The 72,089-nt window shown below is 46.9% G+C and overlaps 1 protein-coding gene across 1 annotated transcript; it reads left to right on the plus strand.

Moving 5' to 3' along the window:
• The first annotated feature begins 6,758 nt into the window (after positions 1–6,758).
• On the plus strand, positions 6,759–24,933 carry LOC141224293 (dynein axonemal heavy chain 12-like). Its single transcript, XM_073666903.1, has 5 exons — positions 6,759–6,878; positions 7,241–7,392; positions 7,847–7,985; positions 8,527–8,692; positions 24,072–24,933. Exons 1-4 carry the CDS (start codon positions 6,759–6,761, stop codon positions 8,614–8,616), a joined length of 501 nt encoding a protein of 166 aa, XP_073523004.1. The 3' UTR covers positions 8,617–8,692; positions 24,072–24,933.
• Positions 24,934–72,089: the final 47,156 nt, after the last annotated feature.

Below are 72,089 nucleotides of genomic sequence, written 5' to 3' on the forward strand. Positions count from 1 at the left end.
TGTAAAAGGAAAATCACCTCTGCAAGACAATTTTCAATTACATTAGTTCCTAGAGTTATCTTTGGGTGACTCTCGTGTTTGTCAATGTCTACAATGATCAGTCCCTGTGCCGCCAGTTCGACTCTACCGATTTTAATGGTCACCTCTTTAAATCCAATCTGTGGCACGGGCTGACCATTGCTGGCGATGATACTCAAGTCGTCGTCAGGGTAGCGGGTGATATCCGAGTCATTCCAGTACTGCTTGAAGAGCACGTACGGGATAGTGGTAACCTGTGACCCGGTGTCCAGTAGGGCACTCATAGGGATGCCATCCAGTACCACAGGCAAGACTGGACGTCCTCCCACATATTTGTCGCGCCAGTTCGATGGGCCTGATGATCTTTTTCCTGGGGGTTGGCCCTCTACCCCAGGTTGTGCCAGTTTAAAGGACAGTACCTTGCCATATGTCCGGGTTGATTGCAGCGGCGGCAGATGGGTTGTCCGTCCTCGTTGTATCGGTCGCTGGGTCTTCCTCTGGCCGGTGGGGTCCTCCTTGGTCGACGCCACGGGATGTCGTCCGGTCCGGATGCCAGCTGGATCTTCCCTGGAGTGGAAACCTGTAAAGACTGCACAGTTCGGGTTAGCGCGGCAACGCTTTTAGCTAGCTCTTGGACCTGATGGTGCAGGTCTGGAGCCGGGTCATTGTTCAAAGCCTGCGCATCAGCTCCCACAGGCCCTGCCGACAAGGGCGCCGCCTCCTGGTGGTAAGTGGTAGTGGGGCGTCTGTGGGTCACAACGCCACCTGGTGCCGGTTCTCGGAGCACCCGGATGGCTCTGTCCTTGAACTGTGCAAATCCCAGATGAGGGTCCTGTAAGGCCATTGCCCGCAACTGGGTTCGGTGGGCATTGCAATATAAACCCTCTATAAATTGTTCAGTCAACAGCCTGTCCTCGTCTCCCACGCCGTCAGGGTCGGTCTGCTTAATGGCTCTCAGGGCCTCTTGTAGGTTCAGGGCATAGTCCCTTATACTCTCATGTGCCCGCTGTTTGCACCCGTAGAATCTAAGCTTGATCTCGGCTGAGGTGCGGGTATCAAAGGTGTCCCTCAGCCGGGTTAGTATCTCTGCGACAGTCCTCCTCCCAGGTGGCCAGGACTTTACCTCCCTTTGGGCTGCCCCGGTTAATTGGGCCACCAGGATGCTCACTTTTTGCTCCTCTGTGAGGGGATACACCTGGAAGAGGCTATCCAGCTTTTCTCTAAAGTCATGCAGGGTATGTGACTCCCCTGAGTACTGGGGTAGCCAGGCTGCCCCCGGGATATAGGGCATGGTGAAAGGCATGACCGCAACAGCGGTGGCGCTGGCGGGGGTTGAAGCGGTGAAGCTCTCCTCCGTATCCGACATCCTTCTCCCCCCTAGTGGACCGTGGCCTACCTTGCGATGATCCTCTTCCGTAGGCTGCGGCTCCGCAGTGGATCGTCAGGGTTGAGGACCTTCCGTCGCACTCCTGTGACGTCGGCGTCGGCTGGGCTCCTTCCAGGACCTTACGCAACGTCCGGACGTGAGGCGGGGCTTCAGTTCTCGCGCGCTTTCGGAGTCCACGCCCCTCTTCTTCCCGCGCGGCGTCCTCAAGATGGCGTCCAATGGCGGGAAAACTCCACCGATGGCGGGAAGGAAGCGGAAGATGGCGCCGGATGGCGGGAATCTTCACCACAGGTAAGTTTGAACAGTCTTTTTCAGGCACGCAGTACCCGGTGGTTGCGGGCACGAAATCCTGCCGACTACGCCAAAAGTTGACGCACCCCTGGGCCTGTGTCGCGCAGCGTTGCGCACGCGGGAGCTTACCCGGAGCCGGATCTGTTGAGGGTTGTAGTCTCGTGGCGGTGACCCGGTCCGTGCCCAGGGAGTCAGACTAAGTGGCGCTGTATTAGCGGTAGATGTTGGACGACTACGCCACCCGTTGAATGCAGCGGAGGAGCTGCCGCTGCAGGGCAGACCGCTGAGGCCGGTGGTAGGATTGTGCAACGTGATAGTATCACCCCCAACGGGAGGGGTATGGCCTCAGGGCAGCCGACGTGGATGATGGGGGTAGCAGGAACCACTCGGAGACGGTACGGTGTAGTTCAGGGTCTTTACTGGTGACAAAGATAGACCCTCCCGGAGTACTGGCTAGCGATTGGGGCCTGGTCAGTCCTTGAGCAGATGGGATCTCCCCTGGCCAGGCGGAGTTGTAGGCCTCTCAAACTAACTGTACTCTTCTGGCTACCTTGCTAGAGGCGGGTATAAGTAGCCCACGTCCCTGAGTGTACCGTGTGGTGCTCACCCGTATGGCCGGTGACTCGGGGCCTTCTAGTAGCTTCCGCTCCACGACGGCGGTGCTGGTCCCACGCGTGTGACCGTGCCTTTGGGTTTCTTGGCCAGAGGACCTGAAATCCCCTGCCGGTCGGTTTCTGCTGCTGGATAGGAGTTAGTCCCCACAGCCTCGGACTCCGGGTCCGGTGATAGCTTCTCAGTCAGGGCGAGCTCTGCAGCTGCCAGCCCCTGACTCCTTGTAGCACTGCTCCCACAGAGCTCCTGATGTTCTTTTCCTATATCTGCTTCTCTGTCTCTACTTCTTCTCTACTCACTAACCCTGCCTCAGCCCTAGGTTTATATAGGGGAAGTTCTTCCCCTCCCAGGACTGGGCAGGAGGTGTGGCATGCATAGGATTCCTGACCAAGAGACCTCCCACCTGCTCTCAGACATAACATTGCTGTTACTGTGGAAACCAGACCCCTGGGGTGCCACAGAAGCAACAAATTGTATTATTTATGCCAGAAATTAGCATAAATTTGCATACTTCCAGCCACATTCTGAATAGACTGTGTCTGGCCTCACTCAATACACTTGCTTTGAGTGAGGTCATGCACTTCTAGTTGGCATGTGACCGCGTATATGCAAATCACTTACTTGCGGTCTCTCCCGGTGCCGCCACGTTCACTTCAATAGGGGCCACGTGTAGTCAATACATGTGCATCATCAATATCATAATCCCAGGCATTCCCTTTAATAATCCGTTCAATTGTGGGATTGTACTGGATTTTATGGGAAGAGCAATTTTATTGATGCCTCTCTTCATTTGCAGTGGACCGATGGGATAGTCGCTAATACTTTCCGGGAGTTTGCGTTATCTGAGACCCCGGAAAGAAAATGGGTTATCTTTGATGGACCTATTGATACGCTAGGGATAGAAAGTATGAACACCGTCCTAGATGATAATAAAAAGGTAACTCTCTATTTTACTTTGTGAAAACTTTTTTTTTTTTATTTATATCCTTTTCTGTTTTCATCACCATGTAGCATAACAAAAAGTGATACAAAAAGTTATCCTCCATGTATATCTACAGCCATGATGGAGAATAGAAAACATTAGATTTTATGGCATCTTTATATATCTTTAATTAGCAGTAAATTGCAAAAACTGTTTGTATTTCCTAACACTATCCGACAATATCCATTCATGAAGATGGAAATAAGCCTTTAGTAGAGGACTTATGTATTGTATGTGGAGAGAGACGCTTTAAAAGATATTCATTGCAGGATCATCTTCCAATTATAAATCAGCTACTAGATTTTTGCACTTTTTTCAGATATTAATTTGTGCACATAATGATTGTACTTTCTCCACTAAAGCTTCCAATGATCCTTTATGAGGTTACTGATCAGACTCCGTGGATTAAGTTATTATTCATTTGTTCAACATTTAATATTGTTTTAAATATGTCCTGTTATTTTTAGCGTTGCTTGATGAGTGGGGAGATCATTCAGATGTCACCTCAGATGAGTCTGATTTTTGACACAATGGACCTTTCCCAGGCGTCGGTAGGTTTTCACTCATCCTATAAGAGAGGAGTTCCCATATACTTGTACAACGGAGGATCTAATGCTAACTAATCAGATTTAGTTATAGGGTTGACTTTTAGAGGTATTCTCATCTTTTAAAGCATATCCACAAAATGGCCATAATTGTCTGATAGATGAGGGTCTCTCCTCTGGCACCCACCCAAACTTTTCTCGAATATGAGGCCCCATCTTGTGCCGCTGTGAAAGGAGAGTTTGGCAGCACAAGCAACTCTTCCATTCACCGATTTGGAAGTCCTACATACACAGTCATCAGGGGTGTAATGATCGCGGTTGCAGAGGTCGCGACTGGGCCTGTGCAGGTGAGGGGCCCGCCGACAGCGCAAACTTCAACTGCATGTGCACCCCCGAACGCACATTCAGACGAAGTGTATTGAGGCGCAGAGACCCGTTGGGTCTGTGCACGACAATGCACGCTGCCGGCCAATCAGAAGCCAGCAGCTGATGTCGGCGTGCACGTGACTGAGGGCGCATGACAGTGACATCATATGCTCCCGAAGCTTGCACTCTGAAGTCAGATGCTGGCTTCAGAAGAGGATGGCGCACAGCGGGGGAGCGGAGGAAAAGAGAGCAGAATCATTTATTTTTTTTCTATGCATTAAAGTACAACGGCAGAATGGGGGACATATACCAGGATGGGGGATATATATACTAGGATGGGGATATATATATATACCAGGATGGGGAATATATATACTAGGATGGGGGATATATATACCAGGATGGGGGATATATATACTAGGATGGGGGATATATATACCAGAATGGGGGAAAAATATACCAGGATGGGGGATATATGTATCAAGGTGGGGCCCAGGATAAGGGACATATATACCAGGATGGGGGATATATATATCAAGGTGGGGCCCAGGATAAGGGACATGTACACTAGGATGGGGGATATATATACCAGGATAGGGCCAGAACAGGGGACATATATACCAGGAAGGAGCCCAATATGGGGGATATTACTACATAATGGGGTAGGAGGTGCAACACGTATGTCCTTATAGGATTTAGAACACTACAAGGGCCCATACATCTGACCAACATGCAGGGGGTCCAAATGTTGCAATGGGGGCCCATCGGACTCTAGTTACGCTACTGACAGTCATCTCTACATTCACTTTAGTCGCTATAATTAAAGGGATTGTCAGTCCCTTTCATTCTGGTGCTACTACAACAATCATCTAAATGGTGAGGATCCAGTTCCTGACACCAGCACTGAATGTAGGGAAAATGTAATGTTACATAGCTTCTACTCAAATAAATGGATGTCTATGTAATCTATGGATGATGGAAACGTCAGGACACTTGGAAACGACTTTGTAGACTGTTTTTCATCCACCCAGCGAGATAATTAGATAACTGGATGGGCTTGTGTCTTAGGGCAACCCTACTTAGTATATCTCTCTCTCCAGCCCGCCACTGTTAGCCGCTGCGGTATGATTTATCTGGAACCCCAACAACTGGGCTGGGCGCCCCTGGTGAGGTCCTGGCTCAGCACCCTTCCCGATGCACTGAAGACTAAGGACCACCTCGCTCTTCTAGAGGAACTCTTTAAGTGGCTCGTCCAACCTTCCCTTCGATTCCTCCGAAAGCAGTGCAAGGTGGGCGCCATGTGTCCTCTCAATTGTAGGAGCATTGCGCAAGTTTGTAGTCTAGATTTACCCTCAGTGTCCTAATGTCTTTCCTCATAGGATCTGGTGACAACCAGCAATGGCAATGTGGTAATATCACTCACACCATTATTGGAGATGCTGATTTTTGATGTGGTGAGAGAGGATCCGAATAATAAGAACATTCGTATCTGGATCCTGGTAAGTGGAAGATCTGCCGATCCCATACACAGTGTGGCTGATCCACCTGCAGGTATAGACAGTGCTTTCCTATGCTCCTGGAAAACGGGGAAATAATTCCAAGTGGAGAGAAATTGTGAAAATATCACAATTCTGACATTATTTTTTGGGAATTGTTTTTACGGTGTACATTGTGTGGTAAAATTACTTAGCAATATGATTCACTCCTCAGTACGATTACACCGATACCAAACATGTCCAGTTTTTTTATTAGATTGGTAGTGAAAAAAAAAAATTAGAGGTTTGGGAAAAAACATTTTTTTGGGTTGTGTCACCATTTTCCGAGACCCGTGACGTTTTCATTTTTTAGTCGATGGAGCTGTTTGAGAGCTTATTTTTTGTGGTACGAGACAATGTTTTTGTTGATACCATATTGCGATAGATATTACATTTTTATCGCTTCTTACAGCATTTTTTGTGATACTGCATCAACCAGAAAAACATAATTTTGTCGTTCTTGATTTTTTTTCTCGTTACGCCGTTTACTGATCGGGTTAATTATTTTTATATTTTGATAGATTGGACTTTTCTGAATGCGGCGATACCACATATGTGTATTTTTTGTAAAACTTATTTTCTCTGTTTTTACTGGGGGAAAAAACCCATTTCAAGTTTTATGGGTTTTTTTTTTGTTTTTTTTCATACTTTTTAAAACATTTTTTGTAACTTTTCTCTGTATTTATTAGCCCCCTTAGGGAACTTAAAGCTGCGATCGTCTGATCGCTTGTGCTGTATACAGCAATGCTACACCATTGCTGCATATAGCAAAAATCACGGTCTCCTTTGAAGCCCGGCCACGTCATCCGCGATTGTTAGAGGCAGGTTCCTGACGTCTGCTGAGAATTGCATGTCAATAGTACCTTTAGAAATATATTTACTTAGAAAATTGGTGACGTGTTCAATACTTATTTCGCCCGCTGTATATTGTATCCCTTTTCTTCTCTTTTAGGCCAGTTTTGCTTTCTCCCTGGTTTGGTCCATTGGCGGCTGTTGTGACACCGACAGCAGAGTGAAGTTTGATGCTTTTTTTCAAAGAAATTGTCACAGGAAAGATCGATCAGAGCCCTTTCCTGTCCTCCGTGGGGAAATGGGAATGTCCTTTGGACGATAAAGGCCTGGTCTATGACTACATGTACGAGGTAAAGGGATTTCTTCATGGAAATCAAGCCTAATGCTCAGCAACTTATAACTTTGGCCTTTGGGTTATTATCTTAGGTCTCTTAGGACATGTTCACACTGTGTTTATGCCGTATATCTATGACTCTGCCAGAGGTTCTGATTGAATCCCCGAAAAACTGAATTCAGAAGGAGACATGGAGTCCAATGACCTAAGTGGATTCCGTCAGATCCTCTGGCAAAGTAATAGACATGCTGCATAAACGCAGTGTGAACAGGACCTAAATGTCAAACTTATGTAATGTGTCAGTGCTCTCTTATCCCTACATCAAATGTGTCCGAATATGGTTTATCAAAGTTGTAACTACTTTTTTTTTCTTTGAAGTTAAAAGGCCGAGGGCGCTGGGTTCACTGGAATGAGTTTATTAAAGGCACAGCCACGTGGGACAAAAGCACCAAAATCCAAGATATCATTGTGCCAACTATGGATACTGTCAGATACACCTTCCTCATGGATATGTGCATCAAAAACACCAAGTAAGAGTAACAAAATGACTCTTATTAGGAAACCTTGTTGACAATTATCCATTTTGCCATCACAATTACTTATTGTATGGGAAAACCATTCGGATAGTGGAGTCGAATTAGGAAACCCTATTGGTCTATACACAGAAAACTGGCCGCCATTCACACCTGTCTGTTTTATGTCTGTACCAAACACAGTTTGTATAAATGAAAATAGTTTGCTAGTTACTTAAGGACGGGAAACACATATCACGATGGACGGACGGGCCGCGGGACCCCTGACCTGAAATTGACAGCCTCATAGACATCCATGAGGCTGGCGAGTTTGGGTCCGGAGATCTTGGTCCGTACATGGATGGTGTTTATCGGACATATGAATTCGGGCCTAAATTAGTAGTTTTATTCTCAACACTGTAAAATGTTTGATTTTATGGTTGTCCTACAAACTACTTTCCTTTTTTCGCAGACCACTCTTATTTGTGGGACTGACGGGGACAGGGAAATCTATTTACGTCAAAGACAAACTGATGAACAATCTGGACAAAGAAAAATTCTTTCCCTTCTTCATCAACTTTTCTGCTCGCACCAGTGCCAATCAGATTCAGGTTTGTCTTCTTTTTATCACCCTGCCTTCTGACAAATGAAAGAGGTTGCTTCATTACGATATATAGATGTCATTGGGGGGGATACGCCACTTAGGACCCTCTGCTATGAGCCAGAGAGGAGACCCACAAACAACAGAGGTCTCTCTCGCAGACCCTGAAGATCTGTGTATTAGATGGTCAGACATACATTTAAATGGGTTGATGGACCCATGTGTGTCTTAAAACAAAAAAAATACCCTGTCGCTTCTCCACGCTGCCGCCTGTGTCCCCATCGGTCTCTTCACTTCCTTTTCGACCAGGAGATGTCAATGAAGCCAACCAGTGTCAGATGATCGCCTGCAGTGGTGACTTTCTTTCTGAGCCAGAAAAGAGAGCTAGAAGACTAGTTCTTCTAGGTCGAATGAAACATCAATTCTGCAGCCAATCAATAGCCGCTGATTTGGCTGCAGCGGTCATGTGATGTTTTCTACCTGAAAATGAGACACCGCAGTAGTGGTCAACCTATTGAATCTTCCGACACATAGTTTGCATCTTATTCTAGAATATCATCATGGACAGACTGGACAAAAGAGGGAAAGGCGTGTACGACCTCAGATGGGGAAGAAATGCGTCATATTTGTGGATGATATGAACATGCCGGCATTAGAAAAATATGGAGCACAGCCACCTATCGAGCTCCTGCAGCAGTTATTAGACCACGGGAATTGGTAATATTCGCAAAAAAAATTAGTTTTTTATTTGTAAGTTATTTTCTTTTATCTTTTCCACTATACGTATATATGCAGCGTGTGTATGTATGTATATATATATACAGTACAGACCAAAAGTTTGGACACCCCTTCTCATTTAAAGATTTTTCTGTATTTTCATGACTATGAAAATTGTACATTCACACTGAAGGCATCAAAACTATGAATTAACACATGTGGAATTATATACTTAGCAAAAAAGTGTGAAACAACTGAAAATATGTCTTATATTCTAGGTTCTTCAAAGTAGCCACCTTTTGCTTTGATGACTGCTTTGCACACTCTTGGCATTCTCTTGATGAGCTTCAAGAGGTAGTCACCGGAAATGGTTTTCACTTCACAGGTGTGCCCTGTCAGGTTTAATAAGTGGGATTTCTTGCCTTATAAAAGGGGTTGGGACCATCAGTTGTGTTGTGCAGAAGTCTGGTGGATACACAGCTGATAGTCCTACTGAATAGACTGTTAGAATTTGTACTATGGCAAGAAAAAAGCAGCTAAGTAAAGAAAAACGAGTGGCCATCATTACTTTAAGAAATGAAGGTCAGTCAGTGCGAAAGATTGGGCAAACTTTGAAAGTGTCCCCAAGTGCAGTTGCAAAAACCATCAAGCGCTACAAAGAAACTGGCTCACATGAGGACTGCCCCAGGAAAGGAAGACCAAGAGTCAACTCTGCTTCTGAGGATAAGTTTATCTGAGTCACCAGCCTCAGAAATCGCAGGTTAACAGCAGCTCAGATTAGAGACCAGGTCAATGCCACACTGTCACGCTGTCAGAGCGTACAGGGGGGTCAGGGGCCTGAGCTGACCCTAGATGGGGGCCCTGACTAATCCCTCAACCTGGAGGTACTGTTAATGGTACAGAGGTCCAGGCCGCCAGCGTAACCATAAACTTCTGAATATCCCTGAACCTAAGTAATCTAGTCCTGAGAAGGACCCCGATCACAACAATGGGAAACAGGATAGAAAATGCCCAAAACACAGTACTAGACAAACGAGACAGTACAAGGGGAAAACCAAAAACCACCTTGCATACAAAAACTAACACCACAATTACAGAGGGAACAACAACAGGTTAGGAGATAAATGATAAAGGGAGGAAGGGAACAAACCACACCGCATACTCCTCTGAACTCCACCAAACAACGATCCACTCTGAAGGTCTGCAAGAAATGCTTTCACCGACAACTTCCCTAACAGACCAGCAGGTATTTGAAGGAATCCCAATACTGCAGCATTAACTGCAGCTGGGCGAGGCTGAGCCTCATCAAGCACAGAGAGAGAGAATTAACTCCCTCACAACAACAAAAAACAAAGCACCAAAAACTCAGCTGCGAGAAGTCAGGCTGTGTAGTCGCGACGATCTTCGTGGCGACACACCCATGACACACACAGAGTTCTAGCAGCAGACACATCTCTACAACAACTGTTAAGAGGAGACTTTGTGCAGCAGGCCTTCATGGTAAAATAGCTGCTAGGAAACCACTGCTAAGGACAGGCAATAAGCAGAAGAGACTTGTTTGGGCTAAAGAACACAAGGAATGGACATTAGACCAGTTGAAATCTGTGCTTTGGTCTGATGAGTCCAAATTTGAGATCTTTGGTTCCAACCACCGTGTCTTTGTGTGACCCAGAAAAGGTGAACGGATGGACTCTACATGCCTGGTTCCCACTGTGAAGCATGGAGGAGGAGGTGTGATGGTGTGGGGGTGCTTTGCTGGTGACACAGTTGGGGATTTATTCAAAATTGAAGGCATACTGATCCAGCATGGCTACCACAGCATCTTGCAGCGGCATGCTATTCCATCCGGTTTGCGTTTAGTTGGACCATCATTTATTTTTCAACAGGACAATGACCCCAAACACACCTCCAGGCTGTGTAAGGGCTATTGGACCAAGAGGAAGAGTCATGGGGTGCTACGCCAGATGACCTGGCCTCCACAGTCACCAGACCTGAACCCAATCGAGATGGTTTGGGGTGAGCTGGACCGCAGAGTGAAGTCAAAAGGGCCAACAAGTGCTAAGCATCTCTGGGAACTCCTTCAAGATTGTTGGAAGACCATTTTCGGTGACTACCTCTTGAAGCTCATCAAGAGAATGCCAAGAGTGTGCAAAGCAGTCATCAAACCAAAAGGTGGCTACTCTGAAGAACCTAGAATATAAGACATATTTTCAGTTGTTTCACACTTTTTTGTTAAGTATATAATTCCACATGTGTTAATTCATAGTTTTGATGCTTTCAGTGTGAATGTACAATTTTCAAAGTCATGAAAATCCAGAAAAATCTTTAAATGAGAAGGTGTGTCCAAACTTTTTTCTGTACTGTATATACACACACATATATATACTGTATATATACACACACATATATATATATATATATATATATATATATATACACACACACACATATATATATATATACTGTATATAGACACACACACATATATACTGTATATAGACACACACATATATACTGTATATACACACACACATATACAGTATATACTGTATATAGACACACACATATATATATATTGTATATAGACACACACATATATATATATATATATATATATATATATATATATATACTGTATATACACACACATATCTATATACTGTATATATACACACACACAAATATATAGCAACAGGGCCCCGTTGCGTCCTCTGTGTCTCTGTACAGATATAAGTGTAACACGTACTGGATCCAGCACAGGTGACAGTCTGCCATAGAGCTGACGTGCAGTACATACACTGTGTTATGGGGGCACTCACCTGTGCGGACCCCGCTCTCCGGCCGCTACTTCTTTGCTCATATAAGGTCTCATTCTGCCATTAAACAATTCGGTTGTCATGGCAGCGGGGGTGGGGCGTTGGTAGGGGGCGTGTCTGGTATAGGGCAGATTGGGGCGGGGCTGTCATGCAGTGCTTGTCTCATCCCTGTAATTTCCTGCTGATGCCACCTGGTGGACAGCATTGGTCAGTACACGCTGAGAATGCTACATTTGCATTGTACTGTGGGAGCTGCTGGTACTACTGGTGCTTCCTGACTGCTGTCCCTATGAGGTATGCAGTATGTCACATGGTGGGGGAGGAACATTTTATATATGTATATGCACTGCTCAAAAAATAAAGGGAACTGTGCGGCCCTCCAAACAAATGCCACCCCACACCATTACTGACCCACTACCAAACCGGTCATGCTGAGGGATGTTGCAGGCAGCAGACCGCTCTCCACGGCGTCTCCAGACTCTGTCACGTCTGTTACATGTGCTCAGTGTGAACCTGCTTTCATCTGTGAAGAGCACAGGGCGCCAGTGGCGACTTTGCCAATCCTGGTGTTCTGTGGCATTTCTTTGGATGGCCGCACAGCCCTCCTTGTGCTCGGCAGAGGTAGCCTGACTGCCATTAGGTACCGAGATGAGATCCTCAGACCCCTTGTGAGACCATATGCTGGTGCAGTTGGCCCTGGGTTCCTCCTAATGCCGGACAATGCCAGACCTCATGTGGCTGGAGTGTGTCAGCAGTTCCTGCAAGATGAAGGCATTGAAGCTATGGACTGGCCCGCCCGTTCCCCAGACCTGAATCCGGGACACATCTGGGACATCATGTCTCGCTCCATCCATAAAACGGACAAACAACACAAATATTGGTTCTATCTTTTACACATTTGGGGTAGCCCTTAAGAGGGCCATTGGGTCAAAGAGAGAGAGAGAAGAGAGAGGGAAGGGAGAGATACCGGGAGATACCAAGAGAGGGAAAAAAGAGAGACCCAACCAGTGCAAGGCTAAGCCGGGCAGGCGGCAGCGGCTATTTATACCCACTGCTGATCTCTGATTGGTGGAAAATCTGGGTATGGCTGCTCTGATTGGTGGAAAAACTGGGTGTGGCTGCTCTGTGATTGGTCAGCATTATGACCTCACAGTGGCGATGACTCATACCTCCTGGGTGGTTGTTTTTAATGTATTTTTTGTTGTAACATTTTGTATGGCTGTTTGGTGCAGGGGGTGGGGTCGGGAGTATTTTAACCCCTGCACACCCCCATGACCATATGCCTCGACCCGTAGAAGCGTGATAGACACGCGAAACGTCCGTCGTCCGCAAAAGGCGCCGCTTCCCTGTATTTTTAATGGAAATGGAATAAAAGAAGATTTTATTAAATCGGTGTGCCACCTCGCTTTCTTCATGTATGAGTAGTATAATAATGATGATTTATCCTGGGGATGGGTTATCAATATCAGATCGGTGGGGCTCCGACACGCGGCACCGGCTCTACCCATCAGCTGATTGCAGCGCTCAAGTGTAAATAGTGTGAAGATTGAACATCACAGCTCCATTCACTGTACTGTGGGTCCTGCAGATCAGCTAATATTCATGTAATAGGAGCTGATCTGCAGCACCAGGGAGCGGCCACTACAGAGTGAACAGATCAGTGATTTTTCAGCTCCTCAACACTGTTTACATCTGACCTCGGCCGAAGCTGCAAACAGCTGATTAGTGGAGGTGCCGTGTGCCGGACCACCACAAATCTGATATTAATGAGCTAACCAGGGGATAAGCCATCAAAATGTTTGTCCTGGAAAATCCCTTTAAGGCCCACCTGCACATAATAAATATATATATATATATATATATATATATATATATATATATAGCAAAGAGTGGGAAGGGGTTAATCACAGGCTCATAAAACGGACAAACAACACAAATATTGGTTCTATCTTTTACACATTTGGGGTAGCCCTTAAGAGGGCCGTTGGGTCAAAGAGAGAGAGAGAGAGAGAGGGGAGGGATAGATACCGGGAGATACCAAGAGAGAGAAAAAGAGAGAGACCCAACCAGTGCAAGGCTAAGCCGGGCAGGCGGCAGCAGCTATTTATACCCACTGCTGATCTCTGATTGGTGGAAAATCTGGGTGTGGCTGCTATTTATACCCACTGCTTATCTCTGATTGGTGGAAAATCTGGGGGTGCCTGCTCTGATTGGTGGAAAATCTGGGCATGGCTGCTCTGTGATTGGTCAGCATTATGACCTCACAGTGGCGATGACTCATACCTCCTGGGTGGTTCTTCTGGGCAATTCTGTTTTCTGATTGGTGGAAATTCTAATCAGCATTATGACCTCACAGTGGCCGTGACTCATGTTTCATGGACTGTTCTATCTGGGTGACCTGAAACATGCTGATCTCTGATTGGTTGAAATTCAAGTCATCTTCATGACATCACAATCGAGAAGAATGAATATCCAATTTACTTAATATAAATGACCAGCAATGCTGTTCTCTTAATGGTGGAAATTCAAGTCATCTTCATGACATCACAATCAGCATGTTATTACTGCCGATATGTCCAATTTTTTTCCTAAATTTCCTACGTTTGTCCTAATTTATTAGCACATATATACCACTCATTCCTACAATCAAAGGATCAGGAAACCCCTCTGAAATCAATATCCTACAATTTACCCCAACAGCAAAAAAACAACTATATACAAAATACCAAAAGGTATATCAGATTATTAATGAGCAAATAAAAGACACATAAAAATAATTTTTAGAAATGTGTAGAAAAAATGCTGTAAAGTAAGAACGCTTCAAAAATAGAAATGTTAATGATCTATTTAATCAATTAACAAAATACAAGTGAATGAACAAACGAAAAATCTAGATCCAATCAATATTTGGTGTGACCAACTTTTCACTTTAAAACAGCGTCAATTCTTCTAGGTACACCTGCGCAAAGTCAGGGATTTTGTAATAATGCAGTCAGGTGTCTGGTCATACACCATGGCAAGACTGAGCAAGAATACACAAGGAAGTTATACTACATCAGCAAGGTCTCTAAGGCACAAATTTCAAAGCAGATTGAGGGTTCAAGATGTGTCATTCAAGCACTAGTGAAGAAGCACAAGAAAATGTGCAAGGTTGAGGTCAATAGATGCAGTGGTCGGCCAAGGAAACTTAGTGCAGCAGATGTATGACACATTATGGTTACTTTCCTTCAAAAGCGGAAGATGTCCAGCAGTGCCATCAGCTCAGAACTGGCAGCAACCAGTGGGACTCAGCTTCACTCATCTACTGTTCAGAGAAGACTGGCCAGAAGTGGTCTTCATAGCAGAATTATGGTGAAAAAGCCATATCTTCCACATCAAAACAAGGCCAAGTGACGCTGAGTCACTGCATTAAAACAGAGAAAACGGGGAAGGAGGGGGGGGGATTGGCAAGATGTGCGCGGTTGAGCCAAAATATGAAAAATGTGGTTGTTACTGTAGGGAGTTTGTTCACTGAAGGGCTGGAGAGCAGAACAATAATGAGTGTCTGTGGTCAATAGTGATGCATAACCACGGTGAAGGGTCCTGTAAGTTTGGGGCTGCATTTCAGCAAATGGAGTTGGGAATTGGGTCAGACCTCATGCTATAACATTTTCCCCCATCATGGGCCCCTCTCTGGCATATTGTCCCTATTCTGGCATAATTTCCCTCATTCTGGTTTAAGACATCGCTGTTTGCTCCGCTGCACCTTCTGCATTCTTCAATATCCAGATCCATATTCCAGTTTGTCTTCTCTGCTGCACTACGTGAGTCCACAATCAACTGAGGAATACCTACGTCTGCTTACTATCCTTATTTCTGTTTGCATATTACTGTACCTAAGTAAACTTGGACTATCGTTAACGTTTACATACCCTAATAGTAATGAAGGCCGTGCCTTACAGATTAGGTTCTAAGAAGTATTGTTTGGAATGAACTTACCTTCATAAACTGTTTGCTGTGATCTTTTGCACTTGAGTTTAAAATAGACTTTCACACTACTCTTGTCTCAGTCTCTGCTTTTGGCCCACGCCATTGGACTTCAGGGTATCTACTAACATCGTAACAGGCAGTTCCTTTGAGCTCATGATTCTCATTTGGTCTGACATGCACTGTGAGCTGTGAGGTCTTATATAGACAGGTGTGTGCCTTTCCAAATCAAGTCCTATCAGTTTAATTAAACACAGCTGGACTCCAATGAAAGAGTAGAACCATCTCAAGGAGGATCACAAGAAATGGACAACATGTGACTTAAATATGAGCAAAGGGTCTGAATACTTATGACCATGTGATATTTCAGTTTTCCTTTTTTAATAAATTTGCAAAAATTTCTACATTTCTGTTTTTTTTCAGTCAAGATGGGGTGCAGAGTGTACTTTAATGAGAAAAAAAAATGAACTTTTTAGAATTTACCAAATGGCTGCAATGAAACAAGGAGTGAAAAATGTAAAGGGGTCTGAATGCTTTCCATACCCACTGTATATAGTACTCAATGGGTGTGGCCTGCCTCTGATTGAGAAGTGCTTCTTCCGGCAGTCTGAATAAGGGTCTATCGTTAGGGGTGTGACTAATTTGTTTTCACTTAAGGTGATATATGTCCCGCTTTTAATGAGATTTAATAACATTTGTATTTTAGGGTTTCTATTATAATTCTGGGATTTCCTAATTTGTTTATAGAATTTTTGAATTGCATAACACATAGGATAAGGATAATAGGTTTAGTATATGAGATAGGAAATAGTTATTGATAGAACTAGTGCAGTGGATGGGCACTAGTGTTAATAAAAAGAGGGGCACTTCCTGATAGTGTGCGCCATGTCCCATGATTTGGGAATCTTACAGACCATATTGCACTATCATTAAGTTGCTGTTTTGTTGCTATGCAGTTAGGTTTTCCTTTCTTATAAGTTTGTCCTTTGTCTCTCCCTGTCTCTCTCAGATGTAGCTGTGATGTCAGTAACCCCTCCCTTCTCCATTCTTCTTCCTCATTCACCATCTTCAGCCATGTTAGAAGCTTATGTGCTTCCAGCCCGTTTCTAAAAAAGTCTTTTTACCTGCTGTACATTTGCACATCATCGAGTATTCTGCTAGAAAATAAATCTTCTTCTGAATCTTCAACAATGTGCTTCTTGCAGTCGAGTTAAACTATCTGAAGACATCACTATGTGTGAGTACGGTAAAGAGACAGCCTAGAAACGGTGTCTCACAGCGCCCTATGCTTGCAGCTTAGTCATGGAGTCAGAATAGTGTGAGTTCAGTGAGAGTTAGTGAAGTGCATAGTGAAGGTGAAGTTCAGGTGCGGTGGGCTGCTAGGGGCAGCATGTGTCACTTGTTCCAGGCAGTGGGAGGCATTACTGGGATCCAGAGCAGTCGCTCCAGTCACGTCCAGAGCCTAAGGTCTGGTATAGGAGCTGCCGGACACTTTGTGTACTCTGAAGTACAAAGGAAGATGGACAGGGACCTGCATAGATGGAAGTTGAAGGCCAGTCCCGGGTGCACTGCAGAGGTGGACGAGAAATACAGGATGAGCTAGCAACAGGGCTGAAGAGGAGTTATGCTAAGAAGGAGGATAATGTGAATTGCTGTGCCTTATCCTGTCTGTACCCACCTGATGAACTAGAACTGTCAAGTATATGTTTGACTGTTACAAAGAACTTTGTGTCCCCTAAATTGTGTGCGGCGGCTTCTGAGGAAAGAAGCCTGAAGGCAGTGGAGGCCTGCGGCCTACAAGAGAATGTGCTGCACCCCACACCCTAGAGCACACTGGGACTGGGACACCCATTGTCTGTAAAGTGCCAGAGCGAAATCAGACAGACGTTCAGTCACGACTACCGCTCTGTGCCACTTTACAAGATGAGTGATAAGGGAACTTCTCCATCAGAAGAGAAGAGGAAATAATGGTCGCTGCCCAAACTGTGACAAGAACAGGACCACAATGTGTGTCACCCTGGCCTGGATGCCACAAATGTATAATAAAGCTGTGTCTGAGAGCAAAGGGGAGGTCCTCTAGTCAAGGGCCATTAGCATGCAATACCTCCTGTCACAGGCCAGTAGGGGGAGCAGGCTGCCCCTATTAAAGCTGGAACTGGGGGCAGGGTTAGAGAGAACTGGACAACCTGTCTCTGGATTGAGAGGTGTCCCAGAGCCGGGACAGACAGTTGTGTTGCAGCCTAAGAGGACGTGTGGCAGTAGGAGAGCCACGAGCCAGGGACAAAAGGCGAAGTGAGTCTGTCCTGGCAGATAAAGAAACTAATCTTCCAGACTTTGGTGTCTGAGGCTGTGAGGATTCCACATCCTACAGCAGATAACCAGTCCGCAGGGGACTGTATGTTCCTTGGCCTAAGAAGCCCGGAGGCTCCGCCACAGCAGAAGGGACCAACAGAGCCGTACCAGGCCGGGAGTAGCAAGGGACCCAAGTTGCAAGCCATACGGGCGAGAGGACACGGTGAGCTCAGGAACGTGGGCTGTTACATTACCAGAAGGGAAATAGCCAGAAGGAGCACAGAGAGCACGGTAGGCCGACACCCTCATCTTGACCAGGGCCAGCTTCCCACTTGCTCTCAGACATCCAGGCCCCCTCCTAGCCGGGCCTGTTTCTGGGTCATTTTACCTGTTCTAATAAAGACCCTGAACTGTTTAAGAGGCCTCCGTTTCCTGGCTAACGCGGTTGGAATCATCCCCTCCATCATCCATCATACACTGCCCTGGGGCCCTACTCTTCCCGTGGGGAGTTGTACTATTCGGAGCTGCACATTTACATCTGCCCCAGAGGTCTGCACTGCAGCGGCGGTTAGCACTGACCGCAATCCAATGGGTGGCGTAGTCGGAGATTACTTAAAACTTATAAAGGACTGCCACTGGCCTGACCACCCTAAGCCACGGACCGGGTTGCCACCACTACCCCCATCGTCTCCCTATTGCCCGGCTCCGAGTGTCCCACGGCCCAGGGGGCGAGTCAGCTTTGGCGTAGTCGGCAGGATTGTAACCAACCCGCCAAAAACGGGTATTGCGTGCCTGAAAAAGACTGTACACGTACCTGAAGAAGAGTTTTTCCACCACCCGGAGCCGTTTCCCGCCATTTTCAACCGTCTCCCGCCATCTTCCGTCGGTTCCCGCCATCTTCAGCCGTTTTCCCGCCAACGGATGCCATCTTCAGGACGCTGCGCGGGAAGAGGAGGGGCGTGGACGTCCAAACCGCGCGAGACCCGAATCTCCGCCCCACGCACCGACGCTGCGCAAGGTCCTGGAAGGGAGAGAGAGCGACGCTGACGTCATCAGGACGCGACGCAGGTCCTCGTCCGGAGCAGCACCAGCGGAGTCGCGGCCTACAGAAGAGGATCGTCAGAAGGTAGGCCACGCTTAACTAGGGGGGAGGAAGATGTCGGACACTGAGGCGCCCACTACCACCAGCACAGCTGCAGCAGCGGTGATGCCATTTTCCCTGCCCTACGTCAATGGAGCGGCCTGGTTGCCTAAGTATTCAGGGGAGCCCCATGCCCTAACTGACTTTAAGGAAAGGCTGTACAGTTTGTTCCAAGTTTACCCCCTGACAGAGGAACAGAAGATTAGCATACTTACAGGTTAACTGGCACAGCCCAGCGGGAGGTAAAGTAATGGCCCGCTGAGGAGAAAAGGACCGTAAAGGACATTCTGGCCCGGCTGCGGGGTACCTTTGATACACGTACTTCCGCTGAAATTAAAATGCGGTTCTACGGATGTAAGCAGCGGGCACAGGACAGCATCAGAGACTATGCCCTAAATTTGCAGGAAGCCTTGAGAGCCATCAAACAAGCTGACCCTGGCAGCGTGCAGGATACGGATAAGCTACTAACAGAACAGTTCATAGTAGGTCTGCTGTCTAGCGCCCACAGGACCCAGCTGCGCCTCATGTTCTTTCAGAACCCTGATCTGACCTTTGCCCAATTCAAGGACAGGGCCATAAGGGTGCTCCGTGAACCCGCAACAAGTGGCGCTATAAACCCCCGGCGCCCTGCTCTCACCTACCACCAGAAGGCGGCGCCCTCCTCTGTGGACTCTGTGGGGGACGATGCACAGGCCCTGAACCAAGCCCCGTCGAAAGATCTGCATCACCAAGTCCAGGAGCTGACCAGGAGCGTTGCGGCATTGACCAGGACCGTCCAGGCGTTACAAGTGGACCCGTCAAGACCCATCGAGTTGGCTTCAAGTCCGGAGGATGTCCCGTGGCGTCGACAGAGGAGGACCCCGTCGTTCCGAGGGAGGCCCACAGATCGCTACGCAGAGGATGGACAGCCCATTTGCCGTCGATGCAACCAGCCCGGACACATTTCCAGGTACTGTAATTTAAACGGGTCCAACCTGGGGCAGAGAGCCAACCCCCAGGCATAAGATCACCAGGCCCTTATAATTGGCGTGATAAGTACGTTGGGGGGGGCGCCCGGTTTTACCCGTGGTGCTGAACGGTATCCCCATGAGCGCCTTGCTGGATACCGGGTCGCAAGTAACTACTATCCCTTATGTACTTTTTAAGCAGTATTGGACTGATGCTGATATAACACGGTACCCAGACAGTGACTTGAGCATCATCGCCAGTAATGGCTTGCCCGTGCCGCAGATGGGGTTCAAGGAAATGACCATTAAAATTGGTAAAGTTGAACTACCGGCACAGGGAGTGATTATTGTGGACATTGACCGTCGTGAAAGTCACCCTAAAATAACTGTGGGTACTAACGTGATTGAAAATTGTCTTTCAGAGGTAATTGTAATTCTACAACAGGTGGCAGTGAATGCTAGTTCCAGCCAACAGAGAGTCCTCAACAAGGAGATAAAAGCCATGATGAGACGGCAGCAGGTAGAACTGTCTGGTGGTGAGATCGGTAGCGTAAGACTGAGTGACCCATTCCCCATTTCCATGCCTCCCAAAAGTGAAATGATGATCTGGTGTCGGACTGCAATCGGGTTGAGAGGTAGAGACTACCAAGCCATGGTAGAACCCGTGTACTCAGACAGCAGGCCCACCATTTTGACAGCCTGGGGGGTGGTTGATGTCCGTCATGGGAGGGTGCCCGTTCACATTCTCAACATTGGGGAGAGGGAGGTACACTTACCCAGGTACGCTACACTTGCCAAACTGTTTGCTGTTGAGCACAAAGCTATCAGGGCCGTGGAACCTTTGCCTCCCTCTCCACAGGCGGAGAGTAATGGCTCACAGAAACAAAAGGAGGACTGGTGCCAGAAACTCCATGTGGGTGCTGACTCCACTCCCCTGCACCAAAAACAAGGAGTCTACCGGGTGGTACAGGAGTACGAGAGAGTCTTTAGTAAGCACCCGCTAGACTTCGGCAGAGTAAAAGGGATAGAACACCACATCCCCACAGGGAGCCACCCACCAATAAAAGAGAGACACAGGCCTGTACCCCCTGCACATTATCAGAACGCCAAAGGTATGCTGCGGGAAATGAAAGAAGCTGGGGACATTAGAGATAGCTGTAGCCCCTGGGCAGCCCCCCTGGTTCTGGTAAAAAAGAAAGACGGCACCATGAGAATGTGCGTGGACTATAGACAAATCAACCGTATCACCCACAAAGACGCATATCCGCTGCCTAGAATAGAAGAGTCTTTAGCCGCACTAAAATCAGCTAACTTCTTTTCTACTTTGGACCTTACTAGCGGGTACTGGCAGGTTCCTGTGGCAGAGGCTGACAAGGAGAAGACCGCCTTACCACCCCGATGGGACTGAGCGAGTTCAACTGTATGCCCTTCGGGCTCTGGAACGCACCAGGGACCTTCCAGAGGCTGATGGAATGCTGTCTAGGGCACCGAAACTTCGAGACTGTCCTCCTTTACCTGGACGACGTGTTCGAAGCCCTGGCAGGCTATGGCCTGAAGGTGAAACCATCAAAGTGTCACCTGTTGAAACCGAAGGTCCAGTACCTAGGGCACGTGGTAAGTGCGGAAGGAGTAGCCCCCGACCCTGACAAGGTCACGGCAATCAAGAGCTGGCCAAGCCCTTCGAACATCAAGGAAGTGAGGCAATTCCTCTGGTTGGTAGGCTACTACCGAAGGTTCATCCCCGGGTTCATTATGATGGCAGCTCCTATGCAGGACCTCCTGATAGGACAGTCTAAGTCCAGAAGCCAAAAGCCACCCTTCAAGTGGGATAAACCGGAAGAGGAGTCCTTCCGTCAGTTGAAGATGGCCCTCACAGGGGATGAGATCCTGGCCTACCCTGATTATGGCCAGCCTTTTATTCTCCACACAGACGCCAGTAATGTGGGACTGGGAGCCGTACTGTCACAAAACCAACAGGGCAGAGAAAGAGTGATCGCGTACGCCAGTCGGAAGCTGAGGCCCACCGAGAGGAACCCGGAGAATTACAGCTCCTTCAAGCTAGAATTCTTGGTGGTGGTGTGGGCCCTAACGGAACGCTTCAAGCATTACCTGACCTCCGCAAAGTTCACTGTGTACACGGACAACAACCCGTTAACACACCTAGACAGTGCAAGACTTGGTGCCCTGGAACAGCGGTGGATGGCCCGTCTCTCCAATTATGACTTCGTGATCAAGTACCGGGCAGGCAAAACCAATGCCAACGCTGATGCCCTATCGAGAATGCCTCACTTACCTGAAGGTGACGAAGACCCAGAAGAGCTGGAGGAGGTAGAACTCCCCGCGTTTCACCGGTATGGGGCCGCTCAATACTCCCACCGCGTGAAGGAGGAAGATTTAACAACCGTTATGATCAATCCCCTACCTCACCACAGCTGGGCCGAGACCCAAGATAGTGACCCTGCAATCCGCCTGGTGAAAGATCTGCTGACCCAGGAAGATGCCCGCTTAGATCCGGATGCTCCAGAGGAAGCCAAGCAGCTATGGAAAGAGAAGAGCAAGCTGTTCCTCTATGAAGGCAAGCTGTACAGAAGACTTGTCAACCACCGGACACAAGAGCTGACCTGGCAAGTCGTGGTCCCAAGGAGGGATGCAGCTATGGTCCTGGGGGCTTACCATGACAGAGCGGGGCACTTCGGTTGGAAGAAACTGGAGTTCCTGCTAAGAGGACGGCTCTTTTGGGTCGGCATGAGAGGGGCTGTAGAGAAGTGGTGCAGGGACTGTGGCCCTTGTAACTTAAGGAGAAAAGACCGCACCAGCCAGAAGACACCCTTGAAGCCCATCGTCACCCAGCAGCCTCTTGAGCTGGTAGCTCTGGACCACGTCAAATTGGCTCCAAGCCGGTCAGGATACATCTACGCCCTGACAATCGTGGACCACTATTCCCGTTTTCTAGTGGTGGTCCCGGTAAAAGACTTGACAGCCCAAACGGTGGCCAGAGCCTTCCAGCAATACTTCTGCCGTCCACACGGGTATCCGGAACAGGTCCTGACGGACCAGGGTCCAGCGTTCGGAGCTGAAATCTTGCAAGAGTTCTGCAACCTCTATGGCTGTAAGAAGATTCGGACAACGCCTTACCGCCCACAAACCAACGGGATGTGTGATTAAATGAACAATATAGTCATTGATCTCCTGAAGACGTTGCCCCTGGAGGAATGCAGCCTGTGGCCAGAAAAACTGCCGGACCTGATAGACTTATACAACCATATCCCGGTGAACGCTACAAACTGCACCCCGGCTTACCTGATGCGAGCCAGACCAGGTAAGCTGCCCCTAGATCTGGAGATGGGAGTCCTAACATCTGAGGACACCTCCCTGGATGCGGACTGGGATACGGAGAGGCGACTGCAGTACAAGAATGTACAGGAGAGTGTGGAGAAGAGCCTGGCCCAGGTGAGAGAAAGGCAAGAAAGACTCTTCAACCAACACGCCCCTGCTGGTCCCCTAGAACATGGTGAGCAGGTCCTGAAGCGAAAGAGAAGGCTACATAAGATGGACGACCAGTGGGAAAGGGAACCCTACACCGTACTGCAGTCTGATCATGACAACTCGAAGGTGTGCGTGATCACCAAGGATGGAGGAGAAACCACTAGTACCGTCTCCAGAGACCACCTAAAAAGGTGCCCCGAACAACTCCGTAGTGCAGAAGAGGATCAAAGTGACCTTGAACCCGCAGAGGACAAGGAAGAAATGATCAGCACCGTTCTCTGAGAGTTCCCTCAGTCCTGGACTCGAATAAACGATGCCATAGTGGTACCCGTCCTGCATTTCCTGCAACCGGCTCAGCAACAACCTACACCAGAGCCGGAAGGTGAAGAAGAGCAAGCAGTTCCAGAGGCAGAAGAGCCTGTACCAGCAGCCCAGGAGAATCAACCCTCTGCTGACAGTGAGCCTGCCATGCCTGCGATGAGCCAAAGGACCCGTAGACAGCTGCCTGCCCTACCTGTACACCAAGCTGGTAGCTCTACCCCTAACGCTAGTGAAGAAAACCAGGTTGGTCCACCACCAGACAGTGGGTTACGCAGGTCAACCAGAAGCACAAAGGGGCAGAAACCCACTCGCTGGAGAATATAGGGTGCACTAAAACTGTAAATAACCCTGTTGCCAAGTGTTGAAATGTTTGCAAATTTACATGCATGATTAGTAATTGTGTATTTCAGTTTCTTACAGTTACCGTACGGACTCAAAGGTTATGGACTTTTAATAACCGGGACTTTGTATGGACTGCGTTCGGAGCCTGACCAAGGAATGAACTAAGACTGTAAAGGACTTGGGGCTAGGACAGACCCCCACCTGGTTAAGGCTCCCCGTTGTGTTGGTGAAAATGGACACCCGGTCACAGACCACACTGTGACCTTAAGAACTCAATCTGTGCGTCACTTGCCTGATAATGTTTTATGGTCATGCATATGATCTTTGTTTATTGTTTAGTCCCGGAGTACTAAATTTTACTAGGGGGGAATGTGTCACCCTGGCCTGGATAACACAAATGTATAATAAAGCTGTGTCTGAGAGCAAGGGGGAGGTCCTCTAGTCAAGGGCCATTAGCATGCAATACCTCCTGTCACAGGCCAGTAGGGGGAGCAGGCTGCCCCTATAAAAGCTGGAACTGGGGGCAGGGTTAGAGAGAACTGGACAACCTGTCTCTGGATTGAGAGGTGTCCCAGAGCAGGGACAGACAGTTGTGTTGCAGCCTAAGAGGACGTGTGGCAGTAGGAGAGCCATGAGCCAGCGACAAAAGGCGAAGTGAGTCTGTCCTGGCAGATAAAGAAACTAATCTTCCAGACTTTGGTGTCTGAGGCTGTGAGGATTCCACATCCTACAGCAGATAACCAGTCCGCAGGGGACTGTATGTTCCTTGGCCTAAGAAGCCCGGAGGCTCCGCCACAGCAGAAGGGACCAGCAGAGCCGTACCAGGCCGGGAGTAGCAAGGGACCCAAGTTGCAAGCCATAAGGGCGAGAGGACACGGTGAGCTCAGGAATGTGGGCTGTTACATTACCAGAAGGGAAATAGCCAGAAGGAGCACAGAGAGCACGGTAGGCCGACACCCTCACTCTGACCAGGGCCAGCTTCCCACTTGCTCTCAGACATCCAGGCCCCCTCCTAGCCGGGCCTGTTTCTGGGTCGTTTTACCTATTCTAATAAAGACCCTGAACTGTTTAAGAGGCCTCCGTTTCCTGGCTAATGCGGTTGGAATCATCTCCTCCATCATCCATCATACACTACCCTGGGGCCCTACTCTTCCCGTGGGGAGTTGTACTATTCGGAGCTGCACATTTACATCTGCCCCAGAGGTCTGCACTGCAGCGGCGGTTAGCACTGACCGCAATCCACGGGTGGCGTAGTCGGACATTACTTAAAACTTATAAAGGACTGCCACTGGCCTGACCACCCTGAGCCACGGACCGGGTTGCCACCACTACCCCCATCTTCTCCCTATTGCCCGGCTCCGAGTGCCCGAGAGCAAATACATTAAATCACTAGCAGACAGTGCAGTTATCAAACAATAAAAAATAGACAGGATTCAAATACAAGCAACAAAATGTCAGAACTGATATACACATTAAGTGACTAGATTCCCTGGATAGCTAAATTCGCTGCTGAGGCCAGAACATGGGCTGCCCAGCACTATTTAAGTGCAACCCATGAAGATAGACACTCTAATTTACAAGGCCATAACATATAGGTGCATCTCACAAAATTAGAATATCATCAAAAAGTTAATTTATTTCAGTTCTTCAATGCAAAAAGTGAACCTCATATATTATATAGAGTCATTGCAAACACAGTGATCTATTTCAAGTGTTTATTTCTGTTAATGTCGATGATTATGGCTTACAGCCAATGAAAACACAAAAGTCATTAACTCAGTAAATTAAAATAATTAACAAAAAACACCTGCAAAGACTTCCTAAGCATTTAAAAAGGTCCCTTAGTCTGTTTCAGTAGGCTCCACAATCATGGTGAAGACTGCTGACTTGACAGATGTCCAGAAGGCAGTCATTGACACACTCCACAAGGTCCCAGAGTTCCAATTTTCATTTGAAATCAAGGTCCCAGAGTCTGGAAGAAGAGTGGAGAGGCCACGATCCAAGCTGCTTGAGGTCTAGTGTGAAGTTTCCACAATCAGTGATGGTTTGGGGAGCCATGTCATGTGCTGGTGTAGGTCCACTGTGTTTTTTCAACACCAAAGTCAGCGCAGCTGTCTACCAGGAAATTTTAGAGCATTTCATGCTTCCCTCCGCCACAGTATCATAGCTACCAGGGGGGCAAAGGGGCGGTGGCCCCGGGCCCCTCGCTCTTAGGGGGCCCATCCAGGGCTACGCCAGTGTAACTGTATCTGGCATGCCCCTGGTGCCAGCATCGGGCCCCACCGCCCGTCACCGCCGCAAGTTTACTGATGAGAGAGGGAGCGCGGATCTCTCTCCCATTAGTCCCTTCTGTGACTGACGTCCCTGGCATCATCACTTGGCGCCCGGCCCGCTGTGCTGAAGATGTGTGCGTGCTGGGTGCTCTGAGCAGCGAGGGAACCAGGAGGAGAGGTGAGTACCGTTTATTTATTTTTTGCCGGGTGGGGGGCGGCATTATATTACAGACTCTGCCTATGGGAAGGGGGAGGTGCATTATACTACAGACTCTGCCTATGGGGGGCATTATACTACAGACTCTGTTTATGAGCAGGGGAGGGCATTATGCTACAGACTCTGCCTATGGGGGGGACATTGTACTACAGACTCTGCCTATAAGAGGGGGAGCATTATACTACAGACTCTGCCTATGGGGGGTGCATTTTACTACAGACTCTGCCTATAGGTGGGGCATTATACTACAGACGCTGCCTATGAGATGGGGGGGCATTATACCACAGACTCTGCTTATGAGATGGGGGGGGCATTATACTACAGATTCTGCCTATGAGGAAGGGGTGCATTATACTACAGACTCTGCCTATGAGGAGGGGGGAGCATTATACTACAGACTCTGCCTATGGGGGGGGCATTATACTGCAGACTCTGCCTATGGGGGGGCATTATACCACAGACTCTGCCTATGATGAGGGGGGGAGCATTATACTACAGACTCTGCCTATGGGGGGGAGCTTTATACTACAGACTCTGTCAATGGGGGGAGCATTTTACTACAGACTCTGCCTATAGGGGCGCATTATACTATACGAAGGACTATGGGGAGTGCATTATACTATATTGAGGACTATCTGGTGCATTATACTATGGGGGGGCATTATACTACAGACTCTGCCTATGGGGGTGCATTATACTATATGAAGGACTATGGGGAGTGCATTATACTATATTGAGGACTATCTGGTGCATTATACTATATGTACTCTATTTATACAGTGTGGGAGATAATGTGGGTTCTTTGAACAGTGTTGGGGGCCATCATACAGTGTGGGAGATAATGTGGGATCTTTGTATGGTGTGGAGGCCATCATACAGTGTTGGAGCCATCAGCTTGGGGGCTACTAAGGGGTCAGTATACTGTGTGGGGGTACTATACAGTGAGGGGGAATTATATAGTGAATAGGAGAACATCATACTGGTTAGAGCGGAGCTCTACATGGGGGGAGACTCAGGACATTATTAAATCTTAGGTGGGCACTTATTGCTATAGGGGAACTCAGGTTATCGTGACTGTCGAAGGTGCACTATTACTTTGTAGGGTGCACAATGTGGGCACTGTTTTCTAGGACACTTGCACACGGCATTACTTTATTTTAGAGGTTTGTTTTACCATCTAGAGGGCACACAGTAGGTGCAGTAATAGGGACACATTTTGCAGCAGAGGCTCAGTATTGGGGTATCAGCAGGATGAGAAGTTTGTGCAGGTTGGGGATAGATGTGGTCAGTGCCTGAAATGTAAGGAGTCAAATGTGTCTTTGTTGTGATCTCTGCATACCTGAGACTCTGAGTCCTGGCTGGAGAAGTTGTCGTGTCGGTCTGGGCCAGAAGGAAAAGACGGGAAAAGTGAACAATTTAATCAGAAAGAACGTCAGCTGTAAGGTACTATATATAACTGAGCTGTGATCTCTTATATGTTCTGCAGGACTGGCATCTATCAATATATGTCACCATATGGCGGTAATATCAGTGCTGGTCTTTGTATAGAGATTATTTTTAGTAACAGCGCGGTCATCTGCTGAGGTTTTCCTACATCCACTATCTGGGTGCGCCACTATAGTTGTAATCAGGGTTACCTGGTTAGAGGCCCACTCAGAAGTTTCGGCCCCCTGAACCAAAACCTTAGCTACGCCAAGCTTTTTGGAGATGGAAATGTCATTTTCCAGCAGGACTTGGCCCCTGTCCACACTGACAAAAGTACTAATACCTGGTTTACACACAACAGTATCACTGTGCTTGATTTGCAGCAAACTCGCCTGACCTTAACCCCATAAAGAATCTATGGGGTATTGTCAAGAGGAAAATGAGAGACACCAGACCCAACAATGCAGACGAGCTGAAGGCTTCTATCAAAGCCACCTTGGGCTTCCATAACCCCTCAGCAGTGCCACAGGCTGATCCCTCCATGCCATATTGCCGCATTGATGCAGTAATTGATGTAAAAGGATCCCCGACCAAGTATTGAGGGCATTTATTGAACATACTTTTCAGTAGGATAACATTTTGGATTTTGAAAACATTTTTCAAGCTGTTGTTATAAAGTATTCTAATTAATTGAAATAATGACTTTTGAGTTTTCATTGGCTGTAAGCCATAATCATCAACATTAACAGAAATAAACACTTGAAATAGATCACTCTGTGTGTAATGACTCTATATAATATATGAGGTTCACTTTTTGTATTGAAGAACTGAATTAAATTAACTTTTCTGGTGATATTCTAATTTTGTGAGATGCACCTGTAGATGGGCTTGGCTGCACCCTGAATAAAAATAGCATGTAAAAAATATATATGATATATATGAGGTATTGGTCGATATTTTGGCCAAAATATACAAGCTCGCAACCTGCTCAAGGGTCCTCATACTTGCGAGTCCCTACACTAACATTAAAAGCAAAGTCACAAAAACAAGGAATTAAAGTTCCCACCAAAATTCAAGAATTAACACAGCAAATACAGCAACAATAATTACAAGGATGCAGCAAACCCATATAATGAAGAAGTCAGCAACACAGGTGCAAAATATTGATGAGACAACCACTCACAACCTACCAATTCATGGAGGGGGTGATAGCTTAGTATTAAAACTGCACACAAATAAGCCTTGTATAGGGCACTGGTCACACATAGGTAGTGCACAATGTCTGGCTTACAGCCTATTAGTGAAGCCCAAACTATTAGATTAGGCGGGCTGCCCAGCACTTTTTAAGTACACCCCATGAAGACAGACACCCTAGTTTACAAGGCCAACATTGATGGGTCTGGCTGCACCCTGAATAAAAATAACGTGCAAAAAATATATATGATATATATGAGGTATTAGTAAATATTTTGGCCAAAATACACAAGCTCGCAACCCGCGTCAAGGGTCCTCATACTTGCGAGTCCCTACACTAACATTAAAAGCAAAGACAAATTTAAATTCCCACCAAAATTCAAGAATTAACACAGGAAAAAAGGGCAACAGTGTTTACCTGCCTAGGTCTCAGTACTAATCATACCATATAATAACGATGACAGCAATACAGGTGCAAAATACTGATGTGACAACCACTCACATATTACCAATTAATGGAGGGGGGTGATTACATAGTATTAAACTGCACACAAAATTATATGGGATTGCTACATCCTAATAGTGCATTAGTTCTGAGATCTGGGCAGGTAAATGCTATATTAATAATTGATTTTTGTGGGAAAGTTAAATTCTCTTTTGTTGGCTTTACTTTTAATCTAACTGAAATACACATAAGCTTTTTTCCTAAACATTAGGATCTGTGTAGAGCCATCAGCTCAAAAAGGCTTCCTTTGACAGACTTGGCATAAGCAGGTCAAAAGGAACCCTGATCTTTACCATTACACCCCTTTACAGGAATGGAGACTTACCACATGCTCAGGGTTGCATCTACAGAGTAGCTGCTGGCCAGAGGAGCGAGCTTGAGGATATAACTCTAACTAAAGCTTTTTTATTACTAAATGATGGGTTCTGTCTAAGGCCATTGGCTCAAAAAGGCTTCCTCGGACAGACTTGGCGCAAGCTACTCCATTCTGCAGATCCCAAGGGAACCCAGGCCTTTACCATTACACCCCTGTACAGGGATAGATACTTACCATAGGCCCAGGGTTGCATCTACAGAGTAGCTGCTGGCCGGAGGAGCGAGCTTGAGGCTATAGTGGTTGATTCAACTCTAACTAAAGCTTTTTTTTCCTAAATACTGGGATCTGTTTAAGGCTGTTGGCTCAAACAGACTTCCTCGGACAGACTTGGCGCAAGCTACTCCATTCTGCAGATCCCAAGGGAACCCTGGTTTTTACCATTACACCCCTGTACAGGGATAGATACTTACCATAGGCCCAGGGTTGCATCTACAGAGTAGCTGCTGGCCGGAGGAGTGCGCTTGAGGCTTGAGTAGTTGAGTCAATCCTAACTAAAGAAAAACCTATCTAATGACACTTTCTTGTTAGGACCTGTCTGAGGCCTATGGCTCAAAAAAGCTTCTTTGGAAAAACTTGGCAAAAGCCAGTCTATCCTACAGGTTCCAAAGGAACTCTGACCTTCACTCTTACAGCCCTGTACAGTGATAAAGACTTATTACAGGGCCTTGATTGCATCTACATAGTAGATGCTGACTGGAGGGGCAAACTTAAGGTTAGAATGGTTCAGCCAACCCTAACTATTGCTACTTTCTTAAATGTTAGGATATTTCTGAGGCCGTTGGCTCAAACAGGCTTCCTTGGACAGACTTGGCGCAAAACACACCATTTCTGATGTTTCCAAATGAACCCTGGGCTTCACCCTTGAACCTCTATACAGGGACCGTTTCATAGTTTTAAGGTTGAAAGACACAAGTCCATCAAGTTCAACCTAAAAGCTAATGTGTTGATCCAGAGGAAGGCAAAAACCCCATGAGGCAGATGCTAATTGCCCCATATTAGGGGAAAAATTCCTTCCCGACTCCACATATGGCAATCAGACTAGTTCCCTGGATCAACGTCCCATAACAAAATCTAGTACGGATAACCTGCAATTTTATATTATTCAAGAAAGGCACACACATGCCCTCCTTGAATTTTTTTTAGAAAATTAAGTATTTCAATTTCATGTGGTAGAGAGTTTCATAACCTCATTGCTCACACAATAAAAATTTGCCAACTAACTTCCTTTAGACAAAGTGAATTAGGATCTTTATGCTAGAGTAATTGAATTAACTCTAACTGAAATAGATTAATGCTTTTTTCCAAAATGTTGAAATTTGTTTAAATCCATCAGCTCAAAAAGGCTTTCTCGGACAGACTTGGCGCAAGCTACTCCATTCTGCAGATCCCAAGGGAACCCTGGCCTTTACCATTACACCCCTGTACAGGGATAGATACTTACCATAGGCCCAGGGCTGCATCTACATAGTAGCTGCTGGCCGGAGGAGCGAGCTTGAGGCTATAGTGGTTGATTCAACTCTAACTAAAGCTTTTTTTTCCTAAATGCTGGGATCTGTTTAAGGCTGTTGGCTCAAATAGACTTCCTCGGACAGACTTGGCGCAAGCTACTCCATTCTGCAGATCCCAAGGGAACCCTGGTTTTTACCATTACACACCTGTACAGGGATAGATACTTACCATAGGCCCAGGGTTGCATCTACAGAGTAGCTGCTGGCCGGAGGAGTGCGCTTGAGGCTTGAGTAGTTGAATCAATCCTAACTAAAGAAAAACCTATCTAATGACACTTTCTTGTTAGGACCTGTCTGAGGCCTATGGCTCAAAAAAAGCTTCTTTGGAAAGACTTGGCAAAACCCAGTCTATCCTACAGGTTCCAAAGGAACTCTGGCCTTCACTCTTACAGCCCTGTACAGTGATAAAGACTTATTACAGGGCCTTGATTGCATCTACATAGTAGATGCTGACTGGAGGGGCAAACTTAAGGGTAGAATAGTTCAGCCAACCCTAACTATTGCTACTTTCTTAAATGTTAGGATATTTCTGAGGCCATTGGCTTAAACAGGCTTCCTTGGACAGACTTGGCGCAAAACACACCATTTCTGATATTTCCAAATGAACCCTGGGCTTCACCCTTGAACCTCTATAAGGGGACCGTTTCATAGTTTTAAGGTTGAAAGACACAAGTCTGTCAAGTTCAACCTAAAAGCTAATGTGTTGATCCAGAGGAAGGCAAAAACCCCATGAGGCAGATGCTAATTGCCCCATATTAGGGGAAAAATTCCTTCCCGACTCCACATATGGCAATCAGACTAGTTCCCTGGATCAACGTCCCATAACAAAATCTAGTACGGATAACCTGCAATTTTATATTATTTAAGAAAGGCACACACATGCCCTCCTTGAATTTTTTTTAGAAAATTAAGTATTTCAATTTCATGTGGTAGAGAGTTTCATAACCTCATTGCTCACACAATAAAAATTTGCCAACTAACTTCCTTTAGACAAAGTGAATTAGGATCTTTATGCTAGAGTAATTGAATTAACTCTAACTGAAATAGATTAAGGATTTTTTCCTAAATGTTGAAATTTGTTTAAATCCATCAGCTCAAAAAGGCTTTCTCGGACAGACTTGGCGCAAGCTACTCCATTCTGCAGATCCCAAGGGAACCCTGGCCTTTACCATTACACCCCTGTACAGGGATAGATACTTACCATAGGCCCAGGGCTGCATCTACAGAGTAGCTGCTGGCCGGAGGAGCGAGCTTGAGGCTATAGTGGTTGACTCAACTCTAACTAAAGCTTTTTTTTCCTAAATACTGGGATCTGTTTAAGGCTGTTGGCTCAAACAGACTTCCTCGGACAGACTTGGCGCAAGCTACTCCATTCTGCAGATCCCAAGGGAACCCTGGTTTTTACCATTACACCCCTGTACAGGGATAGATACTTACCATAGGCCCAGAGTTGCATCTACAGAGTAGCTGCTGGCCGGAGGAGTGCGCTTGAGGCTTGAGTAGTTGAATCAATCCTAACTAAAGAAAAACCTATCTAATGCCACTTTCTTGTTAGGACCTGTCTGAGGCCTATGGCTCAAAAAAGCTTCTTTGGAAAGACTTGGCAAAAGCCAGTCTATCCTACAGGTTCCAAAGGAACTCTGGCCTTCACTCTTACAGCCCTGTACAGCGATAAAGACTTATTACAGGGCCTTGATTGCATCTACATAGTAGATGCTGACTGGAGGGGCAAACTTAAGGCTAGAATGGTTCAGCCAACCCTAACTATTGCTACTTTCTTAAATGTTAAGATATTTCTGAGGCCGTTGGCTCAAACAGGCTTCCTTGGACAGACTGGGCGCAAAACACACCATTTCTGATGTTTCCAAATGAACCCTGGGCTTCACCCTTGAACCTCTATACAGGGACCGTTTCATAGTTTTAAGGTTGAAAGACACAATTCCATCAAGTTCAACCTAAAAGCTAATGTGTTGATCCAGAGGAAGGCAAAAACCCCATGAGGCAGATGCTAATTGCCCCATATTAGGGGAAAAATTCCTTCCCGACTCCACATATGGCAATCAGACTAGTTCCCTGGATCAACGTCCCATAACAAAATCTAGTACGGATAACCTGCAATTTTATATTATTCAAGAAAGGCACACACATGCCCTCCTTGAATTTTTTTTAGAAAATTAAGTATTTCAATTTCATGTGGTAGAGAGTTTCATAACCACATTGCTCACACAATAAAAATTTGCCAACTAACTTCCTTTAGACAAAGTGAATTAGGATCTTTATGCTAGAGTAATTGAATTAACTCTAACTGAAATAGATTAATGCTTTTTTCCTAAATGTTGAAATTTGTTTAAATCCATCAGCTCAAAAAGGCTTTCTCGGACAGACTTGGCGCAAGCTACTCCATTCTGCAGATCCCAAGGGAACCCTGGCCTTTACCATTACACCCCTGTACAGGGATAGATACTTACCATAGGCCCAGGGCTGCATCTACAGAGTAGCTGCTGGCCGGAGGAGCGAGCTTGAGGCTATAGTGGTTGATTCAACTCTAACTAAAGCTTCTTTTTCCTAAATACTGGGATCTGTTTAAGGCTGTTGGCTCAAACAGACTTCCTCGGACAGACTTGGCGCAAGCTACTCCATTCTGCAAATCCCAAGCGAACCCTGGTTTTTACCATTACACCCCTGTACAGGGATAGATACTTACCATAGGCCCAGGGTTGCATCTACAGAGTAGCTGCTGGCCGGAGGAGTGCGCTTGAGGCTTGAGTAGTTGAATCAATCCTAACTAAAGAAAAACCTATCTAATGCCACTTTCTTGTTAGGACCTGTCTGAGGCCTATGGCTCAAAAAAGCTTCTTTGGAAAGACTTGGCAAAAGCCAGTCTATCCTACAGGTTCCAAAGGAACTCTGGCCTTCACTCTTTCAGCTCTGTACAGCGATAAAGACTTATTGCAGGGCCTTGATTGCATCTACATAGTAGATACTGACTGGAGGGGCAAACTTAAGGCTAGAATGGTTCAGCCAACCCTAACTATTGCTACTTTCTTAAATGTTAGGATATTTCTGAGGCCGTTGGCTCAAACAGGCTTCCTTGGACAGACTGGGTGCAAAACACACCATTTCTGATGGTTCCAAATGAACCCTGGGCTTCACCCTTGAACCTCAATACATGGACAGTTTCATAGTTTTAAGGTTGAAAGACACAAGTCCATCAAGTTCAACCTAAAAGCTAATGTGTTGATCCAGAGGAAGGCAAAAACCCCATGAGGCAGATGCTAATTGGCCCATATTAGAGGAAAAATTCCTTCCCGACTCCACATATGGCAATCAGACTAGTTCCCTGGATCAACGTCCCATAACAAAATCTAGTACGGATAACCTGCAATTTTATATTATTCAAGAAAGGCACACATATGCCCTCCTTGAATTTTTTTTAGAAAATTAAGTATTTCAAGTTCATGTGGTAGAGAGTTTCATAACCTCATTGCTCACACAATAAAAATTTGCCAACTAACTTCCTTTAGACAAAGTGAATTAGGATCTTTATGCTAGAGTAATTGAATTAACTCTAACTGAAATAGATTAATGCTTTTTTCCTAAATGTTGAAATTTGTTTAAATCCATCAGCTCAAAAAGGCTTTCTCGGACAGACTTGGCGCAAGCTACTCCATTCTGCAGATCCCAAGGGAACCCTGGCCTTTACCATTACACCCCTGTACAGGGATAGATACTTACCATAGGCCCAGGGTTGCATCTACAGAGTAGCTGCTGGCCGGAGGAGTGCGCTTGAGGCTTGAGTAGTTGAGTCAATCCTAACTAAAGAAAAACCTATCTAATGACACTTTCTTGTTAGGACCTGTCTGAGGCCTATGGCTCAAAAAAAGCTTCTTTGGAAAGACTTGGCAAAACCCAGTCTATCCTACAGGTTCCAAAGGAACTCTGGCCTTCACTCTTACAGCCCTGTACAGTGATAAAGACTTATTACAGGGCCTTGATTGCATCTACATAGTAGATGCTGACTGGAGGGGCAAACTTAAGGGTAGAATAGTTCAGCCAACCCTAACTATTGCTACTTTCTTAAATGTTAGGATATTTCTGAGGCCATTGGCTTAAACAGGCTTCCTTGGACAGACTTGGCGCAAAACACACCATTTCTGATATTTCCAAATGAACCCTGGGCTTCACCCATGAACCTCTATAAGGGGACCGTTTCATAGTTTTAAGGTTGAAAGACACAAGTCTGTCAAGTTCAACCTAAAAGCTAATGTGTTGATCCAGAGGAAGGCAAAAACCCCATGAGGCAGATGCTAATTGCCCCATATTAGGGGAAAAATTCCTTCCCGACTCCACATATGGCAATCAGACTAGTTCCCTGGATCAACGTCCCATAACAAAATCTAGTACGGATAACCTGCAATTTTATATTATTTAAGAAAGGCACACACATGCCCTCCTTGAATTTTTTTTAGAAAATTAAGTATTTCAATTTCATGTGGTAGAGAGTTTCATAACCTCATTGCTCACACAATAAAAATTTGCCAACTAACTTCCTTTAGACAAAGTGAATTAGGATCTTTATGCTAGAGCAGGCATGTCCAAAGTCCGGCCCGCGGGCCATTTGCGGCCCGCGGTCCGGACTAATAAGGCCCCCAGGTATCCAGCAGCATGTACCTTGCGGCCGCTGCCGCTCTCGTCGCCACCGCCGCTCTCGTCGCCACCGCCGCTCAGTACTCCGGCGCAGGGAGAAGAGCCGAAATCTCGGACATCGCGAGATTTCGGCTTTCCTTCTCCCTGCGCCGGAGTACTGAGCGGCGGCAACCGGCCAGCCAAGATCTCGCGACGTGCGAGATCTCCAGCCCCCAGGGGTTGTAAGACGTTCAGAGGTCAGATAGGCTGAAGACCTCAGCTTAGTTGTGTAAAATTATATAAATAATATATATATTAAGTTATATATAAGTCCCTGCGCCACCTTACACCTCCAGAAAGGTTAGGCCAGCAGGGCTCTCACACAAGCTTGTGGTAGCAAGCTGTCATACCCTTCATTAACCCCTGACTGCCTGTCACTGTGCTATAATTCCATTATCTGATGTGCGACTGTTGCACAGCTTGCTATTCTCTGCCTGTGTTATAAAGCATATAGCAGTATCTTATTTTTGCTGTTCCACCCTCTGCGCCTTTTAATCTCTCCCCTTCTGACCAATTTTTATAATGGCAACTACAAATAAGAAACGAAAAGTTGACAGTGAGGGCCGCCGCTTCCAGGACAAGTGGAAAGTAGAATATTTTTTCACTGAAATAAAGAATCACTGTGTTTGTCTGATATGCCAAGAGACCGTTGCTGTTTATAAAGAATTTAATGTCAAGCGACACTATCAGATGAGACATAGCACATACGACAAGCTAACAGGGCACGACCGAAGTGAAAAGTATAAGCAACTTGAAGCTGTTTTATTGTCACAACAGCGATTTTTTACAAGAGCCCGTGAGTCAAATGAAAATGCCACAAAGGCGAGCTATGAGGTGGCAGCGTTAATTGCTAAAAATTGCAAATCTTTTGCAGAGGGTGACTTTATCAAAGAATGTGTTATGAAAATGGTAGAGAATGTCTGTCCCGAGAAGAAGCAAGAGTTTTCCAACATTTGCCTGGCTCGTAACACTGTAGCACGGAGAATTGAAGAAATTTCATCGGATATTAAGAGACAGTTAATGTCAAAAGGAGCTGATTTTGACTTCTTTTCAATAGCCTGTGATGAAAGCACGGACCTATCTGACACGGCTCAGTTGCTGATTTTTTTAAGAGGGGTGGACGATGAAATGAATGTGACTGAAGAGCTACTTGACCTCCAGAGCCTCAAGGATCAAACAAGAGGGAAAGATTTATTTGATTCTGTTAGTTCTGCCATAGATGACATGAAACTGCCTTGGAACAAAGTTACTGGGATTATTACTGATGGGGCACCTGCCATGACTGGTGAACGAAGTGGATTATCAACCCTAATCTGTAACAAGGTGAGCGAAGAAGGAGGCAAAGCTATTAAACTTCATTGCATCATTCATCAACAAGTTCTCTGTGCTAAACATCTCCAATATGATCATGTTATGAAACCGGTACTAAAGACCATTAATTTTATCCGCTCTAAAGCCCTGTGCCACCGCCAGTTTAAACAGTTTCTACTGGATATCCAGGCTGAATATGAAGATGTTTCATATCATAACGATGTAAGATGGCTCAGTCGGGGGTCTGCACTGCAACGTTTCTACTCTCTCAGAAAGGAAATAGGAGAATTCTTGGAAACAAAGGGACAAACGATGCGAGAACTATCTGATCCAATTTGGCTGGCTGATTTGGGGTTTCTAGTCGACCTAACAAAGCATCTGAATGTACTGAACATGAATCTTCAGGGCAAAGATGCAGCGGTGAACCAACTTTATTCACACCTCAAAGCATTTGGAACAAAGCTGCAACTTTTCCTAAGGCAGTTGTCACAAACACCGCCCAATACCATCCATTTTTCAGCGCTACAGGAAATAATTAACAGTTTTCCACAGGATGATATCCATGCGCAAATAAGCAGGTATGCAGCAGACATCACATCTCTGGCTGGGGAGTTTCAACGGCGCTTTCAAGATTTTGCAGCTATTGAAAAGGAGATCAGCATTTTCTCCTCTCCATTCTCTGTTGACCCCGACAATGCTCCTGATCAGTTGCAGCTCGAGCTCATTGAGCTACATTGTGACAGCGAGTTACGCAGTAGTCATCAACAGCTCTCTCTTGTTAACTTTTACCGCCAACTGGATAAGAGCCGGTTTCAAGAGATTCGAACATTGGCTAAGAAAACCCTGAGCTTGTTTGGCTCAACATATTTGTGTGAGAAGACATTCTCTGTTATGAACTTTAACAAGAACCGCGTGAGGACAAGACTAAGTGACTCTCACCTGCGTGACATTTTGCGCATCAAAACCACGGCCATTGAACCAGACCTAGTCTATGTGCTGCAGTCCAGATCCCAGTTTCACCCTTCACATTAGTGCAGGCTAGTTTCTTTTTTTTAATTGAGATTAATATGTTGTAAAATCTCAATTAATGTCAGTTGGATAGACAGTTATATATTTGAACACATGTATACTTGCTGTTATGTTCCTGTTCACATTTTTTGAACTTATAAGTTGACAGACAACCTTACATTACTTTGTGTAATGTACTTTAAAATGTTCCTGAGATATCTCAGTTTCCTGTTTTTATTATATTAAAGGGGTTGTCCAAGTTCAGAACCCAGACATACCCCCTTTTTCACCCAGGCAGCCCCCCTGCCATGGGCATCAAAGCATCTCATGCTCCGATGTGCTCCCTTGCCCTGTGCTATTTACAATGACACACTGCCGGTAGGAGGCTTCACCGGCTCTAATGTGCAGGCTTTAGCGCTGCTCTAGCTGGTTTACTGGTGATAAAGCCCGCCCATCAGTGCCGGTGACGTCACTGGGCTTTCTGCCAGCCCCGTGGAGAGCCGGGTATGTCACTAGAACTCCAGAAAATGCCTTTCCTCTGCGCAATTTAGTGCAGGGCAAAAGTAGGACATTGGAGCATAAACTGCTTCGATGCTCAAGTCGGGGAGGGGCTTCCTGGGTGAGAATGGGGGTATGTCTGGGTTAACCCCTTTAAGGCAGATTGATTAAACACCTGTTTAGATTTGTCATCCAAGTCACAAAATAAAAAGTATGCCGTTTTCAATAAACTTTGCAAAAAAAGTTTATTTGCATTCATTTTAATGGTCCAAAGAATGTCAAGCAAAATGATCGGCCCTCGCACATGTTCACTTCATCAAATTTGGCACTCTTAGAAAAAAGTTTGGACACCCCTGTGCTAGAGTAATTGAATTAACTCTAACTGAAATAGATTAAGGATTTTTTCCTAAATGTTGAAATTTGTTTAAATCCATCAGCTCAAAAAGGCTTTCTCGGACAGACTTGGCGCAAGCTACTCCATTCTGCAGATCCCAAGGGAACCCTGGCCTTTACCATTACACCCCTGTACAGGGATAGATACTTACCATAGGCCCAGGGCTGCATCTACAGAGTAGCTGCTGGCCGGAGGAGCGAGCTTGAGGCTATAGTGGTTGACTCAACTCTAACTAAAACTTTTTTTTCCTAAATACTGGGATCTGTTTAAGGCTGTTGGCTCAAACAGACTTCCTCGGACAGACTTGGCGCAAGCTACTCCATTCTGCAGATCCCAAGGGAACCCTGGTTTTTACCATTACACCCCTGTACAGGGATAGATACTTACCATAGGCCCAGAGTTGCATCTACAGAGTAGCTGCTGGCCGGAGGAGTGCGCTTGAGGCTTGAGTAGTTGAATCAATCCTAACTAAAGAAAAACCTATCTAATGCCACTTTCTTGTTAGGACCTGTCTGAGGCCTATGGCTCAAAAAAGCTTCTTTGGAAAGACTTGGCAAAACCCAGTCTATCCTACAGGTTCCAAAGGAACTCTGGCCTTCACTCTTACAGCCCTGTACAGCGATAAAGACTGATTACAGGGCCTTGATTGCATCTACATAGTAGATGCTGACTGGAGGGGCAAACTTAAGGCTAGAATGGTTCAGCCAACCCTAACTATTGCTACTTTCTTAAATGTTAAGATATTTCTGAGGCCGTTGGCTCAAACAGGCTTCCTTGGACAGACTGGGCGCAAAACACACCATTTCTGATGTTTCCAAATGAACCCTGGGCTTCACCCTTGAACCTCTATACAGGGACCGTTTCATAGTTTTAAGGTTGAAAGACACAATTCCATCAAGTTCAACCTAAAAGCTAATGTGTTGATCCAGAGGAAGGCAAAAACCCCATGAGGCAGATGCTAATTGCCCCATATTAGGGGAAAAATTCCTTCCCGACTCCACATATGGCAATCAGACTAGTTCCCTGGATCAACGTCCCATAACAAAATCTAGTACGGATATCCTGCAATTTTATATTATTCAAGAAAGGCACACACATGCCCTCCTTGAATTTTTTTTAGAAAATTAAGTATTTCAATTTCATGTGGTAGAGAGTTTCATAACCTCATTGCTCACACAATAAAAATTTGCCAACTAACTTCCTTTAGACAAAGTGAATTAGGATCTTTATGCTAGAGTAATTGAATTAACTCTAACTGAAATAGATTAATGCTTTTTTCCTAAATGTTGAAATTTGTTTAAATCCATCAGCTCAAAAAGGCTTTCTCGGACAGACTTGGCGCAAGCTACTCCATTCTGCAGATCCCAAGGGAACCCTGGCCTTTACCATTACACCCCTGTACAGGGATAGATACTTACCATAGGCCCAGGGCTGCATCTACAGAGTAGCTGCTGGCCGGAGGAGCGAGCTTGAGGCTATAGTGGTTGATTCAACTCTAACTAAAGCTTTTTTTTCCTAAATACTGGGATCTGTTTAAGGCTGTTGGCTCAAACAGACTTCCTCGGACAGACTTGGCGCAAGCTACTCCATTCTGCAAATCCCAAGCGAACCCTGGTTTTTACCATTACACCCCTGAACAGGGATAGATACTTACCATAGGCCCAGGGTTGCATCTACAGAGTAGCTGCTGGCCGGAGGAGTGCGCTTGAGGCTTGAGTAGTTGAATCAATCCTAACTAAAGAAAAACCTATCTAATGCCACTTTCTTGTTAGGACCTGTCTGAGGCCTATGGCTCAAAAAAGCTTCTTTGGAAAGACTTGGCAAAAGCCAGTCTATCCTACAGGTTCCAAAGGAACTCTGGCCTTCACTCTTTCAGCTCTGTAAAGCGATAAAGACTTATTGCAGGGCCTTGATTGCATCTACATAGTAGATACTGACTGGAGGGGCAAACTTAAGGCTAGAATGGTTCAGCCAACCCTAACTATTGCTACTTTCTTAAATGTTAGGATATTTCTGAGGCCGTTGGCTCAAACAGGCTTCCTTGGACAGACTGGGTGCAAAACACACCATTTCTGATGGTTCCAAATGAACCCTGGGCTTCACCCTTGAACCTCAATACATGGACAGTTTCATAGTTTTAAGGTTGAAAGACACAAGTCCATCAAGTTCAACCTAAAAGCTAATGTGTTGATCCAGAGGAAGGCAAAAACCCCATGAGGCAGATGCTAATTGGCCCATATTAGAGGAAAAATTCCTTCCCGACTCCACATATGGCAATCAGACTAGTTCCCTGGATCAACGTCCCATAACAAAATCTAGTACGGATAACCTGCAATTTTATATTATTCAAGAAAGGCACACATATGCCCTCCTTGAATTTTTTTTAGAAAATTAAGTATTTCAAGTTCATGTGGTAGAGAGTTTCATAACCTCATTGCTCACACAATAAAAATTTGCCAACTAACTTCCTTTAGACAAAGTGAATTAGGATCTTTATGCTAGAGTAATTGAATTAACTCTAACTGAAATAGATTAATGCTTTTTTCCTAAATGTTGAAATTTGTTTAAATCCATCAGCTCAAAAAGGCTTTCTCGGACAGACTTGGCGCAAGCTACTCCATTCTGCAGATCCCAAGGGAACCCTGGCCTTTACCATTACATCCCTGTACAGGGATAGATATTTACCATAGGCCCAGGGCTGCATCTACAGAGTAGCTGCTGGCCGGAGGAGCGAGCTTGAGGCTATAGTGGTTGATTCAACTCTAACTAAAGCTTTTTTTTCCTAAATACTGGGATCTGTTTAAGGCTGTTGGCTCAAACAGACTTCCTCGGACAGACTTGGCGCAAGCTACTCCATTCTGCAGATCCCAAGGGAACCCTGGTTTTTACCATTACACCCCTGTACAGGGATAGATACTTACCATAGGCCCAGGGTTGCATCTACAGAGTAGCTGCTGGCCGGAGGAGTGCGCTTGAGGCTTGAGTAGTTGAATCAATCCTAACTAAAGAAAAACCTATCTAATGCCACTTTCTTGTTAGGACCTGTCTGAGGCCTATGGCTCAAAAAAGCTTCTTTGGAAAGACTTGGCAAAAGCCAGTCTATCCTACAGGTTCCAAAGGAACTCTGGCCTTCACTCTTTCAGCTCTGTACAGCGATAAAGACTTATTGCAGGGCCTTGATTGCATCTACATAGTAGATACTGACTGGAGGGGCAAACTTAAGGCTAGAATGGTTCAGCCAACCCTAACTATTGCTACTTTCTTAAATGTTAGGATATTTCTGAGGCCGTTGGCTCAAACAGGCTTCCTTGGACAGACTGGGTGCAAAACACACCATTTCTGATGGTTCCAAATGAACCCTGGGCTTCACCCTTGAACCTCAATACATGGACAGTTTCATAGTTTTAAGGTTGAAAGACACAAGTCCATCAAGTTCAACCTAAAAGCTAATGTGTTGATCCAGAGGAAGGCAAAAACCCCATGAGGCAGATGCTAATTGGCCCATATTAGAGGAAAAATTCCTTCCCGACTCCACATATGGCAATCAGACTAGTTCCCTGGATCAACGTCCCATAACAAAATCTAGTACGGATAACCTGCAATTTTATATTATTCAAGAAAGGCACACATATGCCCTCCTTGAATTTTTTTTAGAAAATTAAGTATTTCAAGTTCATGTGGTAGAGAGTTCCATAACCTCATTGCTCACACAATAAAAATTTGCCAACTAACTTCCTTTAGACAAAGTGAATTAGGATTTTTATGCTAGAGTAATTGAATTAACTCTAACTGAAATAGATTAATGCTTTTTTCCTAAATGTTGAAATTTGTTTAAATCCATCAGCTCAAAAAGGCTTTCTCGGACAGACTTGGCGCAAGCTACTCCATTCTGCAGATCCCAAGGGAACCCTGGCCTTTACCATTACACGCCTGTACATGGATAGATACTTACCATAGGCCCAGGGCTGCATCTACAGAGTAGCTGCTGGCCGGAGGAGCGAGCTTGAGGCTATAGTGGTTGATTCAACTCTAACTGAAGCTTTTTTTTTTCCTAAATACTGGGATCTGTTTAAGGCTGTTGGCTCAAACAGACTTCCTCGGACAGACTTGGCGCAAGCTACTCCATTCTGCAGATCCCAAGGGAACCCAGGTTTTTACCATTACACCCCTGTACAGGGATAGATACTTACCATAGGCCCAGGGTTGCATCTACAGAGTAGCTGCTGGCCGGAGGAGTGCGCTTGAGGCTTGAGTAGTTGAATCAATCCTAACTAAAGAAAAACCTATCTAATGCCACTTTCTTGTTAGGACCTGTCTGAGGCCTATGGCTCAAAATAGCTTCTTTGGAAAGACTTGGCAAAAGCCAGTCTATCCTACAGGTTCCAAAGGAACTCTGGCCTTCACTCTTACAGCCCTGTACAGCGATAAAGACTTATTACATGGCCTTGATTGCATCTACATAGTAGATGCTGACTGGAGGGGCAAACTTAAGGCTAGAATGGTTCAGCCACCCTAACTATTGCTACTTTCTGAAATGTTAGGATATTTCTGAGGCCGTTGGCTCAAACAGGCTTCCTTGGACAGACTGGGCGCAAAACACACCATTTCTGATGGTTCCAAATGAACCCTGGGCTTCACCCTTGAACCTCAATACAGGGACAGTTTCATAGTTTTAAGGTTGAAAGACACAAGTCCATCAAGTTCAACCTAAAAGCTAATGTGTTGATCCAGAGAAAGGCAAAAACCCCATGAGGCAGATGCTAATTGCCCCATTTTAGGGGAAAAATTCCTTCCCGACTCCACATATGGCAATCAGACTAGTTCCCTGGATCAACGTCCCATAATAAAATCTATTACCACTAACCTGAAATGTTATATTATTCAAGGAACATTTTTCATCAAGCAGTTTTCACCGGAAATGTGTTGCACAACTGTTTGAATCTCAGTAAATTCCTGCGCAACTTACATTTAAATACTCTGACCTTTTTACACCCACTCTTTTAACTTCTTAAATAGTGAACAGAGCTTATCTGGACCGCTTGTGGCTTAGCTTTACCTGAAAACTTATTACAAATTAGGCTGGAAAAGTGGTGTAAAATAGGACTGAAATTGACTCCATCTTTTGACTGGAGTACATTTCTTGAGGTGTAGTACGTCAGCTTTAAGGGGATATTTCAATAAATGAATGACCCTGGCTGCAGGTATAAAGAATCAAACTGTGCTGTCCTGACCCATTCCTGGGATTGTGTATGGCACTGCCATCACCTCAATACTGCCGCAGCCAACAAATGTAATCAGACGGACTGCCCAGCTGAGCGCACTGAGCTGCTGCAGCTCTGAGATGGTGGAACCTCTTTTTTTTAATTAAATGACCTGCAGCTAGGGACATTCATTTATTGAAAGGGAACAACCCCTTTAAGGATGAGTCAAGTTCATTAAGAGGTTTAGTCTTTTTAATGAATTTGGTGCACGTTCCTCCAATAGGCGCTTCATGAATGCTGGTATAGAAATCCACCAGCCTTGATGAATCGGCCACCATAGGTTTACATGGCATGAGCATATACAGAACAGTTGTGTAGTATACGTTACCAGGCCCTCATGATGCTCTTGGTCCTGGCTGGCCTTCCACAGTCTGCTTTCTTGCTTCATCATCTTGAAGGGCTCCACTTTCTTTTCTTCTGGCTGGCATGGTGCGGCTCTATCATCCTGCTCCTTTAACACGAAGGGACGACTGTAAAGCTGCCAGGAGCGTTTTTTTATCCCCTTAGATCATTGTGACACCACAAAGTGATGACATAGACAAGTGGGTGAGGCGCCTTTATTCAGTCATCGGGTGTGGTCAGAAGAAATTAGCATATTCCGTGATGTTACTACAATGAGAACAGACATGAACATTCTATTCGGAACCCGACCGCCATTATCAGCGGAACCTTCACTGCTGTCAGATTGGCACTAAAAACAAAAAGAGACAGCGGTGAACCTGGACAGTAACAATCTACAGGGACAGTGACTGCTAAGCGGACTTCATGTCAGATGTTATGCAGTTTTGTCAGAAAAAAAAACAATAAAATATATAAAAGACAGGCTCCAATAAACCTTAAATACTGGGCTGTAGTCACAGATTCTCCTTCCACCTGCAGCACATTGCTCCCCTGCCTAACCCTCCCCGTCCTGCAGCATGTTTCTCACCGCTTAATTCTCCCACTCCTGCAGCACATCGCTCCCCTGTCTAAACCTCCCCCTCTTGCGGCACATTGCTCCCGTCTAATCCTCCCCTCCTTGCAGCACATTGTGCCCTTTCTAAATCTCCCCCTTCCTGCACCACATCACCCACTGCCAAATCCCCTCTTGCACCACATCGCCCACTGCCAAATCCTGCACTTCCTGCAGCATATCGCTCCCTGCCTAATCCTCTCCTATTGCATTACATCACTCCCCTGCATAAGCCACCTCTTCCTGCAGCACATCGCTTCCCTGCCTAAGCCTCCCCCTCCTGCATTACATCACTCCCCTGCCTAATCCTCCTCTTCCTGCAGCACAGCGCTCCCTGCCTAATCCTCCTCTTCCTGCAGCACATCGCTCCCTGCATGATTCTCCCTATCCTGCATTACATCACTCCCCTGCATAATCCTCCTCTCCCTGCAGCACACCACTCCCCTGGCTAATCTTCCCCCTCCTGCAGCACATCGCTCCCCTGACCCCCTCTTACGTGACATCTTTTCTATCAGTTACATTTGTGAAGTAACTGCTGTCTCCTGTGAGCAGTGGAGAGCGAAGCTGAGAGCCAGGAGGCTCTGCCCCTCTGCCCCTTCTTGCCACATCATCATCCATCTACATCAGGGCTGTCAAACTCAAATATATAGAGGGCCAAAAGGAAGAGTTTAACTCAGAAAAATAAGTCAACACTTTATCAGATGTTTCTGTGAAAACTTGAGTACAACAAATAAGATTTTGTTATTTTCCCTCAGTTATAAAAAAAATAGTTATGAGAAAAGTGTGACAAAAAGGAGTCATAAAATGCACCAAAATGAAATATCACAATTTATGGCTCAAATTGAGGTGAAGCAAGGAAGAGGTTGAGCTTAGCTAATGAGATGCATCAAACATACAGGTGCTTCTCACAAAATTAGAATATCATCAAAAAGTTAATTTATTTCAGTTCTTCAATCCAAAAAGTGAAACTCATATATTATACAGAGTCATTACAGAGTGACCTATTTCAAGTGTTTATTTCTGTTAATGTTGATAATGATGGCTTACAGCCAATGAAAACACAAAGTCATTATCTCAGTAAATTAGAATAATTAACAAAAATCACCTGCAAAGGCTTCTTACGCATTTAAAAAGGTCCCTTTGTCTGTTTCAGTAGGCTCCACAATCATGGGGAAGACTGCTGACTTGACAGATGTCCAGAAGGCAGTCATTGACACACTCCACAAGGAGTGTAAACCACAAAAGGTCATTGCTAAAGAAGCTGGCTGTTAACAGAGTGCTGTATCCAAGCATATTTATGGAAAGTTGAGTGGAAAGAAAAAGTGTGGTAGGAAGAGGTGCACAAGCAACCGGGATAACCGCAGCCTTGAAAAGATTGTTAAGGAAAGGACATTCAAACATTTGGGGAAGATTCACAAGGAGTGGACTGCTGCTGGAGTCATTGCTTCAAGAGCCACCACACACAGACGTATCCAGGACATGGGCTACAAGTGTCACATTCCTTGTGTCGAGCCACTCATCACCAATAGACAACGCCAGAAGCATCTTACCTGGGCCAAGGAGAAAAACACCTGGACTGTTGCTCAGTGGTCCAAGGTGTTGTTTTCCGATGAAAGTAAATTTTGCATTTAATTTGGAAATCAAGGTCCCAGAGTCTGGAGGAAGAGTGGAGAGGCCACAATCCAAGCTGCTTGAGGTCTCGTGTGAAGTTTCCACAATCGGTGATGGTTTGGGGAGCCATGTCATCTGCTGGTGTAGGTCCACTGTGTTTTATCAAGACCAAAGTCAGCGCACCAATCTACCAGGACATTGTAGAGCCCTTCATGCTTCCCTCTGCCGACAAGCTTTATGGAGATGGAAATGTCATTTTCCAGCAGGACTTGGCACCTGTCCACACGGCCAAAAGTACCAATACCTGGTTTACACAACAGTATCACTGTGCTTGATTGGCAGTAAACTCACCTGACCTTAACCCCATAGAGAATCTATTATAGAGAATCTATGGGGTATTGTCAAGAGAAAGATGAGAGACACCAGACCCAACAATGCAGACGAGCTGAAGGCTTCTATCAAAGCCACCTGGGCTTCCATAACACCTCAGCAGTGCCACAGGCTGATCGCCTCCATGCCACATTGCCGCATTGATGCAGTAATTGATGCAAAAGGAGCCTGGCCAAGTATTGAGGGCATTTACTGAACATATATTTCAGTAGGACAACATTTCAGATTTTAAAAACATTTTTCAAGCTGGTGTTATAAAGTATTCTAATTTACTGAGATAATAGCATTAACAGAAATAAACACTTAAAATAGATCACTCTGTCTGTAATGACTCTATATAATATGAGTTTTACTTTTTGTATTGAAGAACTGAAATAAATTAACTTTTTGATGATATTCTAATTTTGTGAGAAGCACCTATAGTATGCTATATGCCCAATTTTAACAAATGTACTGCAATTTTTCCTGAATGTGTTCAGAAATGTACAGATGTGTAAGCAGACAAATGCAGAGACTTAGGCTATGTGCCCACGATGCACAAAAGCTCCGGATTTTTCCTGAGCGTTTCTGCATCTCCCTGGCAGAAAAAACGCATGCGGATTGTACATGCGGATTGTACATGCGGATTGTACATGCGGATTGTACATGCGGATTGTACATGCGGATTGTACATGCGGATTGTATATGCGGATTGTACATGCGGATTGTACATGCGGATTGTACATGCGGATTGTATATGCGGATTGTACATGCGGATTGTACATGCGGATTGTACATGCGTTTTTCCTGCCAGGGACATGCAGAAGTGAAGCGCTCTTCACATGCATTTCCACATGCGGGTTGACAAGCGCTTTACAAGCGAGTTTAGCATCACTTGGAAAGTGCTTGTCAATTTGGTCACACTATAGAAATCCATGAAAACGGCATGGATTTATATAGTGTGACCCCAAAGACTGGTTAAAAATAAAAAAATCTACTGTATAATTGTCTTTTCCCATCTGTCTGTCTGTCTGTTTGTCCGTCTGTCCTGGAAATCCCGCGTCGCTCATTGGTCCGGCAGCGGCCAATCAGCGCCGTGGGATTTCTGAAAAAAGATGGCGGCCGTTAGCGGCTCATCTGCGGGACGGAGCTCAGCGGCGATGCAGCCGGGAGATGAGCGCCGCGAGGCGCTCATCTCCCGGCCGGTACCAGCAGAAAGACATCGACCGCCGGACCCATCTGCGGGACGGAGATGCAGCCGGGAGCCAAAATCGTGTAGCCAAGATCGGTGATTGGTCGCGGCCGATATTTAAATTTGGCGCCCAAATCGGTGATTGGTCGCGGGCAGCGTCCGCGACCAATCAGTACAGTAGTGTTTAACTTTTGCGGCAAGATCAGTGATTGGTCGCGGGCCAAGACCGCGACCAATCACCGATTTGTGCGGCACATTTAAATAGCGGCCGCGACCAATTGGATGTCAGCGCCGCTGCCCGGTCCTCCCTTCACCCCCTAGCCGCATGGATGTCAGCGCCGCTCCCCGGTCCTCCCTTCACACCCTAGCCGCATGGATGTCAGCGCCGCTCCCCGGTCCTCCCTTCACACCCTAGCCGCTGATGTCCCCACAGTATCTGCATGGTGTTACAAAGGTCCGGACATTTGTGTTAAAAATCGCTGATTGGTCGCCGACGCTATTTAAATGTGGCGCCAAAATCGGTGATTGGTCGCGCCCAGCGTCGGCGACCAATCAGCGATTTTTAACACAATTGTCCGGACCTTTGTAACACCATGCGGATACTGTGGGGACATCAGCGGCTAGGGTGTGAAGGGAGGACCGGGGAGCGGCGCTGACATCCAATTGGTCGCAGCCGCTATTTAAATGTGCCGCACAAATCGGTGATTGGTCGCGGTCTTGGCCCGCGACCAATCACTGATCTTGCCGCAAAAGTTAAACACTACTGTGCTGATTGGTCGCGGACGCTGCCCGCGACCAATCACCGATTTGGGCGCCAAATTTAAATATCGGCCGCGACCAATCACCGATCTTTGCTCCACATTTAAACACCGCTGTACTGATTGGTCGCGGACGCTATTTAAATGTGGCGCCAAAATCGGTGATTGGTCGCGCCAAGCGTCGGCGACCAATCAGCACAGCGGTGTTTAAATGTGGAGCCAAGATCGGTGATTGGTCGCGGCCGATATTTAAATTTGGCGCCCAAATCGGTGATTGGTCGCGGGCAGCGCCAGCGACCAATCACCGATTTTTAACACAAATGTCCGGACCTTTGTAACACCATGCGGATACTGTGGGGACATCAGCGGCTAGGGTGTCAAGGGAGGACCGGGGAGCGGCGCTGCGGGTCCGGATACTTCAGCTGCGAGCAGTCGCTCATCTCCCGGCTTCTCGCAGCGGAAGTAGCCGCACAGGCAGCGGCGCTCCCCGGTCCTCACTAATACGATTCCGCTCCCCGCTCCTCACCAATACGATTCACTGATTGGTCTCGCTCTCCACACGCGACCAATCAGTGATCTTGGCGCTAAAGTTAAACACCGCTCTGCTGATTGGTCGCGGCCGCTGCCCGTGACCAATCACCGATTTGGGCGCCACATTTAAATAGCGGCCGCGACCAATCACCGATCTTGCCGCCACATTTAAACACTGCTGTGCTGATTGGTCGCGGACGCCAGACGCGACCAATCAGCGATTTTGGCGCCAAATTTAAACCCGCTCCGCTAGTTGGTCGCGGATGCCGGCCGCGACTAATCAGCATTACTGGCGCCAAATTTAAACACCGCTCTGCTGATTGATCGCGGTCGCTGGCCGGGATCAATCAGCAGTATTGGCGCCAAATTTAAACACCGCTCTGCTGATTAGTCGCGGTCGTCGTCCGCGACCAATCAGCAATATTGTCGCAAAATTTAAACACCGCTCTGCTGATTGGTCGCGGTCGCCGTTCGCGACCAATCAGCAGTATTGGCGCCAAATTTAAACCCCGCTATGCTGATTGGTCGCGGTTGCCGGCCGCGACCAATCAGCAGTATTGGCGCCAAATTTAAACACCGCTCTGCTGATTGGTCGCGGTGGCCAGCCGCGACCAATCAGCGATTTTGGCGCCAAATTTAAACACCGCTCTGCTGATTGGTCGCGGGCGGCGATTGCGACCAATCAGCATTATTGGCGCCAAATTTAATCCCCGCTCTGCTGATTGGTCGAAACAGCCGGCCGCCACCAATCAGCAATTTTGGCGCCAAACTTAAACCCCGCTCTGCTGATTGGTCGCGGTTGCCGGCCGCGACTAATCAGTATTGTTGGCGCCAAATTGCCGGCCGCGACTAATCAGCATTATTGCCGCCAAATTTAAACACCGCTCTGCTGAATGGTCGTGGCCGTGACCAGTCACCACTATTGGCGCCAAATTTAAACACCGCTTTGCTGATTGGTCGCGACCGGCGGCTGCAACCAATCAGTATTATTGGCGCAAAATTTAAACCCCGCTCTGCTGATTGGTCACGTTCGCTGGCCGCGACCAATCAGCATTATTGGCGCAAAATTTAAACCCCGCCCTGCTGATTAGTCGCGACTGCCGGCCGTGACCAATCAGCGATATAGCCGCCAAATTTCAACACCGCTTTGCTGATTGGTCGCGGTTGTTGGCCGCGACCAATCAGCGATTTTGGCGCCAAATTTAAACACCGCTCTGCTGATTGCGCCCGGTCTGCCGCATACATATTCTAGAATACCCGATGCGTTAGAATCAGGCCACCATCTATAAATCTCTACTTAACTTCCGATGGCCCCCGCAGTCTTGCTTCGCTCCGTCCTGGCTGCCGGCAGATCGCGGTACACTGAAGGACCTGCTGTCACATGACTATGACGTCAGCGCAGGTCCTTCAGTCCATCGCGAGCTGCCGGCATGGGAGGACGAGCGCAGCGGGGGCCGTCAGAAGGTAAATATAACATTTATTTTATATTTTATTCTTTTTTTTGACAGGTTCTATGGTACCCGGGTCCGGAGGAGAGTCTCCCATCCTCCACACGCGGGTACCATCCGCACATTGAACGCATGTATTCCGCATGTGCTTATCTAGTGAAGCGGAATCCATTTGTTCCAATGCAAGTCAATGGCGGCGAAAAAGCAGCGCTTACGCGAAATAATTGGTAGTGCTGCGTTTTTTTCCGCAATGATAATCCGCAGTGGAAATTTCCGCAGCATGTGCACAGCACATGCGGACTATCATTGGGGAACATGGCAGACCTTCTAACATGCGTTTTTAAGCGTTTCTGCAGCGTTTTTGCCATGCCGAAACGCTTAAAAAACGCATTGTGGGCACACAGCCTTAGGCCATGTGCCCACGTAGCGTTTTTGTAGCATTTTTGCGGCATTTTTACGGCCGCGAAAACGTTTGTAGAACAGTCTGCCATGCAAAGCCATGTGAATTCGGATGTGCTGTGCACATGATGCGCTAATTTGCGCGCCGAATTCGCATTACTTTGCAAAACGCAGCATGACCATTTCTACTGCGATTACGCTGAAGCTTATTCGCAATGCGTGTGGTATCTGGGAGGAAGACGAGACTACAACTCCTCTTCATCCCGGCTACCACGCGGTGAAAAAAAGAAATAAAAAAGTTAAAAACAAACAAAACCTGTATATTCACCTCTCCGGCGGCCCCCGGTCTGCTCTCCGGTCTCCTCCGGTCTGCTGTCTGTACTGTCAGGACCTGCGCTGACGTCATTTAGTCAGGTGATGGTTGCATGACCGCTGACGTCGGCATCAGGTGATGGTCGCGTGGCCATCAGCTGACTAAATGACGTCACCGCAGGTCCTGACCGTACACTGCGGGACGCTGAAGAGAGAAGACGCGGCCGGGAGCAGACCGGAGGAGACCGGAGAGCAGACCGGGGGCCGCCGGAGAGGTGAATATACCGTTGTTTTTTTTTATTTATTAACGTTTTGATTCTTTTTTTTACTATAGATGCTGCATTTAAAGCATCTAAGTTGTTCACACATTATAGATCCATGTCGGTTGCATGGATTTATATTGTGTGATCAACTTGTCAAGCACTTTTCCAAGTGATGCTCAAAATTGCTTGGAAAAGTGCTTGAAAAAACGCATGTGAAAACGCTTCTCTCTGGCAAAAAAAACGCATGTAAATCTGCATCAAATCTGCTAGGTGTGCACACAGCCTTATAGCTGGTTTTGCTCTGAGCTGAGATGTCCAGGCTGAATAATGCTCTGGGAGCAGAACCCATCAGCAGAATCTGTCTGTTTCCTGCCTTGTAGCAGTGGATCCCGGCTATTTAGCTCACAGAGCATTGTCTACACAAGATACATTTGTATCCAATTTTCAGCTGGGAACAGGACTATGGACAAGTTTTGCAGCAACTGCATTTGTGATAGGAAATGTTGATCAATCTAGATTTTCTTCAGTGTTCTTATTCATTGCAGAAAATCTTAAAAAAGCCGAGGAATGTGGGCAACATGGTGGGTCAATGATTAACGCTGTGGGGCTGGGTTCATATAATAGCAAGGACAACATCTGCAAGGAGTTTGTATGTTCTCCCCGTGTTTGTGTGGGTTTCCTCCGGGTTCTCCGGTTTCCTCCCACACTCCAAAGACAAACTGATAGGGAATTCATATTGTGAGCCCCAATGGGGACAGTGATGATAATGTCTGTAAGGTGCTACAAAATCTAACGGCGCTATATAAGAGAGTAAAATAAATATATAACTAAATAAAATGAATATATTAAAAGGCTAAGATTGCAAAGAGCTTGTAAAAACAAGAAACTTTGCAATTTCCTTCTTATTCAAAATCTTCTCTGTTCTCAAGAAGGAAAAGATTTTTAATTCTGCAGTGTACAGCTCATTGCTATGGTTACTGACCACCTGAGAAGTGGCCGGTCTCCTTGGCAAGAAGCGCTCACTTGCAGACTGGTGGACTTCAGTGCCCCTGTGCCTGTCCCATTCTGCAGAGGCAAAGCCGCCTCTGCCCGCAGAATGCAAGAGGGCACAATTCAGACAAGCGGCTCAGCCAAGCCACCGGCCAGAACTGTAAATCTTCAGCTTCTGATGAGAGGAACACAAGACCACCCCTTTAATAAAGGAGTAGAGCAGAACTCATACAGTGATTAGTGGGGGTCTGACACCTGAAATCCCCAGACATCAGCTACTTCTGCAAGATGATGTACACAGTGTTAAGAGCTGGAATAGCACAGCTCCGCACACTGTGCAATGGCTGGTTTCAGGTACTACAGCTCAGATCACAATCATTTCAATAGGAGCTGCAGTACCAAGATCGGCCACTACACAGTGTACAGCGCTGTGCTGTTTGGGCTCTCTACGCTGAGTATTTCCAGCTGCTGTCTTATTGGTGAGGGGGCCGTGTGTTGGAACCTCACTGATCTGATATTGATGACCAGGGTCGGACTGCGGTGTCTGGGGCCCACAGGGGAAATTAACTCTAGGGGCCCACCTACAGCAAGATGCAAATATCTGTTATCCGCTCTCGCTGTTATAGTGGAGCATTGACTGGCGGCTCCTGCACATCTACTGGGCGACACTCTAACTGGGATGGACATGTTTGCATTAAAGGGCTTCTTTGGTTAAAACTAGTGTTGAGCGAGTATGTTCTGTTAACCCTTTCGGCGAGTATGCTCGGGCCGAGCTCCGAGTATTTATAGCTGCTCGGTGATATGGTTGAATCGCTCCCGTGTGCATGATTTGCGACTGTTTGACGGTTTTAATACATGTGAGGAATGTGTAAGAAATAGACATTCCTCACATGTATTAACCCCTTAAGCCGCGGAGCATTTTCCGTTTTTGCATTTTCGCTTTTTGCTCCACTTGTTCCCAGAGCCATAGCGTTTTTATTTTTTGGTCAATATGGCCATGTTAGGGCTTATTTTTTGCGGGACGAGTTGTACTTTTCAACGCCATTACTAGTTTTACCATGCCGTGTACGGGAAAACGGGAAAAAAATTCCAAGCGCCGTGAAATTGCAAAAAAAGTGCAATACCACTGAGGTTTTTTTTTATTTTTTTTACCACGTTCACTGAATGCTAAAACTGACCTGCCATTATTATTCTCCAGGTCATTAAGAGCTCGTAGACACCAAACATGTATAGGTTTTTTTTTATTTAAGTGATGAAAAAAAAATCCAAAGTTTGGTAAAAAAAAAAAAAAAAAATGGTGCCATTTTCCGAGACCCGTAGCGTCTCCATTTTTCGGGATCTGGGGCAGGGTGAGGGCTTATTTTTTGTGAACCGAGCTGAAGTTTTTATAGATGCTATTTTGGGGTAGATCCGATGTTTTGATCGTCCGTTATTGCATTTTATTGCAATTTTACGGTGACCAAAAAACGTAATTCTGGCGTTTAGAATTTTTTTCTCATTACGCCATTTAACGATCGCATTAATTCTATTTTTATATTGATAGATCAGGCGATTCTGAACGCGGCAATGCCAAATATGTGTATGTGGGGTTTATTTTATGATTTTATTTTGAATGGGGCGAAAGGTGGGTGATTTAAACTTTTAAATTTTTTTATTTTTTTTCATATTTTTTAAAACTTTTTTTTTCACTTTTTGCTTGCTTCTGTACTCTACATAGGAGACTAGAAGCAGCAACTGTCCGATCACCTCTGCTACATACAGGGAACCAGCAGATCCCCTGTATGCAGCAGAAATGGTCCTGTCCTATGAGCACCGACCACTAGATGGCGATCATAGCGATTCCACCCGCGCCTGTTGCGGGCACATGTCAGCTGTAAGAATCAGCTGACATGTGCTTGGTTCAGTGCGGGCTCAGCGCCGGAGCCCTCACTGAACCGGAGGATAACGACATGCGCGTACTAATACGTGACATGTCGTTAAGGGGTTAAAGCTGTCAAACAGTTGCAAATCATGCACACGGGAGCGATTCAACCATATCACCGAGCAGCTGTAAATACTCGGCGCTCGGCCCGAGCATACTCGGACAGAACATACTCGCTCAACACTAGTTAAAACAAGTTATCACCGATCCATGGGCTCTACAGGATAGGTGATCACTTATTGAGCATTTGTGTCCGAACATTGGAAAACGCACCTATCGGAAGAATGGGGAAGTTTTATCCCTGACAGAACACTTATCCCTATTTTAAAATGCTGCGGCAGGTGGGACGTCTGACCGCAGCTCTATTCATTCTCTTAGAGACTTGCAAAAAAGAGCAGCGCTCACAGCCACTGAGAGAATGAATGGATCAGTGGTCGCATCTCACATGCCGCTCCAGTCTAATGGGGAGAAAAGCTCCACATTCTGCCGGTGTGTGCAAGCAGTCAGACCCCCACCAATCAATATTATCACTGATCCTGTGGAGAGGTGATTACTTGTTTTCACCGGAGAACCCCTGTAAGTGCATCTCTGCCGCTCTGGTCCAAGTATTTAATCGCTAAGGCCACGGCCCTACTATCAGTATTCGGTCAGTGTCCAGTCAGTATTTTTTCTCAGGAGTGGGAGCCAAAACAGGTGATGAACAATCAGAGAAAAGGTATAATAGAAACAAGTCACCAATTCTGCATTTATCAACCATTCCTGGTTTCGGCAGCCACTCCTGAGAAAAATACTGACCAAATACTGATGGTGGGGCTGTGGCCTAATGGAAAAAAATCTTTTCCTAGTTAAGATCAGCGAGAACAAAATGACCGCCATACACAACACAGTCCACTATATCAACACCAATAATACCACATACAAAAGGGACAAATATCGCCACACCTTGACTAGATCACATATTACCACTACATAGTGACTGAATAATACCACATACAAGGAACAAATATGGCCAAACTATGACCAGACCATATATTACCACCCCAAGGTGACCAAATACTACAGTACTGATCATGAATACAAAACCACAATACTAACAACACTGTTATTACCACCAGCGACATTATACACAGGAGCTCTGTATATAGTGTCAGTGTACAGGTAACACAGTGATCACCAGTGACATTATAGACAGGAGCTCTGTATATAGTGTATAGGTAATACAGTGATCACCAGTGACATACACAGGAGCTCTGTATATACTATATACACACGTGGTCAAAATTGTTGGTACCCCTCGTTTAATGAAAGAAAAACCCACAATGGTCACAGAAAAAACTTGAATCTGACAAAAGTAATAATAAATTAAAAATCAATGAAAATGAACAAATGAAAGACAGACATTGCTTTTCAACCCTGCTTCCACAGAATTTAAAAAAAATTAAACTCTTGAAATAGGCCTGGACAGAAATGATGGTACCCCTGAAAATAATGTGACAAAAGGGACATGTTAAATCAAGTTGTGTCCACTAATTAGCATCACAGGTGTCTACAATCTTGTAATCAGTTAGTGGGCCTGTATATAGGGCTACAGATACTCACTGTGCTGTTTGGTGACATGGTGTGTACCACACTCAACATGGACCAAAGGAAGCAAAGGAAAGAGTTGTCTCAGGAGATTAGAAAGAAAATTATAGACAAGCATGTTAAAGGTAAAGGTTATAAGACCATCTCCAAGCAGCTTGATGTTCCTGTAACTACAGTTGCACATATTATTCAGAAATTTAAGATCCATGGGACTGTAGCCAACCTCCCTGGACGTGGCCGCAGGAGGAAAATTGATAACAAATCAAAGAGACGAATAATATGAATGGTAACAAAAGAGCCCAGGAAAACTTCTAAAGAGATTAAAGGTGAACTTCAAGCTCAAGGAACATCAGTGTCAGATCGCACCATCCGTCGTTGTTTGATCTAAAGTGGACTTCATGGGAGACGACCAAGGAGTACACCATTGTTGAAAAAAAATCATAAAAAAGCCAGACTGGAATTTGCCAAACTACATGTTCACAAGTCACAAAGCTTTTAGGAGAATGCCCTATGGACAGATGAGACAAAAATGGAAGTTTTTGGCAAGGCACATCAGATCTATGTTCACAGATGGAAAAATGAAGCATATCAAGATAAGAACACTGTCCCTACTGTGAAACATGGAGGAGTCTCTTTTATGCTTTGGGGCTGGTCTGCCGCATCTGGCACAGGGTGTCTTGAATCTGTGCAGGGTACAATGAAATCTCAAGACTATCAAGGGATTCTAGAGAGAAATGTGCTGCCCAGTGTCAGAAAGCTTGGTCTCAGTCGCAGGTCATGGGTCTTGCAACAGTATTATGACCCAAAACACACAGCTAAAAACACCCAACAATGGCTAAGAGGAAAACATTGGACTATTCTGAAGTGACCTTCTATGAGCCCTGACCTAAATCCTATTGAGCATCTTTGGAAAGAGCTGAAACATGACGTCTGGAAAAGGCAACCTTCAACCATGAGACAACTGGAGCAGTTTGCTCATGAGGAGTGGCCAAAATACCTGTGGAGAGGTGCAGAAGTCTCATTGACAGTTACAGGAGTCGTTTGATTGCAGTGATTGCCTCAAAAGGTTGTTCAGCAAAATATAAAGTTAAGAAGAACCATCATTTCTGTCCAGGCCTGTTTCATCAGTTTATTTTATTTTTTTTATTCTGTGGAAGCAGAAAAGCAATGTCTGACTTTCATTTGTTCATTTTCATAGATTTTTAATTTATTATTACTTTTGTCAGATTCAAGTTATTTCTGTGACCATTGTGGGTTTTTCTTTCATTAAACGAGGGGTACCAACAGTTTTGACCACGTGTGTAGTGTAAGTGTACATGTGTGTCACCCTGGCCTGGATGCCACAAGTGTAATTAAAGCTGTGTCTGAGAGCAGGGGGGAGGTTCTCTAGTCAGGGGAACATTAGCATGCAATGCCTCCTGTCTCAGGCCAGTAGGGGGAGCAGGCTGCCCCTATAAAAGCTGGTGCTGAGGGCAGAGTTAGAGAGAACCCAGATGACCTGTCTCAGGACTGAGACGTGTCTCAGCAGAGCAGGGACAGACAGTTGCACTGCACCTAAGAGGAAGTGTGGCAGGAGGAGAGCCACAAGCCAGAGACAAGAGGCGAAGAGAGCCTGTCTTGGCAGATAACAGACTTAATCTACCAGACTTTGGTGTCTGAGGCTGGAAGGATTCCACATCCCCCAGCAGAGAACCAGTCCGCAAGGGACTGTATATTCCTTGGCCTAAGAAGCCTGGAGGCTCTGCAACAACAGAAGGGACCAGTAAAGCCATACAAGGCTGGGAGCAGAAAGGAACCCACGTCGCAGGCCATACAGGCGAGAAAACACGGAAAGCTCGGAAACGTGGGCTGTTACGCTATCAGGAGGAGATAGCCAGAAGGAGCGCAGAAAGCACGGTAGGCCTACACCCTCACCCTGACCAGGGCCAATTTCCCCGTTGCTCTCAGACATCCAGGTCCCCTCCTAGCCGGGACTGTTTGTGGGTCAGTTTACCTGTTTAGTAAAGACCCTGGACTGCAACCTGTTGTCTGTGTGCTCCTTGCTCCTCCAGCACTATCAGCACTGGGACTCCCACTACCATCACTCCCAACATCCATTATACTGCCCTGGGGCCGCACTCTTCCCGTGGAGAGTCACACTACCCTAGCTGCACACCTCATCAGCCCCAGCGGTCTGCATGCAGTGGCGGTTCCTAATAACCGCAATCCACGGGTGGCGTAGTCGGACATTATCAGCAGAACATAGCAGACTACCATTGGCCTGACCACCCTGAGCCACGGAACCGGGTCGCCACTACTACCCCCATCGTCTCCCTATTGCCCGGATCCGAGTGCCCCACGGCCCAGGGGGCGAGTCAGCTTTGGCGTAGTCGGCAGGATTTCGTGCCCGCAACCACCGGGTACTGCGTGCCTGAAAAAGACTTTTGTAACTTACCTGTGGCAAAGTTTCCCGCCGTCCGGAGTCGTTTCCCGCCATCCGGAGCCGATTCCCGCCATCGGACGCCATCTTGGACCGTTTCCCGCCGTCTTCTGCCGCCTTCCCACCATCCGCAGCTGCTTCCCGCCATCGGACGCCATCTTCAGGACGCCGCGCGGGAAGAAGATGGGCGTGGACGTCAAAACCGCGCGAGATCCGAAGCTCCGCCCCACGCACCGACGCTGCGCAAGGTCCTGGAAGGGAGAGAGAGCGACGCTGACGTCATCAGGACGCGACGCCAGGTCCTCGTCCATAGCAGCAGCAGCGGAGCCGCGGACTACAGAAGAGGATCGTCGGAAGGTAGGCCACGCGTAACTAGGGGGGGAGGAAGATGACGGACACAGAGGCGCCCACTACCACCAACGCAGCTGCAGCAGCGGTGATGCCCTTTTTCTTGCCCTACATCCCTGGAGCGGCCTGGCTGCCCAAATACTCAGGGGAGCCCCATGCCCTAACTGACTTCAAGGAAAGGCTATACAGTTTGTTCCACGCTTACCCCCTGACAGAGGAACAGAAGGTCAGCATATTAACAGGGCAGTTAACTGGCGCAGCCCAGCGGGAGGTAAAATCATGGCCCACTGAAGAGAAAAGGACTGTTAAGGGTATTCTGGCCTGGCTGCGGGGTACCTTTGACACACGTACCTCCGCTGAGATTAAAATGAGGTTCTATGGATGTAAGCAGCGGACACAGGACAGCATCAGAGACTATGCCCTAAATCTGCAGGAAGCCTTGAGGGCTATTCAACAAACTGACCCTGGCAGTGTGCAGGAAACGGATAAGCTGCTAACAGAACAATTCATAGAAGGTCTGCTGTCTAGCGCCCACAGGGCCCAACTGCGCCTCATGTTCTTTCAGAACCCCGACCTGACCTTTGCCCAATTTAAGGACAGGGCCATAAGGGTGCTCCGTGAATCTGCAACCAGTAGCGCTATAAATCCCCGGCGCCCTGCTATCACTTACCACCAGGAGGCGGCGCCCTCCTCTATGGACTCCGTGGAGGCTGATGCACAGGCCCTGAACCAAGCCCCGTCGAAAGATCTGCACCACCAAGTCCAGGAGCTGACCAGGAGCGTTGCGGCGTTGACCAGGACCGTCCAGGCGTTGCAAGTGGACCCGTCAAGACCCATCGAGCTGGCTTCAAGTCCGGAGAATGTCCCATGGCGTCGACAGAGGAGGATCCCGTCGTTCCGAGGGAGGCCCACAGACCGCTACGCAGAGGATGGACAGCCCATTTGCCGTCGATGCAACCAGCCCGGACACATTTCCAGGTACTGTAATTTAAATGGGTCCAACCTGGGGCAGAGGGCCAACCCCCAGTCATAAGATCACCAGGCCATTACAATTGGCGTAATAAGTACGTTGGGGGGCGCCCGGTTTTACCCGTGGTGCTGGACGGTATCCCCATGAGCGCCTTGCTGGATACTGGGTCACAAGTAACCACTATCCCTTATGTACTTTTTAAGCAGTATTGGACTGATGCTGATATCACACGGTATCCAGACGGTAACTTGAGCATCATCGCCAGTAATGGCTTACCCGTGCCGCAGATGGGGTTCAAGGAGATGACCATTAAGATTGGTAAAGTTGAACTACCGGCACAGGGAGTGATTATTGTGGACATTGACCGTCATGAAAGTCACCCTAAAATAACTGTGGGTACTAACGTAATTGAAAATTGTCTTTCAGAGGTAATTGTAATCTTACAACAGGTGGCGGTGAATGCTAGTTCCAGCCAACAGAGAATCCTCAACAAGGAGATAAAGGCCCTGATGAGACGGCAGCAGGTAGAACTGTCTGGTGGTGAGATCGGTAGCGTAAGACTGAGTGACCCATTCCCCATTTCCATGCCTCCCAAAAGTGAAATGATGATCTGTTGTCGGACTGCAATCGGGTTGAGAGGTAGAGACTACCAAGACATGGTAGAACCCGTGTACTCAGACAGCAGGCCCACCATTTTGACAGCCCGGGGGGTGGTTGATGTCCGTCATGGGAGGGTGCCCGTCCGCATCCTCAACATTGGGGAGAGGGAGGTACACTTACCCAGGTACGCTACACTTGCCAAGCTGTTTGTGGTCGAACACAAAGCTATCAGGGCCGTGGAACCTTTGCCTCCCTCTCCACAGGCGGAGAGTAATGGCTCCCAGAAACAAAAGGAGGACTGGTGCCAGAAACTCCACGTGGGTGCTGACTCCACTCCCCTGCACCAAAAACAAGGAGTCTACCGGGTGGTACAGGAGTACGAGAGAGTCTTTAGTAAGCACCCGCTAGACTTCGGCAGAGTAAAGGGGATAGAACACCACATCCCCACAGGGAGCCACCCACCGATAAAAGAGAGGCACAGACCTGTACCCCCTGCACATTATCAGAGCGCAAGGGGCATGCTAAGAGAGATGAAAGAAGCTGGGGTTATTAGAGACAGCTGTAGCCCCTGGGCAGCCCCCTTGGTTCTGGTCAAAAAGAAAGACGGCACCATGAGAATGTGCGTCGACTATAGACAAATCAACCATATCACTCACAAAGACGCATATCCGCTGCCTAGAATAGAGGAGTCTTTAGCCGCACTAAAATCAGCTAACTTCTTTTCTACTTTGGACCTTACTAGCGGGTACTGGCAGGTTCCTGTGGCAGAGGCTGACAAGGAGAAGACCGCCTTCACCACCCCGATGGGACTGAGCGAATTCAACTGCATGCCTTTCGGGCTCTGCAACGCACCAAGGACCTTCCAGCGGCTGATGGAATGCTGTCTAGGGCACCGAAACTTCGAGACGGTCCTCCTTTACCTGGACGACGTGATTGTCTATTCGAAGACCTACGAGGACCATCTGAAGCACCTGGCCGAGGTGTTCGAAGCCCTGGCAGGCTATGGCCTGAAGGTGAAACCATCGAAGTGTCACCTGCTGAAACCAAAGGTCCAGTACCTAGGGCACGTGGTAAGCGCGGAAGGAGTGGCCCCCGACCCTGACAAGGTCATGGCAATCAAGAGCTGGCCAAGCCCCTCGAACATCAAAGAGGTGAGACAGTTTCTCGGGTTGGTAGGCTACTACCGAAGATTCATCCCCGGGTTCACCAAGATGGCAGCTCCTATGCAGGACCTCCTGATCGGACAGTCTAAGTCCAGGAGCCAAAAGCCGCCCTTCAAGTGGGATAAACCGGAAGAGGAGTCCTTCCACCAGCTAAAGATGGCCCTCACAGGGGATGAGATCCTGGCCTACCCTGATTATGGCCAGCCTTTCATTCTCCACACAGATGCCAGTAATGTGGGACTGGGAGCCGTATTGTCCCAAAACCAACAGGGCAGATAACAGGTGATCGCATACGCCAGCCGGAAGCTGAGGCCCACCGAAAGGAACCCGGAGAATTACAGCTCCTTCAAGCTAGAATTCTTGGCGGTGGTGTGGGCCGTGACGGAACGCTTCAAGCATTACCTGGCCTCCGCAAAGTTCACCGTGTACACGGACAACAACCCGTTGACACACCTGGACAATGCAAGACTGGGTGCCCTGGAACAGCGGTGGATGGCCCGTCTCTCCAACTATGACTTCGTGATCAAGTACCGGGCAGGCAAAACCAACTCCAACGCGGACGCCCTATCAAGGATGCCTCACTTACCTGAAGGTGACGAAGACCCAGAAGAGCTCAACACTCTCACCGCGTGAAGGAGGAGGATCTAACAACTGTGATGATGAATCCCCTACCTCACCACAGCTGGGCCGAGACCCAAGATAGTGACCCTGCAGTCCGCCTGGTGAAAGATCTGCTGACCCGGGAAGACGCCCGCTTAGATCCAGATGCCCCAGAGGAAGCCAAGCAGCTATGGAAGGAGAAGAGCAAGCTGTTCCTCTACGAAGGCAAGTTGTGCAGAAGGATTGTCAACCACCGGACGCACGAGCTGACCTGGCAAGTCGTGGTCCCAAGGAGGGATGCAGCTATGGTCCTGGGGGCTTACCATGACAGAGCGGGACACTTCGGTTGGAAGAAACTGGAGTTCCTACTAAGAGGAAGATTCTTTTGGGTCGGCATGAGAGGAGCTGTAGAAAAATGGTGCAGAGACTGTGGCCCTTGTCACCTAAGGAGGAAGGACCGTGCCAGCCAGAAGACACCCTTGAGGCCCATCGTCACCACGCAGCCTCTTGAGCTGGTAGCTCTGGACCATGTCAAATTGGCTCCCAGCTGGTCAGGATACATCTATGCCCTGACAATCGTGGACCACTATTCCCGTTTTCTAGTGGTGGTCCCGGTAAAGGACTTGACAGCCCAAACAGCGGCCAGAGCCTTCCAGCAATATTTCTGCCGTCCACACGGGTATCCGGAACAGGTCCTGACAGACCAGGGTCCAGCTTTCGAGGCTGAAATCTTCCAGGAGTTCTGCAACCTCTATGGCTGTAAGAAGATTCGTACAACGCCTTACCACCCCCAAACCAACGGGATGTGTGAGAAGATGAACAATATAGTCATTGATCTCCTGAAGACGTTGCCCCTGGAGGAACGCAGCCTGTGGCCAGAAAAACTGCCGGACCTGATAGACCTATACAACAATATCCCGGTGAATGCTACAAACTGCACCCCGGCTTACCTGATGCGAGCTAGACCAGGAAAGCTGCCCGTAGACCTGGAGATGGGAGTCCTAATACCTGAGGACACCTCCCCGGATGCGGACTGGGATACGGAAAGGCAACTGCAGTACAAGAAGGTACAGGAGAGTGTGGAGAAGAGCCTGGCCCAGGTGAGAGAGAAGCAAGAAAGACTCTTCAATCAACACGCCCCTGCTAGTCCCCTAGAACCTGGTGAGCAAGTCCTAAAGCGAAAAAGAAGGCTACATAAGTTGGACGACCAGTGGGAAAGGGAACCCTACACCGTACTGCAGTCTGACCACGACAACCCAAAGGTGTGCGTAATCACCAAGGACGGAGGAGAAACCACTAGTGTCGTCTCCAGAGACCATCTCAAAAGGTGCCCTGAGCAACTCCGTAGTGCAGAAGAGGATCAGAGTGACCTTGAACCCGCAGAGGACAAAGAAGAAATGATCAGCACCGTTCTCGGAGAGTTCCCTCAGTCCTGGACTCGCATAAATGATGCCATAGTGGTACCTGTCCTGCATTTCCTGCAACCGGCACAGCAACAACCAACACCAGAGCCGGAAGGTGAAGAGGAGCAAGCAGTTCCAGAGGCAGAAGAGCCTGTACCAGCAGCCCAGGAGAGTCAACAATCTGCTGACAGTGAGCCTGCCATGCCTGCGGTAAGCCAAAGGACCCGCAGACAGCTGCCTGCCCTACCTGTACACCCAGCTGGTAGCTGCACCCCTAACGCTAGTGGGGAAAGCCAAGTCAGTCCACCACCAGACAGTGGGCTACGTAGGTCAACCAGGAGCACAAAGGGACAGATACCCGCTCGCTGGAGAATATAGAGTGTACTAAAATTGTAAATAACCCTGTTGCCAAATGTTGAATTGTTTGCAAAGTTACATGCATGTTTGGTAATACTCTGTTTCAGTTTCTTGCAGCTACCGTAAGGACTCACAGGTTATGGACTTTTTATAACCGGGACCTTGTATGGACTGCGTTCAGAGCCTAACCCAGGAATGAACTAAGACTGTGAAGGACTTGGGGTAGGACAGACCCCCACCTGGTTAAGGCTCCCCGTTGTGCTGGTGATATGGACACCCGGTCACAGGCCACACTGTGACCTTAAGAACTCAATTTGTGCGTCGTCTGTCTATTAATGTTTTATTGTTATGCATATTGTCTTTGTTTACTGTTTAGTCCCGGAGTACTAAATTTCACTAGGGGGGAATGTGTCACCCTGGCCTGGATGCCACAAGTGTAATTAAAGCTGTGTCTGAGAGCAGGGGGGAGGTTCTCTAGTCAGGGGAACATTAGCATGCAATGCCTCCTGTCTCAGGCCAGTAGGGGGAGCAGGCTGCCCCTATAAAAGCTGGTGCTGGGGGCAGGGTTAGAGAGAACCCAGATGACCTGTCTCAGGACTGAGACGTGTCTCAGCAGAGCAGGGACAGACAGTTGCACTGCACCTAAGAGGAAGTGTGGCAGGAGGAGAGCCACAAGCCAGAGACAAGAGGCGAAGCAAGCCTGTCTTGGCAGATAACAGACTTAATCTACCAGACTTTGGTGTCTGAGGCTGGAAGGATTCCACATCCCCCAGCAGAGAACCAGTCCGCAAGGGACTGTATATTCCTTGGCCTAAGAAGCCTGGAGGCCCTGCCACAACAGAAGGGACCAGTAAAGCCATTCAAGGCTGGGAGCAGAAAGGAACCCACGTCGCAGGCCATACAGGCGAGAAAACACGGAAAGCTCAGAAACGTGGGCTGTTACCCTATCAGGAGGAGATAGCCAGAAGGAGTGCAGAAAGCACGGTAGGCCTACACCCTCACCCTGACCAGGGCCAATTTCCCCGTTGCTCTCAGACATCCAGGTCCCCTCCTAGCCGGGACTGTTTGTGGGTCAGTTTACCTGTTTAGTAAAGACCCTGGACTGCAACCTGTTGTCTGTGTGCTCCTTGCTCCTCCAGCACAATCAGCACTGGGACTCCCACTACCACTGGGAGTTCTGTGGAAACTGTTTGGGTAAGAATACAAGGAGAGAACAACGGAAAGGACACCATTGTAGGCATTTACTACAGGCCACCTGGGCAAGCTGAAGATATGGATGAACTCTTTATGTATCAAATGACCAAGTTCTCCAAAAAATATGACGTAGTGGTCATGGGAGATTTCAACTATCCAGACATTTGTTGGGAATCTCTCTCAAGTAAAACTAACAGGTCAAGCAAATTCTTATCGTCTCTTGCTGACAACTTTATCTTCCAAAAGGTAGGGGAGAAAACAAGGGGATCTGCTACTTTGGATCTAATCCTTATAAACAGGGAGGAAATGGTTGAGGAGGTAAAGGTGGCTGGGACCCTAGGAGGCAGCGATCATGCTATTATAGAATTTTGGATAACTAGAGGAGGAAGACATGTGAAGACTCAAACTTCAAGGTTAGATTTTAGAAAGGCAGATTTTAAGAGACTCAGAAAGAGAATAGGAGGGATCCAATGGCTGGATGTCCTTAAGGACAAAAATGTCCAGGAAGGATGGGAAATTTTTAAAAATGAGATTCTCAAAGCACAATCGTTAACAATCCCGAAAAGTAGGAAGAATGGGAAGCATTTAAGGAAACCAGGATGGATGAACACAGAACTTAAACACATGCTAAAAAGAAAGAAAGAAATGTTTATTAAATGGAAAGAGGGAGGCATATCTAAAGAAGATTATAATGCAGTCTGCAGATCCTGCAGGGCACGTATCAGGTTAGCTAAAGCTGACAATGAATTACGGCTTGCAAGAGATGTCAAAAGCAATAAAAAAGGATTTTGGAGGTATGTCAAAAGTAAAAGAAAAGTCAAAGATGCTATAGGATTTTTACAGGATGAAAATGGAGAAATGGTAAGAGAGGATGTTGAGAAGGCCGAACTTTTTAATTCCTATTTTGCATCTGTTTTCTCTCAGAAAGAAAATGTAACATCAACTGATCTTCACTGTCCTTTTAAAGGAATAGAGGAATCCAAGTTATCTGTAAACAGAAAGATTGTGAGGGAATATTTAGCTAACATAAATGAGTTCAAGTCTCCAGGTCCAGATGAATTACACCCCAGAGTACTGAAGGAGATCGTAGAAGAAATTTTAGAACCACTCTCCATAATCTTTGAAAATTCTTGGAGAACAGGAGAAGTCCCAGAAGACTGGAGAAGAGCAAATGTTGTTCCTATCTTCAAAAAGGGGAAGAAGGTGGACCCAGGGAACTATAGGCCGGTGAGTCTGACTTCTATACCAGGAAAGATCTTTGAACAAATTATTAAACAACATGTATGTAAGTATATGGATAAGAATGAAGTGATTAACCAGAGTCAGCATGGGTTTGTAACTAACAAGTCATGTCAGACTAACTTAATTTCCTTCTATGACAGAATCACTGACTGGGTGGATCAGGGAAATGCTGTAGATATAGTATATCTTGACTTCAGCAAAGCATTTGACAAAGTATCTCACACCATCCTTATTGAAAAAATGACCAAGTATGCAATGGACCAGGCAACTGTTAGGTGGATTCATAACTGGCTTAGTGATCGGACTCAAAGGGTGGTTGTAAATGGCTTCACATCCAGCTGGATGAATGTCTCAAGTGGGGTACCACAGGGCTCCGTCCTGGGACCTGTATTGTTCAACATCTTTATCAATGATTTAGATGAAGGAATTGAGGGTAAACTGATTAAATTTGCTGATGACACAAAGCTAGGAGGGATAGCTAATACTAGAGAAGAGAGAGAGAGGATTCAAAAAGACCTAAATAAACTGGAGCAGTGGGCAGCAACCAACAGAATGGTTTTTAACAGGGAAAAATGCAAAGTACTACATCTGGGCAATAAAAATGAAAAAAGCATATACAGAATGGGAGGAATAGAGCTAAGCAACAGTACATGTGAAAAAGACTTAGGTATACTAATAGATCATAGACTGAACATGAGTCAACAGTGTGATGCAGCAGCAAAAAAGGCAAATACAATTCTGGGATGTATTAACAGAAGCATACAGTCTAGATCACGTGAAGTCATTATCGGTCTTTACTCCTCTTTGGTCAGACCTCATCTGGAATACTGTGTACAGTTTTGGGCACCACATTTTAAAAAAGACATAGACAAACTGGAGCAAGTTCAGAGAAGAGCGACCAGAATGGTGACTGGTCTGCAAACCATGTCCTATGAGGAACGGTTGCAGGATTTGGGAATGTTTAGCTTGCAAAAAACAAGACTGAGAGGAGACTTAATAGCTGTCTACAAATATGTCAAGGGCTGTCACATTGTAGAAGGATCATCTTTATTCTCATTTGCACAAGGAAAGACTAGAAGCAATGGGATGAAACTAAATGGGAGGAGACACAGATTAGATATTAGAAAAAACTTTTTGACAGTTAGGGTGATTAATGAGTGGAACAGGCTGCCACGAGAGGTGGTGAGTTCCCCTTCAATGGACGTCTTTAAACAGAGGCTGGACAGACATCTGTCTGAGATGATCTAGTGAATCCTGCTTTGAGCAGGGGGTTGGACCAGATGACCCAGGAGGTCCCTTCCAACTCTACCATTCTATGATTCTATGATTCTATGATTCTACCATCACTCCCAACATCCATTATACTGCCCTGGGGCCGCACTCTTCCCGTGGAGAGTCACACTACCCTAGCTGCACACCTCATCAGCCCCAGCGGTCTGCATGCAGCGGCGGTTCCTAATAACCGCAATCCACGGGTGGCGTAGTCGGACATTATCAGCAGAACATAGCAGACTACCATTGGCCTGACCACCCTGAGCCACAGAACCGGGTCGCCACTACTACCCCCATCGTCTCCCTATTGCACGGATCCGAGTGCCCCACGGCCCAGGGGGCGAGTCACATGTAATACACTGACTCACCAGTGACGTCTCTAGGTGAAGTCCTTCATCTTCGCTTTTCTTCTTCATCTGGCACAGATGGCCATCACTTCTTCCAGCCAGGAATCATCTCTGCAGAAAATAACACACAGTTATCAATAACTGATCTCTTCTAGGGAATATTCCCACTCCACCCCCCGACTTCTACACTACACCAGTTGAAGAAAAAAAGCAATATAGTGCCGCCCTGCACAGTAACAGGAGCCCGCTTTTGTCCTATCCCATGGAAAACAATTTCCTAAAAAGTAAATTATATTACAGAAGCAATAATGTCTCTAATTGGACTCTAAAATAATAATGTTCCTCACTGGCCACCATAAACTAATAAAGTATGTTCCTCAATCTGGCACCAAACAGTAATTAAGTCCCTTGTTCAGCCTGGCACCCCCATATATCCATCCTGGCCCCCCCTTCCCTGCATATATCCATCCTGACACCCCCCATATATCCCTTCTGGCCCCCATATGTCCAGTGTGACCCCTCCATATATTTATCCTAGCCCACGTGTATCGAGCCTGCCCCCTCCCATATACCCATGCTAGTCCCCCATGTGGCCCTCCTGTTCCCCCCATATATCCATCCTGGCCTCCATGTGTCCATCCTGCCCCCCCACATATCCATCCTGGCCTCCATGTTTCCAGCCTGCCCCCCCATATATCTGTCCTGGCCTCCATGTGTCCAGCCTGCCCCCTCCCATATATCTGTCCTAAAGCCCCATGTGTCAAGCCTGCCCCCCCATATATCCATCCTGGCCTCCATGTGTCCAGCATGCCCCCCCCTACATATCCATCCTGGCCTCCATGTGTCCAGCCTGCCCCCCCCAATATATCCATCCTGGCCTCCATGTTTCCAGCCTGCCCCCCATATATCCATCCTGGCCTCCATGTGTCCAGCCTGCCCCCTCATATATCCATCCTGCCCTTCCCCCCTGCATATATCCATCCTGACACCCCCCCATATATCCATACTGGCCCCCATATGTCCAGCGTGGCCCCTCCATATATTTATCCTAGCCCACGGGTATCGAGCCTGCCCCCCCACATACCTATCGTAGCCCCCCATGTGTCCAGCCTGCCCCCCACATATCCATCCTGGCCATCATGTGTCCAGCCTGCCCCGCCCCCCATATATCCGGCCCCCCATATATCCATCCCCCTCACATATCCATCCTGGCCTCCATGTGTCCAGCCTGCCCCACCATATAGCCATCCTGCCCACCCTTTCCCATGTGTCCAGCCAGGCTCCCCCTTATGTGTCCAGCCAGGCTCCCCCCCTTGTGTGTCCAGCCAGGGTTCCCCCTTGTGTGTCCAGCCAGGCTCTCACCCTTGTGTGTCCAGCCAGTGTTCCCCCTTGTGTGTCCAGCCAGGGTTCCCCCTTGTGTGTCCAGCCAGGGTTCCCTCTTGTGTGTCCAGTCAGGGCTTCCCCTTGTGGGTCCAGCCAGGGTTCCCCCTTGTGTGTCCATCCAGCTCCCCCCTTGTGTGTCCAGCCAGGGCTCCCCCTTGTGTGTCCAGTCAGGGCTCCCCCTTGTGTGTCCAGCCAGGGCTTCTCCTTGTGTGTCCAGCCAGGGCTCCCCCTTGTGTGTCCAGCCAGGGTTCCCCCTTGTGTGTCCAGCCAGGGCTCCCCCTTGTGTGTCCAGCAAGGCCCCCCTTGTGTGTCCATCCGGTCCCCCCCTTGTGTGTCCATCCAGGGTCCCCCCTTGTGTGTCTAGCCGGGCCCCCCCTTGTGTGTCCAGCCAGGGGCCCATCCCATTCTGCATCCACTCATATACACACAGACACACACACAGACACCTCTTACCTTCCTGCTCTCCCGTGCGGTGTCCTCCTTCTCCGGCGGCTGAGTTGCGCGCCTCCTTCACTGCAGGCGCATGACGATGACGTCGTACGCCGGCCGGGGAAGGGAGACGCGCAGCTTCAGCTGCTTCACTGGGACGTGTGTCGCGGCGGTTCAGGTAATGAACGCCGCGTGCGCGCGTCCCTGCATACACTGTGCCTGCGCTTTTAAAGGGCCCGTGCCCCTTAAAACCGCAGGTTTTTTTATTTTTTCATTCTCTTCTCCCCCTCTCCTCTGCAGAAGGGTACCCCGCCAGCCCAGTCCCACCCTGTTGATGACTTATCCTAAAATCGGTCATTAATATATAAGTCCTGGACAGTCCCGTTAAGCTTGTTTTACCTAGTTATAAAAGCCCTTTAAGTCCTCATTATAAGGTAAGGTATGAATGGATCTAATTAAATTCTCCAAAGAGAACTATTTATACATTTTAGTCACTGTGAGCTTTCTACAAGATATTGCGGGCAGTATATAGCGAATATACGGACACAGAGCCATTCGCCGGCTCAGATTGCCAATAAGCACCTTGTAAATATGAGACCTTGACATCATAGGTTACTTGGCTTAATATGAAATTGTCCCTCATGTGTACCGCATTGTGGGCAGGGACTATATGTACATCACTGCAGAATATGTTGGCAATAAAAAGTCAACAGAAATGAATATCATGCAGATCCTCACCAGGACTCCAGCAGTGTCACCATCCTGCCACCATACAGCTATAGAAGGACAATAAACCTGCAGGGTTCTCCCCTCAGTTATTTTTCCTTTAATTTTATTATCTGTTTCTTACTCACAGTGAAAGAACAGTCATCAGATATTTTATTGTTCACTTTTTATTTTACAGTCTCAGCTCTGAAGAATAGAACGTCTTATGAATAAATGACAGCTCACTTATTACAGTGGTGGCCAAAAGTATTGGCACCCCTGCAATTCTGACAGATAATACTCAGTTTCTTCCTGAAAATGATTGCAATCACAAATTCTTTGGTATTATTATCTTCATTTAATTTGCTTGCAAGGAAAAAATACAAAAGAGAATGAAGCAAAAATCAAAACCTTGATCATTTCACACAAAACTCCAAAAATGGGCCAGACAAAAGTATTGGCACCCTCAGCCTAATACTTGGTTGCACAACCTTTAGCCAAAATAACTGCGAACAACCGCTTCCGGTAACCATCAATGAGTTTCTTACAATGCTCTGCTGGAATCGTAGACCATTCTTCTTTGGCAAACTGCTCCAGGTCCCTGATATTTGAAGGGTGCCTTCTCCAAACTGCCATTTTGTGATCTCTCCACAGGTGTTCTATGGGAT

Source organism: Phyllobates terribilis, unplaced genomic scaffold (genome assembly GCF_046119375.1).
Source record: "Phyllobates terribilis strain yellow unplaced genomic scaffold, ASM4611937v1 Scaffold_386__1_contigs__length_1829782, whole genome shotgun sequence".
NCBI lineage: Eukaryota > Metazoa > Chordata > Amphibia > Anura > Dendrobatidae > Phyllobates > Phyllobates terribilis.

Coding starts and splice junctions, on each gene's coding strand:
- LOC141224293 (XM_073666903.1), top strand. CDS start 6,759: ATGCTTTTTTTCAAAGAAATTGTCACAGGAAAGATCGATCAGAGCCCT. Junction 6,879..7,240: donor TCTATGACTACATGTACGAG/GTAAAGGGATTT, acceptor TTTTCTTTGAAG/TTAAAAGGCCGAGGGCGCTG. Junction 7,393..7,846: donor ATGTGCATCAAAAACACCAA/GTAAGAGTAACA, acceptor CTTTTTTCGCAG/ACCACTCTTATTTGTGGGAC.